Source organism: Cenococcum geophilum (assembly GCF_001692895.1).
Source record: "Cenococcum geophilum 1.58 unplaced genomic scaffold K441scaffold_30, whole genome shotgun sequence".
In the NCBI taxonomy this organism is placed as follows: domain Eukaryota; kingdom Fungi; phylum Ascomycota; class Dothideomycetes; order Gloniales; family Gloniaceae; genus Cenococcum; species Cenococcum geophilum.
The window spans coordinates 1123837-1195925 of NW_027137588.1; the positions used below are offsets into that span (position 1 = coordinate 1123837).

The following is a 72089-nucleotide window of genomic DNA, read 5'->3' on the forward strand; positions in this document are numbered from 1 at the left end:
AACTACGCGTTTAGTATACCACGTGCTATAATTATACACTAGCGGCACTTAAAAATAGACCCACTTGTATATAGCCCCCGTAATTACTTTAATAGAACCGTAAAATATAAAAGAAATATATAGGAAATCCCTCCTAAGGTGCCTTCTGGGCTGCCCTCTACACGGTGCTCTAAGCTGGCTATAAGTCCTATTTACGGTCCGTAAAATAAACTATACGGCCTTTTAACGGGCCGTAAATAAATCATACGGCCTTCCGGCGGGCCGTAAATAAACTATAAGTACTCTATTAGTCTCGTTCCACCTATTTTATAACCTTTAGATTAAGCTTATTTGTATTAATTAGGGTTTTAAAAGCTTAGCACAGCTTTACCTTAATTATAGCGTCTGCTTAATTATTTTCGCCGCTAATCCATTTAACTTCCGTAATCTTATATTATTTATAGGCCTAACGTAAGCATATTAGGTCAACCATAAGCCTCTTCTTTTGTGTTATACCTAGTTTAACTAGGCAGTTATAGAGGGACTTTAAATTAGTGTATAAAACTAGGGGTAACTACTCTAATTATAGAATCTTCTAGATTATTAATTTTAATTGCGGCTGCTATATTAAAGTTATAAGCTAGTATATATAGTTTAGAAGCTAGTACACTGCGGGTTCCTTATTTGCATTTAATTAAAGACTAATATAGTATATTTGCGTCCTAATTATAGTCCGTAAGTACAATTATAAAGCTAATTTGTGATAATAGGTCTTTATTATTAGCAAAGAAGGCGTCTATAAATACTAGTATACTAAGGGAATTTAGGTCTAGTAGTATAAAAGTAAGTCCTCTTATTACATTATTAATTTGCCACTAAATACGCTTATTAAGCTACTTAATATTTTCCTCTTACAGATCTGTTGCCTAGGCCATAAAGGATAAATTATAGGCAGATTTAGGTTAACATACTGTGGCAATATAGGCGCCTCTTACACACTATGCAATGTATTGGTCCTTTATATTTATAGTCTTATAGGTCTCTTCGCGGGAATTAGTAAGGTCTATAGGCTTTACTATAATAAGCCTTAGGTTTTAAGCTTAGCGTTCCTAAGTTAGCTAAATTAAATTGCCCTTTTATATAATTAAACCTCTATTAAACTTAATTAGAGTCTACTTAGTTAACTACTCTTATAGCTTTGCTAGGAACTTAGCTTCTTATAATTTAGTCTCTTTAACATTTATAAAAGTCTGGTCCGCTAAGAAGAGGGTATTATCTCTTTAGAGTTTAATAATACTAAGGCCGTTTAATAGGGTGTATAGGAGGCAGGGGTTATAGGTTAACTATTCTATCTTAAGTTTATGAACGTAATATTGGTAATATGTCTTAAACTAGTGGTTTTTAGCTTCTAGCACTCCGTAGAGGGGTTTTATAACCTATAAAATTGTTTCTGGTTATAAATTAAGTTTAAGGGGTAGTCGTATAAAGATATCCCTACTTAGGTAGGTATTAGACTGCATATAGGCTTATAAAATGTTCTATAAGTAAAAGGCTACGGGTTTAGTTTACTATAGTCTAGGTATAAGTGCGAGTATAATCCGTTAACTAACTTATTAAATTATAGGCAATTATATAAGGACTAAGTCCTTTTTCTAGTTATTATAAACTTATATAATAAGCCTTAATTTTTTAAAGGCTTTATTAGTACTAGGATGCTTAATTTTATTAATAAAGCGTAAGTTAAATATACGGACGCCTTACGGAACGTCTCTCTCTATTATAACCGTAAAGACGCCCTTTTTAAGTAGTCCGTTAATCTCTTTACGTTATAAGTCTATAAAAGGGGTTTCCTATACTAGGATTAATATATCTATAGGCCGAGGTTACCTTATAGATACCTACAGAGATTAGGTAATTCTTTATTATAGGGTTCTTAGTTATAGAGTGCTTTTAGGTATAAGGTGAGGATGTAGATAGGGAGTTTAATAATAGAACAATAGGTATATTATATAGACAGAGACGAATCCTTAAGGGAAAAGGAGGAGTCTATATGCGAGGTAGGAAGGGTTTTCCCTAGGTATATGTAGAGTACGTGCCTTACGGGCGAGTTATCCTTGGGTTGCCCTAGGGTCGCCTATACCTTACGGCTATATAACTATCTACTTAGGTTTTACCTAATAATGCCCCCCTTTTTAAAAAGGGTTGTCCCCAATCCTTTATATACTTAAGCCTCAATAAAACCCCATAAAAAACCTTAGTAAGGAAAAAATTTAGAGGGGAAAGAGCGTCTTAATTTTGCGTATAGAGAGACAGGTAGTATATATGCGCGGCGCGAAGATATTAAGGAACTTCGACCGGCGGTTAAAGTTATCTAATTAGTTAGATTTGCCTTGCTAAGACTCCCCCACATTTAACCGAGCCAGTAGCGATTTTATATGCCCGGTATAGAAAATCCTAATTGGTCTATTTAATAGGTAGAGCTAGTGGAGCTTAATACCGTTGCCTAAATTTAGTAAACCAGAAATATTCCAAAGCTCGCTTATATAGGTAGGTCGCTAATACCTCGCGGGTAGGTCGTAGGTTATTTATATACAGCTAGATTTATAGACGGTAAGGCTATATACCTATTAAATCCGCCGCTAACCCTACTTTGGCCTTACGCTATACCGGCGTAGCGCTGTGTATACTTCGCGGGTAGGTTATAGGTTATTTATATACGGCTAGATTAGGACGGTAAGGCTATATACCTATTAAACCCGCCGCTGACCTATATTTTAGCCTTATGCGTTATCTACGTAGTATATATATAGAATAGTGTAAGTTGTTAATATAGGTTACTACTAGCGGGTTACCAGTAGGTTGTAGACCCTGGTTAAATAGACCCCAGTTATAAATAGGCCTATTCTCTAATATATAAACAATCTGCTTAGCTAGTATAGAGTAATAAACTAGGTTTAGGAAGGGTGCTTTCTAAGTTAAGCTTTATTGCTAGTATACGCCGTAGCCTTGCCTACAAGTTATAGCAATTATTACTTATTCTTTAATCCCTTAGGACGTCCTCTATTCCGCTTTAATGTAGGTTATATTTTAATAGCGGTGCTTACTTTTCGCCTGCGCTTTAGCTGTAAGGCTAGGGTGTTCCGCTTGCGGTACTCGTCTAATAGTTATTAATAATTCTTAAGTTCTGTCTCGTATTTCTATTTATTGTACTTATTTAGCCATCCTAGCCATTTAATAAGGTACTGCGGTTATCTAGTATAATCTTAGTGGGCGACAATTGCTTCTACTTCCTAGCTGCCTTCCTTAAGCTCTTTTACTGCTAGGGGTTAAAACCTAGGGCGTGACCTATAAGGCTCTAGTAGGGAGATATAGAAGACTAGGTGGAGCCGTGCTATAGTAGGCAGGAGCTCTAGCTTATATGCTTACTGCCTTACGCACTTTAGGATCTAAAACGGTTCTATAAACTTATAGTTAAGCTTTTTATAGGGACGTTTTATGCGGATATTCTTAGAGGAGAGCAGGACTCGTTTACTGACGGCAAAGTATTTGGCTAGGTGGTGACGATTATAGTATTTTACCTAAAGCTTTTAGGCGTGTATTATTGACGCCGCCGCTGCCTTATATATAAGGCGTAGGCGTTATAGATACGTCTCTGCGAGTTAGATATTCGTTAACTTAGACCCCTCCCTATTTTGCTAGGCGTCTTAGACGCTATCCGGGACTCTGTTTAGGACGTTTAGTAGCTAGCTATAGGCGAGCTTAATAGGGGAACGCTTTATTATAGTATAGACCTTAGAGTTATAGGCAAAGGCTACTTCTTTAAGTAGGGAGGCCTAATTAGACTGTTCCTAGTTCGTAAATATACGTAGGTATACCTTAAGCTCCTAGTTCTAACGCTCCGTCTAGCTATCTATCTGCAGATAAAATGCGGTACTAAGTTTATATTAAACGCGGAGATGGTAGCATATAGTGCTCTAGTACTTGCTTATAAATACACTACCCCTATTAGAGATAATATTATCTAGAGGTTCTGTTTGCGCAAAGACTCTAAATAAAAATTCTGCGAGTTGCGTAGTATTAATTATCTTACGCACTAGATAGTAGCGTACTAGCTTTATAAAATGGTCTATAAGAATAAGGATAGAGTTATACTCTATACTATTAGGAGTTTTAGACTCTAGAAGATCCGTAATAAAGTTAAGTAAATAATACCGCTAGGCTCGGGTGGGGGCCTAGAGAGGCTGTAGCTCACTATAGGGTTTATAGCAGCGCGATTTAGAGCGTTACTAGGCATTGTAATTATCTAGGTATTTATAGAGGTTTTAGGTAAGGCCGTTCCAAGCGTACTTTCGCGCGATTACCTTAAAAGTACGGTTAAACCTATAGTGGCCGCCTATAGGATTGTTATGATTCCGCTTAAGGATCTCCTATTATAGTAGTATGTAATTTAGCACCTAGACCTTGTTGTTTTACCTTAGGAGTCCTTAATTATTAAGGGTATAGTCCTTATTACTAGTAGGAACTTATTTCTAAGTTAACTAATTATATATAGAGCGTATAAAGGCGTCCCTTTTTTATACTCTATAAATAAAATTAACTAGTAACTTAGGGGGGTATTCTATAAACGCTGTTTTGGCTAAAGCAGCTACTATTATCTCTTGCCATAGCACGAGACTCTACGTAAAGTTAGTGCTAGTAAAGTAATATATAATGCGCAGGTGACTTACTAGGTCGTTATAGGGGACCGTAGCCTAGGCTAAGGGGTCTTCCCTAGGGTTAAGCGCCATTAGGCTAGTTAAAATAGTCTTAAAGAGAATGGCAGGACGCTCTAGTCTGCCAGCGCCAAGTTTATAAGGGTCGCTCGTATACTACACGCATACTACTCGCTAGTGTAGTATAGTAGCACTAAGGCCGCCTATAAGGCCTATAACCCGCAACTTTTACTCTAATATAGGCAGCATAGTATTAAGGATTGTCCTCTTACTACTATCTTTAAAGCCTTTAGTATAATCCAGGCGCCGGGATAGTGCGTTAATAGGATTTATCTTACCTAGCTTATATTTAATCTTAAAATTAAACTTAGCTAGTTCTTTAGCGTACTAGGCCTAGCGAGAAGATAAGCTCTTAGTAGTTATAAAGTATCTAAGATTATTATAATTATAGAGCACGCGCGTTATATACGCGGTATATTTAAGGTAATAGCGCCATATCTTAAAGCATTGCACTATAGCGAGTAGTTCTTTATTATGCGTATTATATCGTACTTCTAGGCTAGTAAGCTTTTAACTGCAATAGGTAATCAGGTGCTAGTAGAGTTAATCTCTCTACCCTAAAAGCTGCAGAAGTATACCGCTATAGGTATAGTCGGAAGCGTTAGTAATTACCATTAAGGGTAGATTAGGGTTAAAGTGGCGAAGTAGAGGAGCCTATATAAACGTAGCGTATAGCTTACGGAATGCTTACTACGCGTTATTAGGCCAGGACCAGGGTTAATACTATTTAGTGGGCCCTTTTAACTTATATTTCTTCTTCTTCTCCCTATCTAACGTTAGGTCGTAATATGCCTATACAAGATATGCGTGTAGGGGGTATGCGGTATCCGAGTAGTTCTAGATAAATCGCCTATAGAAGTTGGCAAAGTTAAGGAAGACCTAGATATCCCTATAGGACTTAGGCTTAGGCTATTCCTTAATAGCTTTTACGTGGTTAGGGTCTATTATAATACCCCTAAGGGTAATAATAAAGCCTAGGAACTTAACGTTCTTAGTATAAAAGATATATTTTAACAGTTTAGTATATAGGCCCTAAGCGCGGAGCTGTCGCAGTACCTGCTTAACATACTCAACGTACTTATCCTTGTTATTTAAGTAAATAAGAATATTATCTAGGTAAACTATATAGATAGTATCTACTAGGGTTCCTAAAGCTTTATAAATATAGCTTTAGAAAGTTATAGGGGCGTTAGTAAGACTAAAGGGCATCACTAGGTACTTAAAGTAACCATAGCGTGTTTTAAATGCGGTTTTCTATTTATCTCCCTTTTTAATGCAAATCCTATAGTACGTATTACAAAGATCTAGCTTTATAAATATCTTCGCATAGCTAAGCCTATTAAAGAGTTCGCCGACCAGCGGTAGGGGGTACCGATTTTTAATTGTGATCTTTAGGCGTCTATAGTTAACGCATAGCCGCATTATACCGTCTACTTTCGGCACGAAGAGGATGGGCGCTCTAGTAGGCGATTTACTAGGCCTAATCTAGCCCTTTCTAAGAGCACTATCTAGGTACTCTTATAAGATCTATAACTCTTTCTATAAGAGGTTATAGAGGGGCATTTATGGTGGTATTTTGCCTTCTTCTAAGTCAATTGTATAGTTATACTTAGAGTTCTACGGTAGTATACTTACTAGCTTATTAGAGAAGATATTAATTTCCTCCTTATATATATCTAGTAGGCTAGGGGCCATAGAGGTCGAAGTAACTATTACGTAGTAGTATACTTCCAGGAGCCAGTAAAGAGAAGGGTGCGGCCGATATGCGTTTTGTAGGTATACTTGTACTAAGAGTGCATATAGCTCTACTGTAGTATACTCAATAGTTTTAGGGTTTTAATCACCTCCCCCTTATATATAGGTAATCTGCGCCAGCACCGGAGGGTCTCTATAGGTACTTACTACTAGTAACGGCAGGTTCTCTACTGTATTTATAACCGGTGTCTCTATATCCGGAGGGTCTATATAGGTACTCGCTGCCAATAATAACAGGTCCTCTATTATATTTATAACTAGTATAAAGAAGGAGTCTTCTGGCTATAGCGAATAGACTATTTCACTAGCCTTAATATCTGCTAGGAGAGCGTTAAGGGTAACTATCTAGAGGCGTCTAGGGTCTAAAGTACTCTAAATAAACTGTCTAAAACAGAAGCTAATTAGTAAATCTACTTCCGCGAGCTAATCCCATCTAAGTACTATATTATAACCATTAAATAAGCCGCCCTAAAAGGTCTGCGGGCTAATAGTACGAGAGGTACCCTAGGAGTCGCTAGTGGTGACCGTTAAATTATAAGCATCCCAGATTATTATCTGGTTACTATTAAGAAAACGTATAATAGGTTTACGTAAACGTAGCGCGTAGCGTATAGGTAGGTTAAACCTACGGACGACATCTTAATTAATGAGGTTAATTTAGCACCTATTGTTATATAAAGTATATAGGCGGACTTCGCCCTAGGGCATATCTATCGCGACGTATACCATAATACGTTTCTTCTCTCCCTTTATATTAGGCCCTAGTTATAGTTAAGAGAGATACGCTACTAGGGCTTTAGGTTTTCCGAAGCCTAAGCTAACTTCTCTTTAGCCTGCTTCTAGTATTCCTTACGGTGGCCGCCTACGGTCCTTTAACTCGCCTATATAGCACTAGCGTCCGGGGGGTCCCCTAAGCCATCCGGCTTTTAGGTAGTCTCCCTAGGAGTTTGCTTAGAAAAGCGTTGCCCTTTTTAGGTTCTGTTCCCTAAGCCTAATTCTATAAAGCCTATACTGCAACCGCGCTTCATACGTAATAATTTACTATTGCCACTTACGCGATCTTCCGTAAGCTTTATGGTATTAAGCAATTACTCTATATAGCGGATTTTATTAAAGAGGTCTTTAGCGGTTCTTACCTATTAGGCGAAGTTCTGGCGGAAGAGCTCTACTTATAGGTGGGCTAGGAGACATAAGAACCAAAAGTCTACCTATTGTTTAGGATTAACAAAAGGGGTATATAAGAAGAGGTTCTCTAAGCTACGTATACGGGCTAGAAAGACGTTAAACCTCTAGTTCTCCTTTATAATAGCCGTATAGTACATTATAGTATTATTAAAGCGTCTCACTATAGGGTTCCTAATCTAGTCTTAGACTATAGTCTTAAATTTGTCCTATAATAAAGGACCCTTATCCTTAGTACCTAACCGGCGATAAACTAGTTAGGTAATTGTCTTCTCTTTTACAAGACCTTTAATAGCCCAGCACGTGCGTTACTTATAGTTATAGTTAGCGTTATTAACCTTAAATCTAGTGGTCGCATGAATGAATACATTCATTAAATGAATTGAATATTTTAAAGTCCTTATGAATGAATATATTCATAAGCTTTAAATATGCCAAGAAGGGTAGCGTAGTAGGTGTGGACGAAAAGTTGGAGGGTGTAGGCTAGAAAATACGCCGTAATACCTGTATATACGTATGTAAATCTTAGTAATCAACCTTATGAATATATTCATAGCTTATAAATGAATGAATATTTGGGTGCGCTTATGAATATGAATTGAATATAAGGGTTATATTCTGAATATATTCATTCATGCGACCACTACTTAAATCGGTTTTTAACTGCGGCAATCTACCGGTTAAAATACTGTTGAGTAGTACCGCTAATATTAGGTGGTGACTTCTTAACTAGGGCGTTGAGATTTGTTTAGCGTATGCGTTCGCCATATAACTTATACTCTTTACTAGAGAGGCGACGGGAGGGCTTTATCGAATCGATAATGCTCCATAAGTTGGCTATTTTCTTGGCCAGCTCATCTAGCTCCTTTATATTAGCGGTATTAGGTAGGACGCTAGTAACCTTACTAAGCTTCTGTTAAGCCTAGGTATATAAGTTAAACTAGTCTTTAGCATTTATAGATATCTAATCGTTTTGGGATTTAGAAAATGGCTTAGATGCTACTAGTATACTTCTAGCGGTTTCGTCTACACTAGATCCTAAGGCGTTCTACGGTCGTATCGCTAGCGTATTACCGTTAGGTATAGGCGTTAGTTTTCTTTTCAGAGGCATTATAGAAAAATTGAACCGGCTATCCTCCTAAGGGGATTGGTAAGGATTTAAATGTAAGGTAAGGATGTAAATAGGGAGTCCAATAATAGAACAATAGGTATATTATATAGACAGAGACGAATCCTTAAGGGAAAAGGAGGAGTCTATGTGCGAGGTAGGAAGGGTTTTCCCTAGGTATATGCAGAGCACGTGCCTCACGGGCGAGTCACCCCTAGGTTGCCCCAGGGTCGCCCATACCTTGCGGCTATATAACTATCTACTTAGGTTTTACCTAATATTAGGGGCATCCTTAACTACGCTTTATAGTAGGTTTAATAGGTTTAGTAGGGTTTTAAGGGGCTTTTAGAGTAGGCAGGGGTGCTTCTAGTTTATTTGGTTTAGTAGGTGCTTTTAGTTTATCTAGTTTAACGTTATAGGCGTTTTTAAACCAAAAATAGGGTTTTACGGACGTGCTTCTAAACCTAGTTAGTCTGTTAGAAAGTTATACATAGCATATTTTATTTTCTATAGTTAGTAAACGGTAAGGTCTGGTCTAATTACCGCTTTCCTACTATATATGGACTTTAGATTTAAGCGAGAAGTTATAAACTAAGGTCGTGTTAGGTCCGTTACGGTAGTATAAAGTGCTATTAATAGCCTGTTTAGCCCATAACTTAACTATTTCGGCTATTGCCTTCTATATTATAGCTACTCGCTCCGTAATAGACGAGGTAAAAGGGTTTAGGTTACCTATCCTTAGGTAAGCTCCATAAACTAAAAAGGTAGGTACTAGTCTATTAGGGCCAGCGGTGTTATTAATAGCTTTTACGGCTATCTATAAAGCTAGTTCCTTTTAAATATCCTTATACTCGTCCGTAATAATCTAGTAGGCTTTTTATAAAGCTAGGTAGGCTTACTTAATAAGCCTAATAAACTAATACGCCTTAACTAGAACGGCTTTTGTTAAAATAGCTATAGCTATAGCGTATTATTAGAATTCCTTGCTAATAAAGTTCCTATTAGCGTTGTAGGTAATATACTTAGGGGGTCTAATGTATATATTAACCTAGTAGGTCCGTAAAATATCCTAAGTATATTTTATAGATATATTTTATAACTAACGGGCGGTTTAATAGCGGGTTACCTTATTAATTATATGTAATACTAGGCTACTATTACTATATATAATGTCTACGTACACTAAGTGGTTAAAATTAAGGTCTTTATAAAGAGTAAACTTAAATTAGCCTAGGGAACGTCCTATTTCTAATAAAAGGAGTAGTATTTAGTTAAGTAGTTAATTGCCTTCCTATTAACGTCGTTATATCTATAGCATTTAAGGACTCTATATAGCTTTTCGGCTAATAAGTGGCCAAAACAGCGGTATAGGCGGTAGATTTCCATACTGGCAAGGTAGTACGGGTTATAGTTAAAAGATTCCTAAATATAGGTCCGTAAAGTCTCTCCCTATGTCAGGAAAAAATTTACCAGCATTTTCGCAGCATTTGGCGGCACTTGGCGGCTAAATGCGCAATCCGCGCACTGTAACGTGTAGCGTATGGTATCAACTTAGGTGCGGCATACTGCCGCATCTAACAACGCGATGCAGTATACTGCCGCATCTAGCAACGCGGTACAAGCATACTGCCGCATTTAATAACGTAGTGCAGCATTCTACCGCATCTAATAACGCGGTATAGCATACTGCCGTATTTAATAACGTAGTATAAGTATACCGCCGTATCTAATAACACGGTGTAGCTAATTACGTATTTATAGCTACCTAGGTAAGTAATGCCTTTATTTTATTAAGCTCTCTTTATACTTAATGCGCAATTAATATATAATGCCCCCCTTGCGTATTTTATATATATTACTTACTTTAAGCAATAAATAAGCGTTGCTCTTCCCGCGCACTTAATAGTATTTACTTAATCTGCGCGGTTAGTAGTATTTACCTATTCCGCGTAATTAGTATACTTTACTTAGTCTATATAGTTAGTACCCTTTACTTATTCTACGCAATTAGTACCCTTTACTTATTTTACGCAGTTAGTATTCTCTGCTTATTTTATATGCCTAGTATATATTATATAAAGAATATATTTTAACCTAATAGTAGTATAATATAACCTTAATACGCCTAATAACGCCCTTTAGTTAACCTACTATTTTAAGTTTAATATTTATATAAGTCCCGCCGCAATAGTAGCACCGCACTATTAAATCCCTAATTATTTTTATTCTTGCTATTATTTTCCCTATCTATCCTACTGCCTTCTTTACTCTTATCCTCTTTATCGCCGTCGTTTTCCCTATCTATTCTACTGCCTTCTTTACTCTTATCCTCTTTATTAGCAAATTTTAGTATTATTAGTCTATCTCTACTCTATAGGCGGGCCTTTATATCCTTTAGTATAGCACTATTCATAATATTTATAACCTTAGACTTGCCGGTAAAAGTATACCGCAAGATATAGTAATTAATTCCTATTTCCTATTTATTATTACCTTAAATTTATTTAAGGCGCGCTTAAATAGCGTTAATATTATAGTTATATAGTATTAAAATCGTCTTATTAGTATACTGCGAGAAGGAGACCTTATATATAGTTTTAGGATTTATTCTTTATAATAAATACACTAGGCTACCGTTGTCCTATTATATTATCTTTATTAGCCTATATATAATAATTAAAATAGCGCAATATTATAATATAGGAAACGGCGGTAAAGTGCTATAGTATATAGCGAGTATCGCGATATAACGTTGCGATGCGATTAATATAATATTATATATTTATACTTATAGTATACGGTTATTAAGTAAACCTATTATTATACTTAGGATCTAGTTCCTCTAGATCTTTTATAATATCCTTAAATAGATTACTAATTACCTACTAAGTCTATAGTATCTTATCTCTAGTTATGTTCTATATCTTATTAACTTATTATAAAAGTAGCCTATATAGCCTTTTATTATACTTAGGTTAGTAGCTCTTCTAGGTATTCTATAGTCGCTCCCAACTATTTATAATACGCTTTAGTAAGTATAGTAAGAGGCTTCCTATAGATTTACCTATAATTATAGTATTAGCTTTAAACTTATAAATAACTTATATTCCACTTCTATAGTCCTTAAAAGTATATTAAATTACTATGTATATAAGCTATATTATATTAGCTATAATAGGTAAGAAGAGATTAGCACTATTTTTATTAAGGGTAAGTAACCTTAGCCCAGAATTAAAGAATAGGCGCTTAATATAATATATAATAATCAGCACCCTAAATCTTATCTCTCTATCCTAGCCTTAGTTAGTTAGGTATAGTAAAAAGTAGAATACTAACTAGGCCACCGAGCGTAAAGCGGTTATCCTTAAGTAGTTCCGCTACTTCCTTTACTATAGCCTTAGTATCTAGTTTAAGGTAGTAATAGCTCCCGTTAACGGTATTGTGTATTATATTTATTATATAATACTAAAATACGCTAAGCTAGTTATATAGCTAGAAAATTAGTTAGTATAGTACTACTAAATATAAGGACCGCGAACCTTGTGTGCCGCCGGCCCCAATAGTATACTTAATACTCTATTTATTAGGTTTCCATAATAGTCTATAATAATAATTACCTCTTTCCACGTCTACTTTATTAGTGTATTTAAACCGCTTATATTTATTTCTAGCTAAAAAGAGAGATAGAGCTCTTTAGGTATAGAGCCTATTATTACTTATATAATAAGACGTATTTAAGCGATACTATATATCTTTATATTAACTAGGCTAAGTAACTGCTTTATATATTATTTAAAGTTATCCTATAGTAGTTATTTATTTAAGTAACGTATATATTTCTTTTAGGTATAGGTTTTAGATATCTTAGGGTTGCTTAGGGTTTATAGGCTTTTATTTAACGAGAATAGGACTATCCGTTAGGATAATGTTATTAAAATTAATAATAATAGGTTATACTATAGTATATTAATAATAGCCTTACCTTTTAATAAAGATAGTTACGGTATAGAGCCTAATATTATCCCCTTTAAGATCTAGATTATCTTAGGAGCTACTACTTAACTTATAGCGTCTTTATTTACTTTTTTATAGAATAAGTAGAAGATAAGTATATTAGTTTAGTAAAACTATTTAACTTTTATACGTACCTTACTTTTCTAAAAAACGCTAAATAGTCTAGAGTCTTATACTTAATATACTTTAAATAATAACCTAGTTAACTTTTATAATATAAATTAGGTGTTTTTTACCAAGTATATAGAAAGGAGCTTTAATAAACTTATAATAATAAGTTAGGAGGGCGGCCTAACTGTCTATTAAGCTTTATAATAGGGCGATTAGATTACTTTACTATAGCGTAGGGTTCTACTTTATATAATATTTTTTCTATACCATATAGAAGCCTAGTTCCTCGCGATATTTACCTACTCTTATACGCCATAGTAAGGTAATCTAATTGCCCTATTATAAAGCCTAATAAATAGTTAGGCCGCCTTTCTAACTTATTATTATAAGTTAGTTAAAGCTCCTTTCTATTTATACTTAGTAAGAAATACCTAATTTATACTATAAAAGTTAACTAGGTTGTTATTTAAAACACATTAGATATAAGACTCTAGACTATTTAGCGTCTTTTAGGGAAGTAAGGTGCATATAAAAGCTAAATAGTTTTACTAAACTAATATACTTATCCTCTACCTATTCCATAAAAAAGTAATTAAAGATACTATAAGTTAAGTAGTAGCTCTTAAGATAATTTAGATCTTAAAGGGGATAATATTAAGCTCTATACCGTAACTATCTCTATTAAAAGGTAAGGCTGTTATTAATATACTATAGTATAACCTATTATTATTAATTTTAATAACGTTATTCTAATAGATAGTCCCGTTTATATTAAATAAAAGCCTATAAACCCTAAGCGACCCTAAGACATCTAAAGCCTATACTTAAAAGAAATATATGCGTTATTTAGATAAAAAAAACCACTATATAATAACTTTGGATAACTTATAAAGTAGCTACTTAGCCTAGTTAATATAAAGATATATAGTATTACTTAAATATATCTTATTATACGAGTAATAATAGGCTCTATACCTAAAGAGCTTTATCTTTCTCCCTAGCTAGAAATAAATATAAGTAGTTTAAATATACTAATAAAGTAGATATAGAAAGAGGTAATTACTATTATAAACTGTTATAAAAACCTAATAAATAGAGTATTAAGTATGCCACTAGGGCCAGCGGCACGTAAGGTTCGTAGTCCTTAGATTTAGTAGTACTATACTAACTAATTTTCTAGCTATATAACCAGCTTAGCGTATTTTAGTATATTATAATAAATATAGTGCGCAATACCGTTTCTAGGAGCTATAACTGCCTTAAACTAGATACTACGGCTATAGTAAAGGAAGTAGCGGAACTACTTAAGAATAACTGCTTTACGCTTAGTGGCCTAATTAGTATTTTACTTTTTACTATACCTAACTAATAAAGGCTAGGATAGAGAGATAAGATTTAGGGCGCTAATTATCGCACACTGTATTAAGTGCGTGTTCTTTAATACTAGGCTAAGGTTACTCGCCTTTAATAAAAATAATACTAACTTCTTCTTACCTATTATAGCTAATACAATATAGCTTATTTGTATAGTAATTTAATATACGCTTAAGGACTATAAAAGCGGAATATAAGTTATTTATAAGTTTAAACCTAACGCTATAGTTATAAGTAAAACTATAGGAAGCCTCTTGCTATACTTACTAAAGTATATTATAGATGGTTAGGAGTAACTATAGAATACCTAAAAGAGCTACCTACCTATATATAATAAAAGGCTATATAGGCTACTTATATAATAAGTTAATAAAATATAGAATATAACTAGAGATAAGATGCTATAGACTTAGCAGGTAATTAGTAATCCTTTTAAGGATACTATAAAAGATCTAAAGAAACTAGATTCTAAGTATAATAACGGGTTTACTTAATAACTGTATACTATAAGTATAAATACATAATATTACATTAATTGTATTACAACGTTATACCGCTATGCTTACTATATACTATAGCACTTTACCACCGTTTCTTATATTATAATATCCTACTATTTTAATTATTATACGTAAGCTAATAAAGATAATATAATAGGATAATAGTAGCTTAGTGTATTTGTTGCTAAGAATAAACCCTAAAACTATATATAAGGTCTCCTTCTTACAGTATACTAATAAGACGGCTTTAATGCTATATAGCTATAATATTAACGCTATTTAAGCGCGCCTTAAATAAATTTAAGGTAATAATAAACAGGAAATAGGAATTAATTACCGTATTTTATGGTATACTTTTACTAGCAAATCTAAGGTTATAGATATTATAGATAATGCTATACTAGAGGATATAAAGGCCCGCCTATAGAGTAGAGATAGACAGGTAATACTAGAATTTGCTAATAAAGAGGATAAAAGTAAAAAAGTGTTACGGGACGGGGGCAGTAGCTATAAAGCGTATATATTTAAGGAGTCTACAAAACGTTACGCGATCGATTGTAAGGGTTAAGGGCGTAAGGAGGTAATATACCTACGCGTAGCTAATATAAGCTATATGTAAGGTATATACAAGAGCACGGGGCTCTCCTATAGAGGCCCCTATAGTGGGGTTTTATAACACTACCCCCCCTTTTATAAAGGCGGAGCTCCGGCGATACTATGGTTACTATATACATATAAAAGAGACACTTAAGGTATAGAAAAGAAGAAAAGGAGGGTATTGCTAAAGGCTTAAAACAATATTATATAATAGGGCTTAGCATCTAAGAATCCAACTAATTAGATAACTTTAACCGCCGGTTAAAGTTCCTGGACATCTTAATAATATTCCGATTATGTGATCGCACTTTACCGTAATCTGACGGCAATTTAATAGTAATTTGCCCTTACGTGGTAATGTATAACGGTTTAACTCTATAAGGGCTTCTATAAAGGATTAGGTATAAAGTCTCTACTTAGGCCCAGTTTCTATGGGTTCGCGTAGTAAAAGTTGCTAATTAGATGCTTTACATTTTTAAAGTCTTCCTATAGTTACCATTCTAGCTAATTTATATTAAATCCTATGTATATAGCTCTATAGTAGAGCCGTTATCCTCTACCTTTACTAAAGTATTTAGAGTTAATAATTTGTTTAACAGTCCACTCCTTATAGTTTTTATCTTTGTTCTCGTCTCAGATTAGTACTAATAGGGGTTTAGGCTATATCTACCCTAGTAAGCGGTTAGGCTAATAGAGGTATAGTAGCTATAGGTAAAATACGGGCTATATCCCGTAGGTAGCTAAAGTAGGTAGGAGTTCTAGCTTATATACGGCTCCCCTATTAATAACTCGTTTAATTAAATAGGGGCTAAGGTTTTTATAATTAAGTGACTTTATAAGCCTCTATATAGAGATATTATATGCATCTAGCTATACCTAGTCACCAACACACATCTCCGGTAGTGGCGTTCTATAATAGTCAGCGAAGTAAGCCTACTTTACTTAAGCCCAGGCCATTTCTCCCTTATAGTAGTTAAGTAGATTTTTCATGCGGTCTATATACTAGTCGGTAAGTAGTATCTTAAGGCGTTTTCTATATAGCAGTTTCTTATTAATAAGTTCTAGTAGCTCTATACCAGATTAGGGGTAATAACCCTTATTTGCAAAGAACGGGGTAAGTCCTATAGTGGTTAAGACATAGTTATTCGCTATAAATTTACCTAGTAGGAGGTAATCTACCCAATTATCTTAACTATAGGCGACTACCTATCATAGGTATACTTTTATACTAGTATTAGCGTTTTTTAGTTGCCTAGTAGTTTTATAATAGAAGGATATAGATATCTTAACAGAGATACTAAGGCGTTAGTAGATTCGTCTCTATATATTAAAGTTAAATTATATGCTTTAGTCGGACGTAATCAAGTTAGGTAACCTATATAGTTAGTAGACTTCGTAAAGGAAGGCGTTAGTAACGTCGCTAACGGCTACGCCTTTAGTTAGGACGTAGTGGCGCTCTTTTATAAGTTGGCATATTATTATAAGGATGTTCTTATAGGTATAGCCATGTCATTTATAGGGTAATAGGTTAATAACGAAATCTATAGTAATATCTACCTATTATTATATAGGTACTAGTAGAGGGTATAGTAGTCCTTAGTACTTTATATTAAAGGCCTTAGCGCGCTTATAACTATAGCAGGCGCCTATAAAGCGTTTAACTAAGTCTATTATTTTTAGCTATAAGTAGTATTAGCTAAAAAGCTTATAGGTTCCTTCTCTGCCTAGGTAACTGCTTAATTAGAGGTTATAAACTATTTAGATTAGTTACTATTATAAATTTTCTAAGTTAGGGATAAATAGGCGGCCTCTATAATAGAGCCTATTCTCTTTTACTTTTAAGGCTGCTATATTAATCTAGCCTAAGCTTTAGAGGTTAGTAGGTAGTATATAGGCGCTAGCAGTTTTTGCGGCAATAAGTTAATATAGTAATAGGTTAACAGAGGCGTTATATACCGTAGTAGTAAGCTTATTAATTTTAGAAGGTAACTTTAGTTCTGTAGTATAAAGCTAGGGTATAGTTAGCTCTATTATAGGTAGTATACCTAGGGCTAAATTTTGTACTTTTAGGATCGTTTGTTTTTTTTTGTTTTTTTTTTATATCCATTGTATTATACTACGTACAATACTGCGCATACAGCCTTGGGCTATGGCGCTATAGTTCTATATACATAAATCCTTTCTAGGCAGCTTAATATATACTAGTAGCTATATCCTAGTAGTTTATAGTTTCCTAGTAAGACACTAAGATACTACAACTACTAGGGAATGAGAAAATAGTAAGAAAAACTATAAGAAATCCTAATCCCTGTCTCTATCCTTCTGCAATTTATTTCTGTTCTTTTGCTCTCTAATATCTTTTTAAAAGTCTAGTAGGAGTTGCCTCCTTCTAGAATCCTATCTGTTTTATTCTTCTATAGAATCTCCTTTACGTACTAGTTTAACAGCTTTAAGAGTCTCACAGTCTTTACTATTAGCAAAGTGTTTTTCTTTACAATTAATGCAAAGAGGGGTGGTATGCTGGCAAGGCTTGCCTNTTNTTANACAGGTAGAACAGNAATNGTCTTTAGATAAANNTGCAGCCGCACAGTATCTGCAGGCCCTAGTAGAGCACCTGTCTCCTATATGGCCAAATTTTTGGCAACTCGTGCACTGCGTAGTAGGAGAGACTTCNAGGTATTTTACTACCTTAGTAGCTGTACCTGCAATTGATATCTCTTTTTGCTTAAGGATTTCTTGTCTTTTTTCTTCGTTCTCTATAGTAAAAACTATAGAGCCAAATCTAGTCTATAGATTGTGTCTTTTTTCGCTAGATAAGATCCATCTAGGTAATCCTTGTATCTTTATAGGATTAAAGGTCTCAATTTCTTCTTTTAGAAGCTTAGAGCCTCCTTCTCCTAGGAAAGGTAGGGTAGGAACCCCATGGGCTATAACTTAAACCCATAGTTCTAGTTTTTGTTCTCTTTAGAAGGTAAAGCAGTTATACNAGATCTCCTTATATTTAACTAGGAAATCTGCATTATACTCCTCTGTAGTAGTAAGGAGAATATTTTNTTTTCCTCTAGTTCTAGCTATAGACGCTAGTACTGGTTTTTCTACTTNNAGTTTTGATGNAAATAGTTNATTGACNTTGTTTCGTATCGAGAAGATATCTAGAGGTTNGTCCTTTTNGTCTNTAATTAGGACTAGCTTCCTTTCTTGTAACTGCTTTTTCTTACTTCTAGTAGAAGTAGGAGGACTCCTACTAGAAGGAGGTGGTAGTNAGGAGGGTAGNGAGGACGAGGAAGGGAGGTTCTTCCTTAGTCTTTCTGCGTAAGTTTCCTTAGTAGGGGCTACCTCCTTACGGAGAGCCCTTACTTCTTCTACTAGCCCTTTTAGGATATCTTTTTCCTTTAGGATCGTTTGTTATTGGAACTAATTATAGGGGTTATTTTTGGACTAAGGAAGGTCTTATAAGCGGCGTATTAGGCTATTAGGTTTAGTACCTTATACTCCTAATCTATATATAATTTTAAAGTTAAAACTAGAGAGGAACTCGTTCTAATATACTTAGCGTTAGTTTAACTACTTTATGGTTATAAAGTACTTAAGGTTNNNATNGTCCNTAAGGACTTTAGTTAGCTAGTTAGGCTCTACTAAGGAGAGTTCTAGTTAGAATTCTTTAAATGCTTATATAATTGCAAGGAGTTCTTTATTATAGATTTTATAGTTATACTCTTATAGTATAAGCTTAGATAAGTAGAATATAACTAGATAAAGGAGACCGTTATTACCTATTTAGGAAAGAACGCCTACGTTAACGTGGTCTAAGAAGTCGGTTTTAAGGTAGAGTTATTGTTTTGGTATAAAGTAAGCTAAGATAGGTGCTTTAGTAAAGGCATTTTTAAGGTCTTAAAACGCCTTCTTGTATTTAGGCATCTAGGTAAAGTATAAATACGTTTTTCTTCCTTTTATAGAAAGGCCCTTCGTTTATATTATTGCTATAAGTAGTGCTACTACGCCTAAGAAGTTATATATAAATTTCTAATAGAAGTTAGTAAAACTAAGGAAGGCTTATACGTCCTTAATGCAGTTAGGGGCTTGCTATTTAGTAATTATATATACCTTCTTAGGGTTTATACGGACACCCTTAGTAGTAACAATTAGTTTAAGGTATTTTACTTCTATAACTAAGAATTTATATTTCTTTAAATTAATATAAAGTCCTACGTCCCTAAGGCGCTATAGGACCTTTTAAACGTGTTNNGTATACTTAAAGGGGTTATNNCTATAAATAAGTATNTNGTCTAGGTACGCAGAGNANAAGTCATTAAGGTAGTCCTATAAGGCGTTATTAATATAGCTTTAGAAGGTGCCTGGGCCGTTATATACGTTAAAGGGCATAACGGTATATTTAAATTGGCTAAAGCGCAATGCGAATATGGTTTTTTATTTATTACCTTCCCGTATTCAGAGATAGTTAAAGGCGGCAATAATATTAAGCTTAATATAGATTTTAGCTTAACTAAGCCGCTTAAGGGTCTTATATATAAGCGGTTCTAGGTATTAGTTTTTAATTATAATAGCGTTAAGTCCTTTATAGTTAACGTAGAATTAAATACCTCCTTTTAGCTTTTTAGTAAAAAGGATAGGGGCGGCTACTAGTAATATACTAGGACAAATAAATTCTTTATTAAGGTGCTTATTAATATACTTTTTTATAACTAGAAGCTTATCTTTTAATATTAAATAGGGTCTCTTATAAGGTGGCATTTTTCCTTATTTAATATTAATGGTATAGTTATTAGGTTAATATAAGGGGAGTATATCTACGCTCTTTTATAAGCATATATCAGTAAAGTTATAGTACCTCTTAGGGAGGAGCTTACAGAGTTCTTCGTTAGTGAGTCCTTTTTTAAGCTTTATAAACTTCTTAAAGTCTAAAAGTAAAAGTCCGTAGAGTTCTATAGGGGCGTCGTCTTTTAAAGGGTTAACTATGTCTATTCTATTACTATAAAGGACGCGGTTTTGTTCTTTATTAAGCTTATATAGTTATAATTAAAAAGCTGCAGTAACGGTTTAGCCTTTTTTATATGCTATGCGGTAGAAGGCCGGGGCACTTATATAGTAGTAGTTGGTCGTAGGTAGGGTAATAAGGGGTTCCTTAGGTTAATATCCTGGGGAGTAAATAGAGGCGGCTAGGCTATACCCTAGGCAAGTCTCTTTATAGTATTTAGAGTTAAAGGTTACTTCTCTCTTCTTTTAGTTAATGGTGGGGTTATAAGGATAATAGAGTAGTTGGTAAGTAGTGTTATATAGGCCTAGAGTTCTTCCTAGTGCCTATTTATATCTAGGTAGAGTTGTGCTATATAGGTAATCTTTTATATAGTATAATTACTATTAGCAAGTTATAGGGCGCGGGCTTTAGTAAGGGGTAAGGTAGGTAGGTTATAAGTACGCACAAATTAGGTATCTATAAATTTATTAGTAGCTTTGTAATTAATTATAGAACGGCTTTTATATTATTTTTTAGTAGTAGTTTCTATTATAGGTAAAACTATCTATTTTTGTCTATTTATTTTTATAAAGTTATCTATTAAGTAAGCTAATATATAAATCCCTCTATTATTAGGGCGTCCTAACCCGCGACTTAGGGCTAGGACTTAGCGTTTTCCGTTTCCGTATCTAACTCTACCGCTATTACTACGTCTTTATCTTATACGGTAGTGGCGTATAGCAATATATTTAGTATTTAGGGTATTAGGTTAGGTATTAAATAGCGGCTACTAAACCTAGCTATTAGGCAGTTTAGGTTATCGCGATAATAGCCTTCTTAATAGCATTTATAGCAGTATCCTAGTTTCTAAAGTAGCTTGCGCTCTCCATCTAGGAGTTTCTATAGGAAGGTTAGTATGAAGAAATCAATATTAGTTCCGGTAGTACTTAAAATAGTAGGCGTTAGTGGCTTAGTATATATAGGTTTAGTAGGCCTAAGGGGCTTCTATAAAAAGGTCTTTAGGTAAAGGTTAGTAGTAATAATCTAATTTAGTTATTGTTTAATCTTTCGTAGAGCTGCTACTATCTTATAAATATTATTATAGTTATAGCTAGCGGCTGCGTGACTAAGGTAATAAGTAACTTTTTTAAGGAGGTCCTCCTAGTCTTTAGTATTATCTTAGGTAAGGGCTTCGGTATATTCTTAGAATTTAATATAAAATTTATTAAATAATTTAGTAGGGCTTATCTTTAGGGCACGTAGTTTAGCTTAGTTAGTGGCCAGTAGGTTATAGTTACGGTATATTAGGTTAAGATTATTAAGGACTTCTTAGTAGAACTGCCACTTTTAGGGGCTACTAGTCTCCTATTAGATAAAGAGTCTGTTAAATAGTATACCCTTTATTTACCTAATAATATAGCCAATCTTAGTGTCTTTTGTAAAAAAAAAAAGGTAGGCGCTCTAAGTTAGTTTTTTTACAGATTTATATCTTCTAGTAGCTATATTCCTTACGGTCTCCCTAAAAGACTAGGGGATTAAGGTAGCGTATATTAGACCCTATAATGGCAGTTTAGGTCTAATTATTATAGCTTTTATTATTACTGCTTTAGTAGGGGTTCCTATTAGGTAAAGCTGCTTAGCGCTAGCCCTCTATTAAGTGTTAAGTAGATAAAGTTGCCAAGGGTGTAGAGACTTGGGTGGCGTTATATATAGTAAAAAGGTGTCTAGTGTTATTATAAATGTGCTCGTTAAGCTAAGATTATAGGTATTTAATTATGCCTTCTCTTTTAGTAACTATAGTAATTAGTGCAATTTTAGCCTTCTTTAACTGTTAGACGTCGCGTTTAGATATATAGAGGTTGTCTTTGGTTTCTTAACGTATATTATTAGCGAGCGCCTTACAAGCTTATAGGTCTTAGATAATATCGCAATCTTAAGTAGTACGCATCTTAGCTTATATAAGCTTTAGGTAATAGTTCTATAGAAGGTGGTAGTATTTATTAGGGTTTCGTGCTACTATTTTTATAAACGTCTCGGCGTTTTATATTTTAATTTTAATAGGTGGTAGCCCTTTTGTTTACTTATCTGTAGTTATATAGTTAATAAAAGATAAAATATTATTAGTGTCCGTTTCCTTAGGGGTTAAGGCTAGGGCTAATAAATTAAATTCTCCTGGGATTAATTGGCGTTGTAGGTTAGGTATAGGTATTAAATTATTCTTTAGGTTTAATATAGTAGCTAGTAAGGGATATTGTCTTACTATTATGGGTTCCTTAGAAGTATAAAGTAAGATAATTTGTAGACACGCTGCTTCTAGCAGCGCCTGTAGTATTATAGAGATATAGAATTAGTTATAGGCTAAGCGTTAGTAATAAAAAAGGCGTAACGTAATGTTATGGGACGGGGGCAGTGGCTATAAAGCGTATATATTCGAGGAGTCTATAAGACGTTACGCGATCAATCGTAAGGGTCAAGGGCGTAAGGAGGTGATATACCTACGCGTAGCTGATATAAGCTGTACGCGAGGTGTACGCGAGAGCACGGGGCTCTCCTATAGAGGCCCCTATGGTGGGGTTCCGTGACAAAAAGGTAGTGGAATAAATGGGGAAAATAACGGCGATAAAAAGGATAAGAGTAGAGAAAGTAATAAAATAGATAGGGAAAATAACGGCGAGAATAAAGACAATTAGGGGTTTAGTAGTGCGGTAAAACTAATATAAATATTAAACTTAAATAGCAGGTTAACTAAAGGGCGTTATTAGGCGTATTAAGGTTATATTATACTACTATTAGGTTAAAATATATTCTTTATATAGTATATACTAGGCGCGTAAAATAAATAGAGAATATTAACTATATAGAATAAGTAAAGGGTACTAACTATATAAGCAAAGTAAAGTATACTAATTACGTGGAATAAGTAAATACTACTAACCGCGTAAACTAAGTAAATACTATTAAATGCGTAGAAGGGTTAAAATGCGTTCTTTATATAGTGTATACTAGATATATAAAATAAGTAGAAAATACTAACTACGTAGAATAAATAAAGGGTACTAACTATGTAGACTAAGTAAAGTATACTAATTGCGCGGAATAGGTAAATACTACTAATCGCGTAGACTGAGCAAATACTATTAAGTGCGTGGGATAAGCACTTAATAATAACTACGTGGAAAGAGTAACGCCTACCTATTACTTAAAGTAAGTAAGATATATAGAATGCGCGAGGAGGGCATTATATATTAATTATATATTAAGTGTAAAAAAAGCTTAATAGAATAAAGGCACTACTTACCTAGGTAGCTATAAATACGCAATTAGCCGCACCGCGTTGTTGGTTTCTGTTAAATGCGGCAGTGTACCGCACCTAAGTTAATACCATACGCTACACGTTGCAATGCGCGAAATGCGCATTTAGCCGCAATATGCTGCCAAATGCTGCAAAAATGCTGGTAAATTATTTCCTGACACTAGTAACGCCTAAATTATTTCCTACTATCCTTCCTATCGCCTGGCTCTTAATATAGGTCTATTGCGAGTCTTGGTATAGTATTAACTTACCTTCCTACCTATTAATATTATCTCTCCCTTTACCGGCCGCTTTAACTGCCTATCTACTATATTAATAACGCCTTCCCTATTCTATAACCCTAGCGCTATTAAAGCTCTAATTATATTAGATTATAGTTATACGTAACTAATAGTAAGGAGTAAGCTAGTAAGGCTAAATATACGTTTAGGGCTTAATAATATTAATAGGGTAGTTATTAAATTAAGAGCTATATAAGCAAGTTATAGCTACTAAGTCCTATTTACTTTAGCTCGCTAATATAAAATTGGATTAGTATATTAAGCGTCCTTAGGGTAACCTACTTAGGTCAGCTAATTGTTATACTTATTATAATTATTTGTAGGTAGAGGCAGAGCAAAGCCACCCGCGAAGTAGTTATTAATTTTAAATAAAAAGACGCGCCGCTATTTAAGAAGTTTACTATTAATAGTTAATTTAATTAGAAAATATTTATACGTAAGCTATAGATTATAAATAGCTTGCTTAGCTACTTCCTTTTAACTAGCTTAGCCTTCACCTGTCTAGTATTTGCCGTGGGATCAGATTGCGACTCAGCTCCAAGCGCAACATGGGACGTCTCGGCCCCTAAGTGCGGTACAAGCCAGGCGGACAGGATCCGGGCAGTAACTCTTGGCAGTAACTTTACTGCCCGAATCTTTTGATCAGCGGCGGCCCAGCAGGCGGTAAGGGTAGCCAAGGCACTACTCGGGCACCTATTTTACTAGTAAAAGCCATACAAATGCAATGTTTACCAATACTCCCCCACCCCTGCATGCCCCACAAGCTGCTGCACGATTAAACGAAGGTGCACGTACTTTTATATACGCGTCTCTCTCTACGCGTCTCTTCTCTACGCGTCTCTCTCTCTACGCGTCTCTCTCCTACGCGTCCTTCTCTCTACCGCGTCTCTCTCTACGCGTCCTCTCTCTACGCGTCTCTCTCTCTACGCGTCTCTCTCTACGCGTCTCTCTCCTACGCGTCTCTCTCTACGCGTCTCTCTCTACGCGTCTCTCTCTACGCGTCTCTCTCTACATGTCTCTCTCTATGCGTCTCCTTTTTTTATATAAGAGAGGCACGGGCGAGACACGGGGGCAGCAGAGGGCACGAGTAGAGGCACGAGCAGAGGCACGAGTAGAGGCACGAGCAGAGACACGAGTAGAGGCGTGAGTAGAGCTACGAGTAGAGGCGCAGGTAGAGCCACGAGTAGAGGCGCAGGTAGAGCCACGAGTAGAGGCGCAGGTAGAGCCACGAGTAGAGGCGCAGGTAGAGCCACGAGCAGAGCCACGAGCAGAGCCACGAGCAGAGACATGAGTAGAGCCACGAGCAGAGCTACGAGTAGAGCCACGAGTAGAGCTACGAGCAGAGGTAGGTATAGAGGTGCGAGGCGTAGAGGTAGAAAGGGGTGTCTAGAAAGGGAATGTTAAAGCTAAGCCTTAATTTACCCCTGTAGATCAACTGCGCACTGTTCATCCAGACCCACCCCCCCACCGACCCACTTTCCTATCTAGACTGCCCCCTTTACTTCTCTCTTTGCTTCTCTTTGCTCCTCCCTCTACTCCTCCCTCTGCTCGTGGCTCTACTCGTGGCTCTACTCATGGCTCTACTCGTGGCTCTACTCGTGGCTCTACTCGTGGCTCTGCTCGTGGCTCTGCTCGTGGCTCTGCTCGTGGCTCTGCTCGTGGCTCTACCCGTGTCTCTAACCGTGTCTCTAACCGTATCTCTGCCCGTGTCTCCTTGCGTCTCCTTGTGCGTTTCTTGCACGTCTTATGGGGTAGAGAGGTGTAAAGACAGACGCAGATATAAAGACGTAAAGACGCGGAGATATAAAGGTGTAGAGGTGTAGAGGCGTAGAGGCGCGGAGGCGTGGAGGCGCGGAGGCGTAGAGGCGCGGGGGCGTAGAGGCGTAGGGAGAGGCGTAGAGGGAGGTGTAAAGGCGCAGAGGTGCCCCTAGGGGTAAACCCTGCTAAATTAAGCTACGACTCTAAAAAATAAGCTCTAAGCCACTAATTTTGCACCGGCAGAACGAAACTTGGCAGAAGATTCGGGCAGTAAAGTTACTGCCAAGAGTTACTGCCCGGATCCTGTCCGCAAGCCAGGTATTGTCAAGTTGCTAGAGCTATAGCACCCGACAGCTTGAGGGAAGCAAAGCGCAAGGCCCCACAAGCGAATGCTTGGCTATCGGAGTAGATAGCGCTACTGCTTCAAATGAAAGCCAATAAAGAGCCTTGGATGACGATCAAACAGAGATCAGAAACTTTATCTGGGGTCGAGCGCTCAATCGAAGCGATACAAAGGAGAGCACAGAACTCTCACCCCAGGAACAAAGACCTATCTAATAGCCAAGACGATATTGACCATACTGAAGGTCCTTTGGTCATTCTGGCGGAAAAGCCAAATGGCTTAGGCAACAGTACGGTCAAAGACGGGCGAGCGGGGAACACGAACAAGGAGCCTACTTCCAAGACGTCAAACCCTCCATGGACTGTCGGACAAGAATCATGGCTGTGGAATAAAGTAGGTAAGGGGCGGAGATTGGACCGAAAGAGTCTTACTCAAGAGTTCAAGGCTCGTTTTGGCTTTTCTCGAACTGAGATGGCTCTGGTCTGCAGAACTCACCGACTGAGAAAAGCTTAGAAAAAGCAGTAACTAGTTAGGGTAGTTGTGATGATAGTCGAGAATGAAGAATGGCAGATGGCTTCAGACAGCATTACGGTTATCTTTTCGGGGTACGCGTAGAATTTTCTCCTAGAATCGATGCGAATTGATGTTCTCAGACTGGTTTGCGCCAACGCCACGAGCCACATCGCTGGTTTAGGATTCATGTCGCTTGCTGGACTACATATCATAAAGCAAAAGAGGCATTGGACGGTTTCACTCTTATAGGAACTTGCTCGGGAACTTCTATACTAGATCATATACTTACGCATCTTCATGACATTTTAAAGCCGTGATTTGCGCTTTTGCGGAACCCCGTTGTGTCTAATATTTATAAATAGTGAAGAAACCAAGAGCTTTGTTCTAAGTCTCAAACTCTCTCCTCGTGCTCAGCACGGGTGTAAGGTGACTTTCCTCCACAGAACTTCAATTACCAGTCCATTAGGCTTTGGCCATCTTCCTGCTTTTGCAACCCGTACTTCTTGAGGCGTATAGAGTTGATCTCAATAAAGCCGGTCGTCGCAACGGGCGAGAAATCCTCTAGGCTATCCATCGAGCTTTCGGACTCGCTATAGAGCTTCTCCGTTTCCGACCAGCGGCCCAATATATAGCAACTTCCCCTATAGCACCGGAGGCGGACCTCGCCGTTCTAATTGGCTATCAGCATCCATAGTGGGAATGGACGGTTTGACATACCACGCGCTTTTGGGCATACTCGAGGGCATGCGCTACGAAGTCCTGCTCAGGTGAGAAGTAGAGGCCTTATACGCAGTTTTCAGCAAGACGATCGAAGCTCGTGTTTCAGTAGGAGCGTTTCTTACCGTTATAGATGAGTTCGGCCCAGTCCTGCGCCAGCCGGTCGCGGATCGAGCGTACACGTCCATCTAGAACCAAACCCTCGAGGTCAAGATGCGCCGCGCGAAGAATGGTCATGGCTGGTTGTTCATAGCACCCCCTTGATTTTAAGCCTTGAGAAAGTTAGTCTTTCCTGTTTGCTTCTGGAACAAGGAATAGAGATGAGTACCGATGAAGCGATTCTCCACGATATCTATCCGACCGATCCCGTGTACTTTACCGATCTGATTGAGAGCCGTGAATAGCTCTAGGGAATCAGTGATTGACTTCCCTTGCGTGCTGACCTTAATAGGGATCCCCTTTTCGAACGAGATCGTGACATCCTGCGGCTCGGCGGGAGCATGCGTCGGGTCGTCGGTCATGAGCCACATGTCGTCGGGAGGCGGCTTCGACGGGTCTTCTAGCAATCCGCTCTCGTATGAAATGTGCGCAAGGTTCGCATCTATGCTGTACGGCTTGGCCTTGGTCGAAGTCACTGGGATGCCGGTCTGGGCGGCGTAGTCCAGCAGCGCCTGTCGGCCTTCGAATTTTTTGAAAAATTCGGGTAGTCGCCAGGGAGCAATGATCTTGATCTTGGGGTCGATGGCGAGGAAGGCCAGTTCGAAGCGGACTTGGTCGTTTCCTTTGCCCTATGGTACATTAGCCATCGCACCAAATTTCATCGACCCCTCTGCAGAAACAGCGTTGTATTCGTGTTTTGGCGGCCATAATGGAGGCGTAGGTAGAAAAGGGGAGAAGCGGAAGCGCACGTCAGGCAACTTCTAAATTGCTTTCAATTTGATTCTTCTGGCCAACTAAGGCGATTCTCTAAGACAAATGAAAAAGTCCTTACGTAGCCATAGCCGTTCGCTACAATGACTGCGTGCAGTTGGTGGCAGTTGAGCGAAATTGGATGCGCGTAGCGAATTTGAATATCGCTAAAAGGGGGAGGGAGTGAGGCTGGTCGTGCACAAGATTGTAACGTGCAAAGTACCCAGGAGAGTATTCGCTTACCGTGCAGCCGTGACTCAAAAACTGGCATCCCTCTTCAGCAGCGACCTTCATCTGGGCACGCGCAATCACGGGGCGCGCGAGGCTCGTTCCGAGCAGGTAGCGACCCTCGTAGATGGCGTTGCACTGAGTTGCGCGAAAACACAGGCTCTCCACGAATTCGCGCCGCAAATCCATGATAATCATCTTCGAGGCTCCTATGGTCATCGCCTTCTTGCGTACGGCTTCCCAATCCTCTTCCTGGCCGACATTGGCTAAGAAACATACAACTTCGTATCCCTGCTCTAGGAGCCACTTGAGGATACAGGACGTATCGAGGCCACCAGAATATGCGAGACAGACTTTTCCTTTCGAAGGCATGCTGGAAACGGCGGATGGTACCTCGGGAGGTGTCGTTAAAGCTCAATCACGTGGATCAGATGGCCAAAAAGATGTCTTGATACACACGGCAGGGGATTTTTCTTTCAATGCAAGCAGTCGACGGGTTCAAAAGTCTGGGTAGTGTACTCATGGAGCTCCCCCCAAGTTTTTTGTGGGCCGACAAAAACCTTTTATCCTGTGCTATCCGAACTCGGACCCCAGCAAACTGCACAAACTTTTTATTACCTTGTGACCAGACGACTTTGAGAGGCTGCTGAATCACAAGCGAATTATCGACACAAGCGAGTTATTGAAACCAATTCCTCACCAAAACTATAAAATTCACAACGAAATATCTCAATAACGACCGAATAAAAAACTCTAAAATTTAATAGATTGTCACACGGGAATGCAGGTGTATGATAGTGTGGACTCCATAAGGTGGAGTCGTACGGAGGTGCGTTTCAAAAGTCTTTGCCGCCAAGAAAATTGACCGCTTTGGTTTACCGCCTTCCAAATCCAGATATCCTCCCATTCGTCCTCTCCCGCTTTAGGTACTTTTAAGTATCTTAGTACCTCTATAGCACCCTCCCTATACTCGTTACCTCCTTTAAGCTTAATAGCCTTCTTAATATGCCTAATAATCCGCTTAATCTAAGCCTAAATCCTCTACCACTTAAGATCTCTTTATACTACCTGCTATACCTTCCTTATAACCTCCCTCTGCTGCGGCGCTCCTTTATATATAGTAACCCTCTTTATATACGACCAGTAAGGCTTAATTATATTTAAATTAAAAGAGTTACTATATTAAAGAAAGTGTAAGATATTCTATATGTTATATATAGTTAATTAATAATAGTAGGCGTAAGCTGGAGCCTTATCCTCTTAGACAGTAATACTCGGCCTCTCCTTAAGGCGCTCTTAAATAAAAGGTAGTAGCTTTAGTATAAGATTTAATATTTAATATTACTATTAATTAATACCTCTATAGCCTTAATTCTGTATAAGCTTACTAGTTACTTTAATAAACTTCTATTTTAGCTTTAGTTTAGGAAGATTACGTAGCCCTATCTATCTAATACCTATATTAAGCTCCTACTCCTCCTATATATAAGGCTTAAGCTTTTTAATTATAGTCTAAGCTTTCTTCCACTCTATAGCTGTCTTTAGCTGCTAGATATAATAAGGTCCTTTCTTATTATATAAAAAATATCCCTAGAATATAAACTCTAAGTAGCTTTTCTAATAGCTGTATATACAGCTCTTAATAAAACGCTTATCTATAGCACGCTAAATTTAATATCCACCGTGGTAATAATTTAAGATAATAGATATGTAAGCTTTGTAGTGTGTGGGAATTAAACAAGCGACTTAATTGTAAATCTATGGAAATTAAGGGGTATAAATACATAAAAGTAGACCCCGAACTCCAAAGCCTATAAGTCATTTCAACCATATCCAAGACATACGAAGGTAGTGCTGACGCTAATGAAACGGGGTAATTTGTAAGGTCTCGTAGTTAGTTATAAGATATCTTATCTAACTAGATAATATTCTTCTAATCTTCTAACGTCTAATAAGCGTAATCTATACAGAACTTATACCTCTTAAGCTTTATCTTTTTTATTAATTTAGGCTTTTATATAAGTCTAGTCTTCTTTAATCTAAAAGCTCTAAGTTTTTTACTATACTGTTATAGCACTAACTCCTCTAACCTCTGCAGTAATATAAGCGCATATTTTTTCTTTGCTATATTTATTATAACGGACCTTCTCTAGTATTAAGTTCTTAGTATCTTTAGTTTATTTAGATAGACGGCTAAGGTAAGAAGTATTATCTACGTGGGTATTAAGGATAAGAGGAGAAGATCTTAGATTAAAGCCTTAATTAATTATATAGCGATATATGTCTTATATAGTTTGTTCGGAAATTTATATTATCTTTATAATTTTAGTAGTTGAGATTCTATAAGCTCTAAAAGCTATAATTTAAGCTCTTATAGCTAAATTGTAGCCCCCTATAAAGCGTTTAGCATTAGATCTTTTAGTAGCCATTTAGAATATCAAAAGAGACTTAAGAGCTACGGAATTGGCCTAGTAGGGGAAGACTTGGTAGGATACTTGGTGACGTAGCAGGCAGAACCTTAGTTTTCTGCCTTGGCGGCAAGCGGTCAATTTTCTTAGCGGCAAAGATTTTTAAAACGCACCTCCGTATATACTAGCTAAGCGAGGATCACGTGACCTAAGGAAGCTCCTGTAGATGCCTTGACTCAGCATACTCAGACTAAGAAACCGATGAATATCCGCTGCGCGGATTATCGAATATCCGCAAGCTAACCTATTCGATTGATCCATCTGTTTCTTGGTCTGAGCCACTTTAGTAAGCTTTTGGAAGCTGAGCCGCTTTGTTTATATAAGGCAAACCATTAACTTTAACGAAATTAATGTAAGTAGCCGCCACGTCTATTATCCTGTAAATACCTGCATTAGAATCGCCTTAATCAGCTCTTTAATTGATGGATTTTCCAGAACCAACTGCCAACCATGGGTGAATCCAAAAGGCGTTGAAGAAACCCCTTTATTACGGCTCTGCAACGGCTCTACCACAGATTTACTATCGCCCAATATAGTCGCCTATACGGGTGGCTCTATATCGTCTCTATGAATGGCTTTGCATTGTCTTTACAGACGGCTCTACGAACGGCTCTACAAACGGCTCTGCAACGGCTCTGCAACGGCTTTGCGACGGCTCTGCGACGGCCCGACAAATAGCTCTACAACGGCTCTACAAATGGCTCTGCAACGGCTCTATAAACGGCTTTATAAACGGCTTTATAAACGGCTTTATAAACGGCTTTATGAACGGCTCTGCATGGCTCTACAATGGCTTTATTAATGGCTCGCAACGGCCCCTTAAACGGTCTCTTGTCTAGCAGAGCCAGGCTTCTTAAGCTTTTGGTAATAAACTACCCTTTTTATTAACTAATATTGCTAAAGGCAGGGAGGGCTTAAATACATTATAATAAATAGATATAGTAAATAGAGTGGGTGGTTAAGGTTAACGCGTCGTTAATACGGATATTGCTAATTATACACTTTGGCAATCTGCGTCACGGCTATTTTGAAATTAATGTCAGGAACAGAAAGGCAGGGAGACTGCTTATATAGACCATTCGATTCGCCGGAGCTTAATATATAATCAATGGATTTTTTAAGCTGCCTAAACTTGTTGTAATAATAAGAAGTGAATATCCGTAATATTACCTATGTGGACATAGCAACGTGCGTTACAAACGTCAGCTAAAGTGTCTCAGACCACACAGGGACAGATGGCCTAAACTGGTTTAGTGCCATCGGGCCGGATTTATCCGGCCTCCTATTGTGGTCTAAGCATGCTAAGATAAGTAGATGCCCTAGCCCCCCCCTACTAATATAGATTATAAATATTAATTAAAAAAAGTAATTCTTAAATTTTTCTAGGATAAAACTTTATAATTATTAAGATATTATATTTTAGTCTTTAAATTTAAATAAATAATTATATCTTAATAACTAACGTAGGTAATAGGGTTATAAAGGTGACCCTAGTTAACATACGGAACGTTAGTCCCCTAATATAAATTTTGACCCGAGTTTATAAGCAATAAGCTAATTAATTAACCTAAAGCTTTAACTTAGAGCTTTATTATATAGACTTTAATTAATATATATAGAGATAAGGTTTTCCAGGGAGAGCCCCCCTGGGACCCCCCTATATAGAGCTTTTACTTAATTTAAAAGTAGTAGTAAGATTAAGGCGCCTTAGTTACCGCTAGGTAAAAATCTACTATAGTAAATTATAATTATAATTTAAAGCTTTATATACTAAATATTTCTAATACCTAATAACTAAATCGCTATATGGCTAGAATTAAAGTAAGTCTACTACCCTAACTCGATTAAATACGCGCGTAAGAAGAGACATAACTATATACTAGGACCCCTCCCCTTAACGGGCGGAGGCGGTGCGGCTATAGTAGCGACGTTTAATATAATTAACCAACCACGGTTTGGATGTACGATAACGCGATAGCTTAGCGATGACGCAATAGCTTAGCGTCGAGTAATAGAAGGGAGAGGAGAAGGGGGAGGAGATTAGGGGGGGGTGGCTTAGCTACTGCAAGAAGGTTATAATATTGGTATAGTATTAAACTTTAAAAATTGTATCTCAGGAGCTTAATTAACGACCCCTATATAAAATATTAACAACGTTTAATTATAGAGCTTTAAACTAGTAGATCTTCTAGGAATACCTATTATAAGCAGCTTTAAGTGCAAAATCTAGAATATTTAGTAGTAGTGTAAGTATAGGATGGGGTACGTATTTACAATCCCAAATATTACTATATAACGCAATTTTTGGGTAATAAAAACTAGCTATTAATATTGCTCGACTAACACCTACTAGAGGTTCCTCCGTTCTTTCTATCTTCTCTTTTACCTGTCTCTTCGTCTAATACTATTTATATCGCTACGCTAATCAATAGATCCCTTAATAGGGACTAAAGAGGAGTATTAGAGCACCTCTAGCTCTTATAAGGAAGAAGAAAAGAAGAGAGAAAGGTATAGAGGGAGTATTTATAGATAGGAGGAGGCCTATAAGTATAGGAGATTAGATAGCTATAATATAGCTATTAACATTGCTTAACTAACACCTACTAGAGGCTCCTCCGTCTTTCCTATCTTCTTTCTTACCTATTTCCTTGTCTAATACTATTTATATCGCTATGTTAACTAATAGATCCCTTAATAGGGATTAAGGAGGAGTAGTAAAGTACTACTAGCTCTTATAAGGAAAAAGAAAAGAAAAGAGGAAGGTATTAAGGAGGGAGTATTTATAGACGGGAGGAGGCCCTGCAAGTATATAATTTGGTAAGTACTAATAGTATAAGATTCTTGTATAAGATGGGCTTAATTATTTACTAAAATATAGGGTGTTTCTGGAACTATAGTGGCTACTATAGTAGTAGAGACGCCTTAAATATTTAATATAACTAACTACTAAGGCTGTTAATAAGTGGAAGGTAGGCTACTAATGTAGTGCAAACGATATAGTTATTAATATCGTTTATAGCCTGTTTTTACTTCTAGTATACACGTAGATCGTCCTTATATTTAGCGTAGAGCTAGTTATAGGTAGTAAGCTAGTTTAGGTCTAGCTTTGCTATTAATATAGCCGTAGGTAGTATATCCCTTAGTATAGGCCGACTTAGTAGTTCTAGCTTTAGAAGATCGTCTTTCTTTTTAGATGGGTTAATATACTACTATACCTCGTTAGTTTTAGCTGTGTCTTAAATAATAAAGAACTATTAAATCTAATTAGATGGCTTGTTAAGGATAAGGTTAATTTTTAATTTAATAAAAGTCGTTATTTTTAGAATTTAATAGGTTAGGAAGGGTCTAGGTTAGAGTCTAGCTAGCGTTTTAGCAGAACCTTATTTAGACGTTCCGTGTTACAGCACTGTTACAGACCCTAGTTAGGGGCTCGCTTAGAGCCTTGGCTTATATATATAGACGTGTCCTTTCCTTAACCTTCTTCTAGACCTCGTCTTGGAATTCTCGTTTACTAGCTACCAATAGATTCTTATTTTTTTAACTAAGCCTTTACATTCCGAACTTTTAATTTGATTTATTAGTTTGTTTATTAGTTGGGTGCGTTTATTAACTAGGGTTAATCGTCCGTTTGTTTAATAGGTAAAGAAGCTTAAGATACTGCAAAGGTAGTAGAAGTAGTAACTTTTTAAATTAGGTAGTAGATCTAGACTTTAGATTACTAAAATCCAAATAAAAGAAAACTAGAAATTGATTAGGGAAAAAGACTAAAAAAAATTAACTACCCATTACTAATCTTATTAATATTAGAGGTATAGCTAAGCCTGCTTGCAGAGGGCTTTACTAAATGTATATAAAACGCCTTATATAGCCGCTGGGGTGACTAAGTAAGGCTATAAGGCTAAAAAGAGGGTTTTTAGTTAGGAATCGTTGCAATCGTCTATATATTCTTAGAGGTTACGTAACTCCTTATATAAGTAACATTTCCGCCCTTTAGAAAAAAATTAATTAACGCTATAGACAGCAGCAATTGTCAGGTGACAATAAGGGGCAATAAACGTATATATATTAGTTACCGAGCCGTCAAACCATTCAGTTCGACACTGTACCTTTTTAGCCAGTTGCGTTCGTTTGGCTCGGTAGGCGATTATTACAGCAATATTAATCCGGTAAGACTACTAATTCTCCTTATATACTATTATATATATATCTAATAGCTTTAGAAGCGGTAAAAAGGTAGGACGGATAGGGGGGTTAAAATTTAGAAAATTGGATTTCGCGGTTAAGCTATTTAAAAACTAGGAAACTAAGATAAATACCGTATTCTCCGCTTACCTCTAAGCCAGTATATAATTTCCTATTTAGGAAAAGTCGTCTATAAGTAGTTGCTGCTGCCTCTATATAAAATCTTCTTATTATGCCTTTTTAGTCTTACTTATAGATAACTAAAATCGTTTTATATCGAACCTACGTTTAAATATAAGCCCTAAAAGCTTCTTAACTTATAAGATTGCTATATAGGTTAGCCTAGCTATCTTATTCTTTTCTTTAATATCTAGAATTACCTAGTTAAGTATTAGGCCCTAGCTTTTATATACGGTAAGAGTAAAAGCTAGAGTGATTAGAAATTGACGCCGTAAGTAAAAGCCTCTTATACCCTCCTACTTACAAAGTACGGAAAATATAGAGATAACTTTCTTACTATCCTGCTAAGTAAATAGAGTAGGTCCATTATACCTATTTACTATAATTAGTAGTGACTGAGGCTGATCCTTCTTAATATCCGCGTGTCCCTCCTATACGACATCTTTAACTATACTAGTAGTACTGTTTACTTAGCTTAGTTTAACCCAGATATTCTATATTAGTATTACTTTTATGCCAATATATAGGACTAAACTCTCTATAGTATCGCACTAATTAGGAGTAACTTTCCGTATACCTATACCAGTGTTAACTAACTTAATACTCTACCGGAACTTATTATCTACCTATACTCCTAATACCCTTAGGCCTTAAACTGGTTAACCCCTAAAGCCTTAAATATAAATTATGTGCTAGAGATCTGCAGATTAGTTACGTTTTCTTATAAAATAGATTAGTTGGTATTTCTCTAGAGAGAATTAGACTTTATATTATCTTGCCTATTCTATATAGGTATTATAGGCTTTCTCTAATGTTCTGCGATTCTTTACGGCTATTAGCCCGTATATAATTAGGTTTATATTATTAATAAAGCCTATCCCCTAGGTCGCCCCTTCCTTAAAGGAGTTAAGTAGGTTGCTTATAAAGAAAAGGAAGAGTATAGGCGAGAGGGGTAATCCTTATAGTATTCCTGTTATAACTATAATAGGGGGGCTCTGGTACCCGCTAAAGACCAGTAATATTTCTTTTTAGCCTATAAACCCTTAAATATATAATCTATTCTAGGCAAGTAATTATATATTAGCTATAATATAGTAGAGTTCGATATGCCTACCTATAAACGGCTTTATTTAAGTAGATTATAATAGGCAACCTAGTACTTCTATACTTTACTATTACGTATTATTTACTAGCTAGCATACTAAAGGTAATAAGGTAGGAGGGAACGCTAAGGTTATATAGAATAATAATAATACTAATTTGGTGGGTAGCTGACGAAGAGCTAATAATTATTTTAACCTAAAAGTTAGTAACTAATAAGAATAATGCCCTAGATATATATATTAATAATCTAAGCTTTCATATATTTATAGATATACTAGGCTAAGATATTAACTTTAACCCTAAAAGCGAAACACTTTGCTATTATATTAGCGATAAAATAGCTAGGGGATAAATTTAGCTTATAAACAAATAGAAATGGCGTAGTGCGGTTAAGGATATATTTCTATAAGAAATAGATAGGTTTTTATTTATAATAGAATAAAGAAGAATAAGTAGGTTACTACTTAAAGCTAATCTAGCGTTATTAACTCGTATTTATAGTTTACGCTACTAGCTAAGAACGATATAATTACTTATCCTTTATTTCCGCGCCCTTACCTTTACTAGATAACTTATACTCTATATATTTAAAAATAAGTAAAACTAGTAAGCGGGTTAATACTAAGGCAATACTTAACCCATAGCTACCCTAAAAAACCTTCCTTAGTTAAAAAAGAGCCTTTACTTTATACCTTAACCCATAATAAAAAAGGCGAAGGCAACTATAGCTGTAGTATAGATTATGCGTCTTAAAGCTACTACTTTATTTCGAATACTTACTGGTTTAGTAGATTACCGTATATAAAGATAGACGGCTTAATATTAGAGCCCCTTAGCGTGCTATTAGGCGAGGAAGTTTTAGAACAATATATTCTAGGATATTTTTATAACTTATCTAGCATTCTTAAAACGCCTAAGGGGATTAGGTAATAAAGCCTAAGGTTTATATCCGTTCTTTTTAGTAAATTTATTAAAGTAATATTATTAATACTGTCCTTAGCTCGCTCCTAGTATCTAATACCCAATCCTTATATCTATACTTGCGCTTTCCTTACTATTTTACTAAATTTAATTACTGTTGCGATATATATATAGGGGGTAGGTTAGGCTTATAATAGGCTAGCAGGGTTAGTAATACGGAAGAATAATGTTGGATGTTTATAGTAGAAATACTAGGTATTATATAAAGGTGTGAAATATAGCGATATAACTACATAGGAGTATTATTACTATCCTATACATCAGCATTTTGGAGGTCCTAATCGTCCTGACAGGCTCCTGACAGGAAACTAGTATTTCCTGATCGTCCTGTCAGGTTCCTGGCAGGATACCCCTAAGCGACACCTATGCACATACCCCTCAAGCAACACCCCCCTCAAGCAACACCCCCCTAATGCGACACCCCCCCTAATGCGACACCCCCCCTAATGCGACACCTTAGGTGCGCGCGCGCGACATAGTGCTATCAGGCGCGACACACAGTGCTATCGGGTCCCCGCTATATTCCCGATAGCCTACACGTGCCCTGCTAAGTTACCTCCTTTGTAGCCACCTTATTTTTTACCCTTCCTTACATCCTCCCTACCTTAGGAAACACTAGAACGGCAGCCAGTAGACGACCGTTACCGTCACCAGACGACCGTTGCCAGAACTAGACGACCGTTATCAGAACTAGACGACGACCGTTACCAGAACTAGACGACGACCGTTACCAGAACTAGACGACGACCTTTCGAACAACCAGCCAGCGAATACCACGAACGATTCGATCGATCAAATTTGATATCGGCCCATCACCGAATCGAATTAAGGCCTCCTAGGGAGGCACCCTAGATGACCACCGTTTGAATGTACAGCTAGCGAACGGCCATAGAGAACGATCTGGATCAATTAGAGCCTTCAATCGGGCCGACCCCTCCCCCGAATTGAATTAGATACTGACATAGGTAGGCAGGCAGGCAGGCAGGCAGGTAGGTAGGTAGGCAGGTAGGTAGGCAGGCAGGTAGGAGAGGACCGTCGCCAGAACCAGACGATCGATTCAATCGATCGAATCGAATCGAACCAGAGCCTCGATATCAGCCCGTTACCGAATGAGGCACCCCAGACGACCACCGTTTAAACGTACAGCCAGCGAACGCCCATAGAAAACGATTCGAATTAATACAATTAATCGCAATCGAATTAAGCAGATCCTTCGATCGGGCCGACCTCTCCCCCGAATTACAGATACAGACAGGTAGGCATAGACAGGTAGGCATGACAGGCAGGCATAGGCAGGCTCGGACAGGTAGGATAGGCAGGCAGGCAGGCAGGCACTAGGCCTAGTTAGGAAATCAGCACACGGCCAGCGGATCATCGGGAACATCGCCAATCGACGATTTGGAGCCTCCGAGAGAGGCTCCTTAGTTGACTGACGCCCGAGCGATCGTAGAGCTCCTATGACAGACACAAGCGGTAGGCAGATTGGATTATTTAGATCATATATAATTAAAATAATTTTGTATTTTTGACTAGCTGTAAATACTGGAGTGTTAATATACCCTATTCCCAAATCTAGAATTTTTATTGTTATCCTGATAGTCCTAATGGTCCTGATGGTCCTGGAGGTCCTAGAGGTCCTAAAGGTCCTAGTAGTCCGGGCGACCTCCTAATAGGATGCCGAGTGTGAGTGTCTCCTGGAGCTCCTGACAGCCCTGATAGGAGCTGTTAGGAGCTGTTAGTACTATCAGGAGGCACAAACATTTTGCTAATGTATACCGCCTATACCTACCCTAGTATTATCTACACTAGCGAGCTATATAGATAAGGTGGATAAGCTTTACTTTAAGCGCGAAATGGGTATTAGACTTAGTGTATATAGACTAGAATAAGGTATAGGATCTAAAAGCCAGCGCCCTATAGGTAAAGTAGTTTAATAAGGTGCCTTCCTATTAAATTTAGATATAAGCCTTACTAGCCTTCTACTTTTGTTGCTGGGATTAATATTTGTTGGTAGGGGGGGGGGTACTTGGGCAGTCTCTTTGAGCTCAGCGACGTGTCACGTGACAGCGCGCGGGCCATCGTGTAGATATCTTCTCGGGGCCCTCAAGCCCCTGAGATTCTTCCTCATAGAGCATCATATGTATCATTCCATCAGCCTGCTCAGTGCCCTGACAATATTTAACCTTTTATATACCTATACTGTATTTGCTAAGGGAGCGACTTAATAGGTTATAGTTACGGCTTAACCGCAACCGGTTAGAACTAGTAGGTAATTATAATAAATATATGTTAGGTAAAACCTAAGTAGATAGTTATATAGCCGTAAGGTATAGGCGACCTAGGGTAACTTAGGGGTAACTCGCCCGTAAGGTCCGTGCGTTATATATACCTAGGGAATACCCTTCCTACCTCGCATATAGACTCCTTCTTTTCCCTTAAGAATTCGTTTCTATCTATACAATATACCTTATTATTCTATTATTAGACTCCCTATCTAGATTCTTACCTTATATTTAAATCCTTACCAATTCCCTTAGGAGGATAGCCGGTTTAATTTTTCTATAATACCTCTAAAAAGAAAACTAACGCCTACACCTAACGGTAATACGCTAGTAATGCGACCGCAAAACGCCTTAGAATCTAGTATAGACGAAACTGCTAGAAGTATACTAGTAGTATTTAAGCCACCTCCTAAACCTTAAAACAATTAGATATCCATAAATACTAAAGACTAGTTTAACTTATATATCTTACCTCAGAGGCTCGGACCAAGAAATCGATTGTGCGGATATAGGAATATCCGCACCGTCCGCTAAGCTGATTTAGGACGGCAATCGTTTTCTTGGTCTGAGGGACTTTGGCGAGATTTGTAGGAAAACCTAAACACGGTTTATATGAGAAGACCTTATTAACTTTAACGAAATTAATCTACCCTCCCGCAATACCTATCGATATAAAAATTACACCAAATTATAGAGAAAAGCCTACTCTATAAAGCTACGAGATCCTTAGCTCCTTATACATGCGCGACGTTGAGAGGAAGTCGCCGCGGCAGAGGCCATAATTCCACCTCTGCACTACCAAGCGCGAAGTAACTACCAACGCTAAACGCCTACGCCTATGCCCGCCTTCTCTATAACCAGCGGATGTTCCATCTGCTATATACCTATTTAATTTATTTACTTTACAGCCCTTTATAGGTTATAGTGTAGGCCCTAATAGAGTTACAAGCTCTGCGTCTACGTAGAGCTGTAGAGCTTTGCAAGAGCTCTGCAGAACGAAGCTTAGGGGGAGACCTGCACGAAGCTCTGCAAAAGCTCTGCACGAAGCTCCGCTCGAAGCTCTGCACGAGGCTCTACACTCGAAGCTCTTCACGAGGCTTTGCTCGAAGCTCTGCTCGAGGCCCTGCTCGAGGCTCTGCTCGAAGCTCTGCACGAAGGCTCTGCTCGAAACTCTGCACGAAGCCCCCTGCTCGAAGCTCTGCACGAGGCTCTACTCGAAGCTCTGCACGAGGCTTTGCTCGAAGCTCTGCTCGAGGCCCTGCTCGAAGCTTTTGATCAAGGCTCTGGCTCGAAGCTCTGCTCGAGGGCCCTGCTCGAAGCTCTGATCAAGGGCTCTGCTCGAAGCCTCTGCTCGAGGCCCTGCTCGAAGCTCTGATCAAGGCTCCTGCTCGAAGCTCCTGTTCGAGGCCCTGCTCGAAGCTCTGATCAAGGGCTCTGCTCGAAGCTCTGCTCGAAGCCCTGCTCGAAGCTCTGCTCGAGGCCCTGCTCGAAGCTCTGCACGAGGCCTTTGCTCGAAGCTCTGCTCGAAGCCCTGCTCGAAGCTCTGCTCGAAGGCCCTGCTCGAGGCCCTGCTCGAAGCTCTGCTCGAAGCTCTGCTCGAAGCTCTGGCTCGGAAGCCCTATATAGAGCTCCAAAGCTCTACTAGCACTAATATACTAGGAAGGTTCTACAATCGCCCGTATGAACGCCCGTACAAACGCCCATACAATCAATCGATCAATTGCCCATACAATCGTCTCTACAAACGTCTCTGCAATTGGTCGCCCGTACGAACGTCTGCACGTCCGCACATCTACACGCCTGCACGCCTGCACGCCTGCACGTGGCTCTGCGCGTGGCTCTGCACGAAGCTCTGCACGAAGCTCTGCACGAAGCTCTGCACGAAGCTCTGCACGAAGCTCTACACGAAGCTCTACACGAGGCTCTGCACGAAGCTCTACACGAGGCTCTGCCCAAAGCTTACCTCTAGTAGTAGCTCCGGGCCAAGGGAGGATATTTTTAAAGAAGGACCCAGCTATAGTACCTACTAGGTGTTGCAATAACTTTAAGTAGTAGATATCTATAGATCTGTATAGTTTTATCTATATTAGCAGACTATTTAATAAGATATAATATATGCTCATAATTTTAATAACGCGTTTTTTAACTTTAACGAAATTAATGTTAGGACTAAGCAATAGCCGTATAATAAAATTCATACCATTTAGAAGCCCTAAGTCTTAAAAAAAATGTGACTTTGTGTGGTAATAATAACGCGTTATGTGAATGAATGAATTAGATATCCACAATGTCCGCTTGGCGGATTTTGGTCATAATTTTAACAAAACGCGCCAAACGTTCTCAGACGTGATTTTGCAATTCGGAAGACGGCGTAGGTTATTCCGATGCTAGCTAAAAAATCGCGTCTAAGCTCGCTGAGGTAATTATATATCTAGGCTTAATAGGAGCTTAGTAAGGTTACTAGCGTTTTACCTAATACTGCTAATATAAAGGAGCTAGATAGGCTAGCTAAGAAAATAGCTAACTTATAAAGCATTATTAATTTAATAAAGCCCTTCTATTACCTCTTTAGTAAGGAGTATAAGTTATATAGTAAACGTATACGCTAAATAAATCTTAACGCCCTAGTTAAGAAGTTATTACCTAATATTAGCGGTACTACTTAACAGCATTTTAACTGGTAGCTCGCTGCAGTTAAGAACCAATTTAAGGTTAATAATACTAACTATAACTATAAGCGACGCACGCGCTAGGCCATTAAAGGGGGGGTTTAAAAAAAAGACTATTGCCTAACTAGTTTATTACTGGTTAGGTACTAAGAATAAGGGTTCTTAACTATAGAATAAGTTTAAGACTATAGTCTAAGACTAGATTAGGAACCTTATAGTAAAACGCTTTAATAATGCTATAATATACTATATAGCTATTGTGAAGAAGAACTAGAGGTTTAACGTCTTCCTAGCCTATATATGTAGCTTAAAGGACCTCTTCTTATATACCCCTTTTATTAATTCTAAATAATAGGTAAACTTTTAGTTCTTATATTTCCTAGCTTACTAATAAGCAGAGCTCTTTTAATAAAACTTTACCTAATGGGTAAGAACTACTAAGGACTTTTTTAATAAAATCTACTATATAGAGTAATTGCTTAATACTATAAAGCTCGCAGAAGATCGCGTAAGTAGTAGCGGTAAATTATCGCGTATAAAGCGCGGTTACAGTATAGGCTTTATAGAGTTAGGTTTAGGGAATAGAACCTAAAAAGGGTAACGCTTTAAGTAAACTCCTAAGGAGACTACCTAAAAGCTAGACGGCTTAGGGAACCCCCCAGACACTAGTACTACACACGCGAGTTAAAGGGCCGTAGGTGGCCACTATAAGGAATACTAAAAGTAGGCTAATAAAGTGTCACGGAACCCCACCGCAGGGGCCTCCATAGAAGAGCCCCGTGCTCTCGCGTACACCTCGCGTACAGCTTATGTCAGCTACGCGTAGGTATATCACCTCCTTACGCCCTCGACCCTTACAATCGATCGCGCAACGTCTTGTAGACTCCTTAAATACATACGTCTTATAGCCACTGCCCCCGTCCCGTAACATTACGTTGCGCCTTTTTACCACCGACACCCAGCCTACAACCAATTCTACATCTTTGCAATACTACAGGCGCTGCCAAAAGCAGCGTGCCTATAAGTTACCTCACTTTATACTTCTAAGGAACCCACAATAGTAAGACAATATTCCTTACTAGCTACTATATTAAACCTAAAGAACAATCCAATACCTATACTTAACCTACGACGCCAATCAATCCCAGGAGAATTCAATTTATTAGCCCTAGCCTTAACCCCTAAGGAAATAGACACTAACAATATCTTATCTTTTATTAACTATATAACTACAAATAAGTAAGCGGAAGGGCTACTACCTATTAAAATCGAAATATAAGACGCCGAGACGTTCGCAAAAATAATAGCACAAAAACCTAATAAATACTACCGCCTTCTATAGAACTACCACCTAAAGCTTATATAAGCCGAGATACGTACTACCTAAGATCGCGATATCATCTAAGACCTATAAGCTCGCGAGACGCTCGCCAATAACACGCGTCAAGAAACTAAAGACGACCTCCGCGTATCTAAACGCGATATCTAACAGTTAAAGAAGGCTAAAATTGTACTTATTACTACAGTTACTAAAAGAGAAGGCACAATCAAATACCTATAATCTCAGCTTAACGAGTACATTCGTAATAACGCCAGACACCTCTCTACTGCATATAACGCCACTTAAGTCTCTACGCCCCCAGCAACTTTACCTACTTAACGCTTAATAGAGGGTTAGCGCCAAGCAGCCTTACCTAACGGGAACCCCTACTAAAGCAACAATAAAAGCTATAACAACTAAACCTAAGCTGCCACCATAGGGTCTAATGTACGTTACCTTAATCCCCTAGTTTTCTAGGGAGACCGCAAAGAATACAGCCACTAGAAGATATAAATCCGCAAGAAACTAACTTAGAGCGCCTACCTTTTTCCTATAGAAGATACTAAGATTGGCTATATTATTAGGCGAATAAAGGGTACACCATTTAATAGACTCTTCGCCCAATAGGAGACTAATAGCCCCCAGAAGTAGTAGTCCTACTAAAAAGTCCTTAACGATCTTAACCTAATATACTACGACCACAACCTACTAGCTACTAACCGAGCTAAACTATATACCCTAAAGATAAGCCCTACTAAATTATTTAATAAGTTCTATGTTAAATTCCAGGAATACACCAGAGCCCTCACCTAAGACGATACTAAAGACCAGGAAGATCTCCTTAAAAAAGTTACTTATTACCTCAATTATACAGCCGCTAGCTACAACTATAATAATATTTATAATATAGTAGCAGCTATATAGAAGATTAAATAATAACTAAATTAGATCACTACTACAAACCCCTACCTAAAGACCTCCCTATAGAAGCCCTCCGGACCTACTAAACCACTGACGCCTACTACCCTAAGCAACACTACTAGTCCTAATATCGACCTTTCTATACTAACCTTCCCGCAGAAGCTACTAGATAGAAAATGCAAGCTACTCTAAAAGCTAAAGCGTTGCTATAGATGTCGTTAAGAAGGCTATTATAGCTATAGCCTAAACTGCCCAATAGCTAGGTTTAGCAGCCGCTGCCTAATACCTAACCTAGTACCTTAAACACCAAATACGTTACTACGTACCACTACCGTACAAGACAAAGACGCAGCAACAGCGGTAGAGTTAGATACGGAAACAGAAAACGCTAAGTCCTAGCCCTAAGTCGCAGGTTAGGACGCCCTAATAATAAGGGGATCTATATATCAGCCTACTTAATAAATAACTTAGTAAAGATAAATAGACGGAAATAGATAGTTTTACCCATAATAGGAACTACTACTAAAAAATAATATAAAAGCCGTTCTATAATTAATTGCGGAGCTACTAATAAATTTATAGATACCTAATTTATGCGCACTTATAACCTACCTACCTTACCCCTTACTAAAGCCCGCGCCCTATAACTCGCCGACGGTAATTATACCGTATAGAAGATTACCTATATAGCATAACTTTACCTAGATATAAATAGGCACCAGGAAGAACTCTAGGCCTATATTATACCACTTACTAACTACCCTATTATCCTTAGAATAAACTAGCTTAAATAACATANCCCCGCCATTAACTAGAAAAAGAGAGAAGTAACCTTTAACTCTAAATACTGTAGAGAGACCTGCCTAGGATATAGCCTAGCCGCCTCTATCTACTCCCTAGGATACCAACCTAAGGAACCCCTTATTACCCTACCTATAACCAACTACTACCATATAAGTGCCGCGGCCTTCTACCGCATAGCACATAGGAAAGGCTAGACCGTTACTACAGCCTCCTAATTATAACTATATAAGCTTAATAAAGAATAGGACCACGTCCTCTATAGTAATAGAATAGATATAGTTAACCTCCTAGAAAACGATGCCCCTATAAAACTCTACGGACTTTCACCTTTAGACTTTAAGAAGTTTATAAAGCTTAAAAAAGGACTTACCAACAAGGAACTCTATAAGCTCCTCCCTAAGAGGTACCATAACTTTATTAACGTATGCTTATAAAAGAGCGTAGATACACTCCCCCCACATCAACCTAATAACTATACCATTAATATTAAATAAGGAAAAACGCCACCCTATAAGAGACCCTACCTAATATTAAAAGATAAACTTCTAGTTATTAAAAAGTATATCGACAAGCACCTCGATAAAGGGTTTATTCGCCCCAGCATATCCCCAGTAGCCGCCCCTATCCTCTTTACTAAAAAGCTAGGAGGAGGTATTCAATTCTATATTAACTATAGAGGACTTAACACTATTATAATTAAGAACTAATACCCCATACCGCTTATACATAAAACTCTTAAGCGGCTTAGCTAAGCCAAAATCTATACCAAGCTCGATATTATCGCCGCCTTTAACCGCCTCCAAATACAAGAAGGTAACAAATAGAAAACCGCATTCACATCGCGCTTTAGCCAATTCAAATATACCATTATACCCTTTAGCGTATATAACGGCCCAGGCAGCTTCCAAAGCTATATTAATAACGCCTTACAGGACTACCTTAACGACTTCTACTCTGCGTACCTGGACAATATACTTATTTACAGCAACAACCCTTCTAAGCATACTAAGCACGTTTAAAAGGTCCTACAGCGCCTTAGGGATGCAGGACTTTATATTAATTTAAAAAAGTGCAAATTCTTAGTCATAAAAGTAAAATACCTTAAACTAATTATTACTACTAAGGGTATCCATATAGACCCCAAGAAGGTACGCATAATTACCAAATAGCAAACCCCTAACTGCATTAAAGACGTATAAGCTTTCCTTAGTTTCGCCAACTTCTATCAAAAATTCATATACAACTTCTTGGGTATTATAGCACCACTTATAGCAATAATACGAACAAAGGGCCTTTCCGCAAAAGGAAGAAAAACACATCTACATTTTATCTGGACGCCTAAATACAAGAAGGCGTTCTAAGACCTTAAAGATACTTTTACTAAAGCACCTATTCTAGCTCACTTTATACTAGGACAACAACTCTATCTTAAGACTAACTCCTTAAACCACATTAACATAGGCGTCCTCTCCTAAATAGGCAATAACAGTCTCCTCTACCCAGTCACATTCTATTCGTCTAAGCTTACACTATAAAAATATAACTATAAGATCTATAATAAGGAACTTCTCGCGATTATATAAGCGTTTAAGGAATTCTAACCAGAACTCTCCTTAGTAGAACCTAACTAGCTAACTAAAGTCCTTACGGATCATCGCAACCTTAAGTACTTTATAACTATAAAATAGCTAAACTAACGCCAAGCACGCTAGAACGAGTTCCTTTCTAATTTTAACTTTAAAATTATATATAGGCCAGGAGTATAAGGTACTAAGCTTAATAGCCTAACACGCCGCTTATAAGACCTTCCTTAGTCTAAAGATAACCCCTATAACTAGTTCCAACAACAAACAATCCTAAAAGCACAAAATTTAGCCCTAGGTATACTACCTATAATAGAGCCAACTATACCTCAGCTCCACACCATAAAACTAGAATTACCTCCCGAAATTAATAAGCTTATTACCACAGCATATAACACCTCTATTAACCTATTACTACATTAACTTATTACCGCAAAGACTACCAGCGCCCGTACGCTGCCAACTAAACTCCAAAGCTTAGGCTAGATTAATATAGCAGCCTTAAAAGTAAAAGAGAATAGACTCTATTATAGAGGCCGTCTATTCATCCCTAACTTAGAAAATCTATAACGGCAACTAATCTAAATAGCCTACAACCTCCAATTAAGCGGCCACCTAGGCAGAGAAGGAACCTATAAGCTTCTTAGCCAATACTACTTCTAGCCTAAAATAATAGACTTAATTAAACGCTTTATAGGCGCCTACTATAGTTATAAGCGCGCTAAGGCCTTTAATATAAAGTACTAAGGACTACTACACCCTCTACTAGTACCTATACGACAATGGGCAGATACCGCCATAGATTTCGTTATTAACCTACTACCCTATAAGCGACATAGCCGTACCTATAAGAACATCCTTATAATAATATACTAACTCACAAAAGAGCGCCACTACGTCCCAACCGAAGGCGTAGCCGTCAGCGACGTCACTAACGCCTTCCTCCGCGAAATCTACTAATTACATAGGTTACCTAACTCAATTACGTCCAACCGAGGCACATAGTTCGGCTTTAATGTATAGAGACGAATCTACCAACGCCTTAGCATCTCTGTTAAGATATTTATATCCTTTTACTACGAAACTACTAGGCAACTAGAAAACGCTAATGCTAGCATAAAAGCATACCTACGACAGGTAGTCGCCTATAGTCAAGATAACTAGGTAGATTACCTCCTACTAGGTAAATTCGCAGCGAATAACCACGTCTTAACTACTATAGGACTTACCCCATTCTTCGCGAACAAGGGATATTACCCCCAATCCGACATAGAACCACTAGAACCTATTAATAAGAAACTACCATATAGAAAACGCCTTAAGATACTACTTGCTAACCAGCATACAGACCGCATAAAAAATCTACTTAACTACTATAAGGGAGAAATGGCCTAGGCTCAAGCAAAGCAGGCCTATTTCGCCAACCGTTATAAAACGCCACCACCGGAAATGCGTGTTAGCGACTAGGTATAGCTAGATACACGTAATATCTCTATATAGAGGCCTATAAAGTCACTTAATCATAAGAACCTTAACCCCTACCTAATTAAACAAGTCATTAACAGGGGAGCCGCATACAAGCTAGAGCTCCTACCTACCCTAGCCACCCGCGGGATATAGCCTATATTTCACCTATAGCTACTACACCTTCACCAGCCTAACCCCTTACTGGGGCAGACACAGCCTAAACCCCTATTAGTACTAATCCGAAACAAGAACAAAAATGAGAACCATAAGGAGTGGACTATTAAACGAATTATTAACTCTAAATACTTTAGCAAAGGCAGAGGACAACGGCTCTACTACAGAGCTATATACATAGGATTCAACATAGATCAGCCAGAATAGCAACTATAGGAAGACTTCGAAAATATAAAGGATCTAATTAGCGACTTTTACTACGCGAACCCATAGAAACCAGGCCTAAGTAGAGATTTTATACCTAATCCTCTATAGGAGCCCTTATAGAGTTAAACCGTTATACATTACCACGTAGGGGCAAATTGCCGTTAGATTGCCGTCAAATTGCAGTAAAGTGCGATTACGTAACCGGAATATCGTTGAGATGTCTAGGAACTTCGACTGGCGGTTAAAGTTATCTAATTAGTTAGATTCTTAGATACTAAGCCTTATTATATAACGTTGTTTTAAGCCTTTAGCAATACCCCCCTTTCTTCTTTTCTATACCCTAAGTGTCCCTTTTATATATACATAGTAACCATAGCGTCGCCGGAGCTCCGCCTCTATAGGAGGGGGGGTAATGTCACGGAACCCCACTACAGGGGCCTCCATAGGAGAGCCCCGTGCTCTCGCGTACACCTCACGTACAGCTTATATCAGCTACGCGTAGGTATATCACCTCCTTACGCCCTCAACCCTTACAATCAATCGCGCAACATCTTATAAACTCCTCAAATATATACATCTTGTAGCCACTACCCCCATCCCGTGACATAAAGAGATATTAGCTCGGCATTTAGAAAACCCAAAGCCCTAGTAGTATATCTCTCTTAACTATAACTAGGGCCTAATATAGAGGAAGAAAAGAAATGCATTATAGTATATATTGCGATAAATACGCCCTAGGGCAAAGTCTGCCTATATACTTTATATAATAATAGGTACTAAATTAACCTTATTAATTAAGATATCGTCTATAGGTTTAACCTACCTATATACTACTCGCTACGTTTATATAAACCTATTATACGCTTTTTTAATAGCAACTAGATAACAATCTAGGATGCTTATAATCTAATAGTTACCACTAGCAACTCCTAGGGTACCCCTTATACTATTAACCCGCAGACCTTTTAGAGCGGCTTATTTAATAGTTATAATATAGTTCTTAAATAGGATTGGCTCGCGGAAGTAGATTTATTAATTAGCTTCCGTTCTAAATAGTTTATCTAAGGTACTTTAGACCCTAAACGCCTTTAGATAGTTACCCTTAGCGCTTTCCTAGCAGATATTAAGGCTAGTAAAATAGTCTATTCGCTATAGCTAGAAGACTCCTTCTTTACGCCAGTTATAAATATAATAGAGAATCTATTATTACTAGCAGCGAGTACCCGTATAGACCCTCTAGATATAAAGACACTAGTTATAGATATAGTAGAGAACCTACCGTTACTAGCAGCGAGTACCTATAGAGACCCTCTAGTACTAGCGCAGATTACCTATATATAAGGGGGAGGTAATTAAAACCTTAAAACTATTAAGTATACTATAATAGAGCTATATACACTCTTAGTGCGAGTATATCTATAAAACGTATATTAGCTGCACCCTTCTCTTTACTAGCTCTTAGAAGCACATTACTATATAATAATTACTTTAACCTCTATAGCCCCTAGCCTACTAAATATATATAAGGAGGAAATTAATATTTTCTTTAACGAGCTAGTAAGTATACTACTATAAAACTCTAAGTATAACTATATAATTAACTTAGAAGAAGGTAAGACGCTACCATAAATACCCCTCTATAACCTCTTATAGAAAGAGTTATAGATCTTATAAGAGTATCTAAACAGTGCTCTTAAAAAGGGCTAGATTAGACCTAGTAAGTTACTTACTAAAGCGCCCATTCTCTTTATACCGAAAGTAGACGGTATAATACGGCTATATATTAACTATAGACGCCTAAATAAGATTATAATTAAGAGTTAGTACCCCCTACTACTAGTTAGCGAACTCTTTAATAGGCTTAACTATATAAAGATATTTATAAAGCTAGATCTTTATAATACATACTATAAGATTTATATTAAAAAAGGAGATAAATAGAAGACCGCATTTAAAACACGCTATAGTTACTTTAAGTACCTAGTAATACCCTTTAGTCTTATTAATGCCCCTATAATATTCTAGAGCTATATTTATAAAGCTTTAGAAACCCTAGTAGATACTATTTATATAGTTTACCTAGATAATATTCTTATTTACTTAAATAATAAAAATAAGTACATTAAGCATATTAAGTAGGTACTGCAACAGCTTCGCGCTTAGGGCCTATACGCTAAACTACCAAAATATATCTTTTATACTAAAAATATTAAGTTCCTAGGCTTTATTCTTACCCCTAGGGGTATTATAATAGACCCTAACCGTGTAAAAGCTATTAAGGAATAGCCTAAGCCTAAGTCCTATAGGGATATTTAGGTCTTTCTTAGCTTTGCTAACTTCTATAGGCAATTTATCTGGAACTATTTAGATACCGTATACCCCCTATACGCATATCTTATATAGGCATATTATAACCTAACGTTAGATAGGGAGAAAAAGTAAAAGCGTAAGTTAAAAGGGCCTATTAAATAGTATTAACCTTAGTCCTAGCCTAATAACGCTTAGTAGGCGTTCTATAAACTACGCGCTATATTTATATAAGCTTTATTACTTTACTACTTTAACCCTAATCTACCCTTAATAGTAATTACTAACGCTTCTAACTATACCTATAACAGTATACTTCTATAGCCCTTAAAATAAGAAGAGTAACTCTACTAGCACCTAATTACTTATTATAGTTAAAAGCTTACTAGCCTAAAAATACGGTATAATACGCACGATAAGGAACTACTCACTATAGTATAATACTTTAAGATATAGCGCTACTACCTTAAATACGCCGCGTATATAACGCGCGCGCTCTATAATTATAATAATCCTAGGTATTTTATAACCACTAAAAGCTTATCTACTTACTAGGCCTAATACGCTAAAAAACTAGCTTAGTTTAATTTTAAAATTAAATATAAGCTAGGTAAAGTAAATCCCGCTAATATACTATCTTAACGCCTAGATTATACTAAAGGCTTTAGAAACAGCAGTAAGAGGACAGTCCTTAATACTATACTGCCTATATTATAGTAAAAGTTACAGGTTATAGGCCTTATAAGCGGCCCTGGTGCTACTATACTATATTAGCGAGTAGTATATATATAGTATATAAGCGATTCTTATAAACTTGGCGCTGGCGAACTAAAGTATTTTACTATTCTCTCTAAAACCACTTTAACTAGCCTAATAGCGCTTAACTCTAGGGAAGACCCCTTAGCCTAGGCTATAGTCCCCTATAATAACCTAGTAAGTTACCTATATATTATATATTACTTTACTAGCACTAACTTTATATAGAGTCTTATGCTATAGTAAGAGGTAGTAGTAGCCGCTTTAGCCAAAATAGCATTTACGGAATACCCCCCTAAGTTACTAGTTAATTTTATTTATAAAGTATAAAAAAGGGACGCCTTTATACGCTCTATATATAATTAGTTAACCTAAAAATAAGTTTCTACTAGTAATAAGAACTATACCCTTAATAATTAAGGATTTTTAAGGCAAAATAATAAAGTCTAGGTAGTAAATTGCATATTATTATAATAGGAGATCCTTAAGCGGAATTATAACGATTCTATAGACAGCTACTATAGTTTTAACCGTACTTTTAAGGTAATTATATAAAAGTATACTTAGAGCGGCCTTACCTAGGACCTCCGTAAATACCTAGATAATTATAATACCTACTAATGCTTTAAATCGCTGTCACGGCACTGACCTGACGCATACTGTTTTATACTATCTTGTACTATTTCCTACTATTAGCTAGCCCACCACTAGCGACTTAGCGGCCGGCCCTACTATTTATATATAATACCCCCTTTCTACCTTCTTCCCCTCTTTATACTACAACGTAGTTATTTAGTCTACTTTATTACAGCACTATAACAGTTTGTGGTATCTTTAATTTGCGCCCTATCGCGATTACTAATTCCTTATACCCCAGCCAATTAACCTCCGCCCTAGAGCAATCGCGACCTACGCGCGCCCCTACTAAAACCAATACGTCCCCAGTATAGTCTTAGAACGATCCTTAGTTTTTACCTAGCGCCTAAATAAGCGACACTAACGACGCCAAAATGGCCAAAACTTAAAACCCCCGCGACGTTTTTATAGACCTCTTTATAGAAATATACCCTAATATTGTATAGATAATCCGCTGCTCCCTACTATACCCTAAGACCTTTAAGCCTAGTAAAGCTTACCTTACCCTTATTAACTATACTAATAAGTTCCTTAATAATATTAAAGTAGAACTATAGTGTATATATAATATAAACACCGCTAATAAAAAAGCTAATAAAAACCTTAGTGCCCTTATTACTTTCTAAATAGGAACTATTAACTTCTAAGTAGAGACTATCACCGTTCTAAAATAATTAACCCCTATAATAACAGTAGTAACCTAGCAGAAAAAACGGAGATTTAAAGACCCGTTAATATTTAGCGGAAAAGGCACCCCGCTAGAACAATAAGCTAATTTTAAGACCTAGTATATTAAGATTAAGGGAGTCTTTAACCGGGACTAGGACTACTTTAATACAGTTTAGTCCTAGATCCTTTATATCTCAGATATACTTAAGGATAAGGCCTATAAGTTTTTATTTATTTTTTTTTAAATTATTTGTATTATACTATGTACAATACTGCGTATGCAGCCTCTAGGCTATGGCGCTATAGTCCTATATACATAAATCCTTTCTAGGCAGCTTAATATATACTAGTAACTATGTCCTAGTAGTTTATAAACCTCTAAGCTAGAGGTTTACCGCTCCCTAATAAACACTAGGTTGCTGACAACTATTAGGTAGTAAGAAATAGTAGAAAATTAGTGAAATATAAGAAATCCTAACGCCTGTCCCTGTCCTTTTTGTATTTTATTTCTGTTCTTTTGCTCACTATTATTTATTTACTTAGATTCTAGTAGGAGTTACCTTCTAAAGATCCTTCTGCTATTAGCCACTTTCCAGTAGCTATCCCTGTCTTACTTAGAAATTGAAAAAGCACTTCTCTTCCTTTTTTTGTATAAAATAGCTTCTTTAAAGATAGAGAAGAACCTAGTTATCTTTGCATTTCTTTTCTCTCTTTCCAATATAGCCTGCATTCTAGTAATAAGTGCTTAGGGGTTTGTATAGCAGTACAGTCTCTAAAGCATCTACATTTTTTGTCCTTCCCTATTGTTTTAAAGAAGGACTTAAAGAAGCCTTTTCCTAGTTTTAGTTGGTAGAAAGCTGATTATAGCCTTTTAGGATATTTATCCTTAGGGACTTTAAGAGAAAAGGAGTAGTTTCCTTTACAGATCCTAGTATAGTGTTTTCCTTTACTTTTATTCTGTTGCCAATTGTCTTTCCACTGGTCTAGTATCTTTTCTCTTGCTATCTTCCCTATATAGGCTAAAGAGGTATAAGAGGATTGTATTTTTCTTCTTAAGAGGCCCTTCTTTGCTAGTTTATCTGCTATTTCATTTCTATAGATTCCTAGGTGGCTAGGAACCCAATAGAAGTTAATAGAGACGTTTTTACTAGCTAGATAGGAACAGCTTTGCGTAATTTTAAAGACTAGTTCTTGCCCTCCTGTAAGAGAATTAAGCTGTAACCTTTTAATAGCTGCTTGGCTATCTATAAAGATATAGACCTGTTTCTCTTCTAGTCTTTATTGCTTTAGGTGCTCTAGGGCCCTATAGACTGCATAAAGCTCTACGTCCATAATTTCCATATATAGTCCTAGATTCCAGTTTATTGCATATTTAATCCTATTTCTCTCTCCTATTCTACATATAGCTACTACGTTTAATTTACTATCTTTAGAGCCATCTGTGTAGTATATATCTACTAAGTCCCACTCTAGAGACTCCTGTAAATTTTCTACTAGTCTTAGATATTCTTATGCAGCTTCTTCCTTACTACCTCTTAAGATAGAAAAGAATGCAGGTATAGGAGGAGACCACGGTTTTTGCCATTCTAGAGAGATTCTCTCTATTTTCCAGTTTTGAACTAGCTGTTGAACTCTAGAGGTTAGAGATAATAGCTGTGTTTTTGGCTGTAGAAGGTGCCTTATAGTAGAGTTTCTAGGGCTAGGACTAGAGCTAGAGCCAGAGCTAGTTGCTAGTTCGTCCCTATCTTTGTCAATCTCTTCTATATAGACTTTCTTAATTGCGTGGTTTTCTTTGAATTTTAGGATTTTTAATGCGTAACTATTACAAAGCTTTTTAAATCTAATTCTAGGAGGAGGAATAGAGGCCTCTATCTCTATAGCTTAGCTAGGAGACCTTCTAAACGCTCCTAAAACTAGTTCTAGGGCCTCATTTTATAGAGATTGGTACCTAGCTAGTAGGTAGTCTCTAGATTTACTTTTCCACCAGCATTGTATTCCATAGTCTGCTATAGTAGTAANNNAGGCTATATAGAGCTGCCNTAGGGCTTATAGAGATAGACCTCTTTATATATTACCTAGTCTTCTAATTAAATAAAAGGCTGCTTTTACTTTAGAGATTCTTATTTCTACGTGTTGTTTAAACATAAGCTCAGAGTCTAGAAATACTCCTAGCCACCTAACTAGGGGTTTAGGGGATATTTCTGCGTCTCCTAACTTTAGCCCTTCTTCTATAGTAGTTCGTTTACTATAGAAGTGTATAAGCTCTGTTTTACTAATATCAAAACTAATAGCAGCTTCCTTAGCTCTAGACATTAGCTCTAGCACTATTCCCTCTAGCTTTTTACAATTAGATTTAGCTGAATTTAAAGTAACTATAATTGCAAAGTCGTCCATATAGCTAAGGGAATAGGCTCCTTCTGTCTCTAGCCTATAGATATTACGTAGATATAGTAGAAATAAAATAGGGGATATAGGCGATCCCTGTGGTATCCCTGTTTCTAATTCTACTTTTTCTTATATTTATCTATTAAAGGATAGCTGTAGCTTTCTATTGCTAAGGAAGGTAGCTACCTATTATATAAACGCTATAGGTAGTCCTAGTTTCTTACAGATAGATAAGAGCTAGTTTTTAGAGACGTAGTCAAAGGCCCCTTTCACGTCTAGGAATACCGTAGTGGCTATCCTTTATCTAGCTTTTTTCCTACTATTTTTAGATTGGATATTGTTTAGAAGTAGTAGGACTGCGTCTATTGCAGACCGCTATCTTCTTCCTCCTAATTGCAAATCTTAAAGTAAGCTAGTAGTACTAGCTAGGTATCCTAATCTAGTAGTAAAGATCTTCTCTAGAGTCTTTCCTAGGCAGTTTAATAAGGAGATAGGTCTATAGGACTTTAGTAAGGAATAGTCCTTCTTATTTGCTTTAGGGAGAATAACTCCTTAAGCTTCTCTCCAGATCTTTAGCTGGTAGCCTAGGGTAAATAGAATCCTATAGGTTCTATATAGAAGATCTTCTATAGTAGGGTAGGCCTTTTGTAGAATTGCGAAAGATATCCTATCTAGTCCTGGAGTTTTTTTACTAAAGCTAGAGAAGATTGCTTGTTTGACTTCTATTTTCTCTAGTTCTAGCCATTCCCATTTATTATCTATTATATAGTCCTTCCACTCTATAGAGCTAGTAGAAGGGGGTTTAGGGAATAGAGTAGTTATAAAAGCTTTACACTGGTCGGCGAAGCTTTCTACTAGTCTAGTAGTCCCATCTTTGCTATACTGTAGATTAGGGATTAGTCGCAATGTTTTCTCCTTTATATATCTTAGGGCGGTAAAGACCTCCTTTCCTTGTGCTTTTTCTAGAAAACTATTCCAGCAGCTAGTCTTAGCTTCTCTTATTGCGTAGAAGTATTGATTTTTAGCTTCTTTATAGGCTTCTAGTCTAGAACTTCTAGTAGGTTGTTCCTCTTAAAGTCTTCCTAGTTTTGCCATTTTTTTTCTTTTCTTTAGAAGCTCTTTATTCCACCATAGCTTAGAGAATTCGCAGGTTCTAGATCTAGAGATAGCTTTCTCTACTACTAGCTTTATACAGCTAGTAAGATCTATTACTAGATTGTCTACTAGTGTACTTAAGCTTCTATCCCTAGGTCTATAAGAATCTTCTAGTGAGGCTAGGGGACCTTTTTCTCCTATCTCTATATAGGGGTTTTCTCCTACTAGTTCTTCTAGTACTAAAAGTTTCGCTTCTAGTTCTAGCTCCTAAACTTGTTCTTTTAGCGCAGTAGAGAAGAGTTCCTAGTTTGCCTTTTTTATAGAGAAGGGAGTTTCTTAAAGAGGGTTTAGGTATCTTTGAGTCTCTCTAGTAAATAAAGAGAATGCTATAGTCTTATGATCAGATCCTGTTTCTTCTATTATAGTCCAATTGTCCCAGGTATTTTCTTAAAAGTCTCCTAAGTAAAAGGCTAGATCTATAATAGACTTTTCCCTTATATTAGATCTATAAAAGGTCCCTTTTTGTTTATCTAAATTTAGTAGTTAGTAGTTATATTTGTCTAGCCAGTCTACTAGTTCATTGGCCTCTCTAGTTGGAGCCTATAAGTTTATTAAGCAGGGCCTAGAGCTTATATACGAGAACCTAAACAACATATCTGCGTGGAAATGGCCTACTAAGAAAAATATACTTAAAGACCTTACTGCCTACTATAAGGTCCTCAATATAACCTAGGTCGCAAAAAATAAGCTTAACTATTTCCCCTAAGGCGAGCGTAATTACTAGTTCTAAAAGGGAGAGCTTAATAAGCTAATAGTCCGCGCTAAGAAGATAGATAAATAAAAGGTGGACTTACTCTAAAAGTTTATCTCTCTAAAGATGGAAGAGCTGGTACTTAGACTTGCCTATAAAATTAATAATAGCGACTATATAGGTTAAAGCAAGCAGATAGATGTGTTTGCTAAGAACTTTACAAACTATATACACTAAGCTAACCTTAAGAAGAACGCTAACTACTACCTACCTATTTAAGCCCCTACCCTTATATTAACCTCAACCCTAGTAATAACTAAAAAACCTATAAACCTTTATAAAATCTTAAATACGGAGCGTAAGCGCCATATTAATAATAGATTGTGCTTTACCTATAGCCTGCCTAGCCACTAAAAGAATGCCTATAACCCCGCTAAGATAGTAAACCCAGTCCTAATACCACCCCGTTAAATAACGCGAACTAATAACTGCAGATACGGCGATTATAGAGTCTATTATAGACGCGGCAACTATAGAGCCTATTATAGCCGCGGCAAATAACCCCCCCCCTTTAACCCTATAGCTTAGTTACTCTAAACTATACCCTATATAGGAGCCCAACCCATTAACAATGCCTAGTATTAGCGACTTTACGTTAGCGAATATAAACACAGCCATGTTGTTGGTAAGGTATTATCTTCCTATACCCTAACTAAAACTAAAACTAACACTACTAGCTAGATGGACACTAGACCGCCCTACTAAGACAGCTTTATACCCCAGTTATTAAATGGTAAACTTTTAGACTAAGTTACGTCTAAGGGTCTAAACCATATAAGGAGGAAGACGAGAAGATTAGGTCCCTATTACTAGATTAATTAGTCCTTTCTATTAGTAAACTACTACTTAATCTTAGATTAGCAAACAGTAATAAGAAATTAATCCTTATTTAAACCCAACTCTCCTTATTACGTAACCTATACCCCTAAGTTTATATTAATATAGTAAGCCTAGTAGACTCTAGTAGTACTATAATAGCATTTACTAATGTAGAGTCTATTATAAGAAAGTATAACGTTATAACTAAGAAGCTGCTAGCACCTAGGCTACTACGCCTTGCAGATAGCATCCTAACTTTACTTATTACGGACTACTTTACCGCCTAAATGTTAATCGGCCTCTATACTAAAGCTATACTCTTTTTTATTACTAAACTCTCGCTTACTACCCTAATTATCCTAGGTATACCCTAGCTTTAGAAGTATAAACCCTATCCTAGCTTTAGGAAACTTAAAATCCGCTTTAACTTAGATTACTACTCTAGGCACTACCTCCTATAGGGGATAACCGACGTTAGTAGGGACGCCTTATATAAATACTTAGCACTACTAAGCCTAGTGCCTAGGACTATATATAAAGCCCTAATAGTAGAAGACGTTCCTAATAAAGGGGAGCCTATATAGCTATAAAGAAATAAGATAGTAGAAGACTAAACTACCCTAGTACTTAAGACCAAAACAATAGGCTAGCCAGCCCTATTAAGACTAAAGAAGAAGGTCCGCTTCGCGCCGCTACTACTAAGAATCTAACCCTAACCTAGGTACTACTTAAACCCTAACTACCTAACCTAATACCTAGAACTAAGCTATATACTATATACGTATACTACAGCTTGCGTTATAGTAAGGACTAGCTATAGAACTACTAAGACCTAGATAATAGAAACCGTGCCACCATAACGCCTAACCTTATACTTATCTTCCGCGCGTACCGTATAGGGCCACCGCCTTATTTTCGCCCCCCTAGGCCAACTAAGCTATGCTAGCCTATCTATAGCACTAGAGAACTAGATACGCCCTAACCTAGACGATATTAAATGCACTTATGCTATTAATTTTACCTAGTTCTATAAATGAAAAGACGTAAAGGTAATAAGGATCTATATAGCAGAGCTAGTAAAACTAGTTAAATAAGATAAGCACTAACAGCTACTTAAAGAGCTGCCTATAGGCCTAATAGAAGTACCAAACCTATTAAAAAAGTCTTTCCGCTGGCTAGTGGAAGGAGACTATATAATAAAGGAAGCCCGTAAAGTGCTTTCCCCCTATTTCTATAACTTTCTTAAAATAAATTTAAAAACTAAACCCAAGCTTTTACGTTGGAAGATAGTTAATACTAATATTAAAAAATTCCTAAAAGGTAAACTAGGATTAACCCGCAAAGATATTCTATAACGCCTATTAAAGGAGTTTAGTAAATATATTAAGTACTTTCTCCCTAAAAATATAGATAAGCTGCCCCCTTACCAACTATAGGACTATAAAATTAAGATTACCCCTAAAAACTAGGCCCCGTATTATAAAAATAGACCACTCTTACCTGCTAAACTTAGGTGTGTAAAAAAGTAGATTAATAAGATGCTAGATAAGGGTTTTATCCATAAATTAACCTTACTAGCTGCTATACTACTCCTCCTCGCTACTAAGCCTAGCGGTAATATATAAATCTACTATAACTACTAAGGCCTAAATATAGTTACTATTAAGAATTAATACCCACTACTACTAATCCGCGAGACACTTAACGCACTTTATAGTGCTAAGTACTTTACTAAACTTAATGTAATTGCTATATTTAACCGAATCCGGATTACGGAGGGCTATAAGTAGCTTATAGCATTTATTACCCAGTTCGGACTCTATAAAATACTAGTTATACTATTTAGCCTTTATAACGCACCCGCTATATTTTATATAACGCCCTTAATAACTACTACACTACCTACTTTAATAACGTCCTTATCTTTTCTAAAATACGCGCTAAGCATACTAAGTATATAAATAAAGTTATCTAAAGACTTGGCAATGCTAGACTTTAGATTAATATTAATAAGTCTAAGTTCTACTCTACTAAAACAAAATACCTTAGCTTAATTATCTTAACTAATAGCATAACTATAAACCCTAAAAAGGTACAGGCCTTATAGGAATAGAAGGACCTAACATTAATTAAAAAACTATAACAATTTCTTAGCTTTGCGAACTTTTACTAACAATTTATCTAAGGCTACTCTACTATTACTACACCTATAATAAAACTCCTAAAGAAGGATATTAAATAGCTATAGGGACTAGAACAAGCTAAATCGTTTAAGGCCCTTAAGGGAGCCTTTACTTTAGCACTAGTACTAGCATACTATAACTATATAAAGAAAATAGTGGTAAAAATAGACGTATCGAATTAGGCTTTTAGCGGAGTCCTTTCCCAGTATAATAATAACGGAAAATTAAGACTGGTTACATTCTTCTCCGTAAAGTACTCTACGCTAGAGTATAACTATAAGATCTATAAAAAAGAACTCTTAACTATTGTTAAGGCTTTAGAGGAATAGCGTCCTAAGCTATAAGGGACTAAGGAGCTGTTTAAAATTATTACTAACTATAAGAACTTATAGACGTTTATAACTACTAAGTAGCTAAACTAGCGCTAAGTCTAGTAGGCAGAGTTCCTTTTATAGTTTAACTTTATAATTATATATAGACCTAGTAGTAAAGCTACGCTCCCTAACGCCCTAAGCCGGCTACTAGGAATAAGGCTTAAGGACACCAATAATAAACGCCTCCGCTACTAAGCCTAAGTCATTATACCGCCCTAAAAAGTTAACCCTATAATCTTAGAAGAATTACTATACAAGTCCTATAACTTTAACGACGTAGAGTTCGTAGTTGCTTTAGACCCTAAAATAGCTAAAAAGTTACTAGATAAGTTAATCTAGCTAAAATACTAAGAGAACGAACTTATAAGAGATATAGTAGCAGCCCTATATAATTAAAAAGCTCGCCGTTAGCTAAAGAAGATTAAGAAATTACTTTATTATAATAAGTTAGAATATAGTATTATTAATAGACAGATCTACTTCCGCTAATATCTCTTTATTCTTAACGCCCTAGACCTCCGCCTAGAAGTTACCTATCGCTCTTATAGCAGCGGCCCCGCTAATTACCCTAACTGGGTTAAAACTCTTAACCTCTTAAACTAAATATACTGGTAGCTAGGAATCTCCCAGTTTACAGCTACCTTTGTTAAAGACTATACCCTATACTTTCGCACTAAAACCCTCCATTTTACTCCGCCTGGTTTCCTAAAGCTACTAGAATTACCCACTTGCCCGTAAACCAATATCTTAATTAACTATATTATAACGCTGCTAGTATACTAACGCTATAGTAAGGTATATAAATATATCCTTATTATTATAGACCGCCTAACTAAAATATAATACCTTGTTTTAGTAATAGGACTCTTAATAAAGAAGCTAGTTAATAGCTTTATTAATAACGTATATAAGCTCTACGGTATACTAAGCACAATTATCTCTAATTACGGCATATAATTTATTAGCGACTTCTAGCGACGACTAAGTAAATACCTTAAGATAACCTTGCAACTAAGCTTAGCCTAATACCTAAAAATGGACGGCTAAACTAAAATTATTAACGCTGCCGTAAATAAATACCTCTATACTTTTATTAGCTTTATATAGAATAACTAGGTTAACTACCTACCGCTTACTAAGTTTACTATAAATAACTAAGTTAATAAGAGCATAGGCATCTCCCTATTTTTTACAAACTATAGCTTTAACCCTCGCCTCGGAATTAAGCCTACTAGCTCTTACTTACTAACACTATTAGCATAAGTAAAGAAGGAGTTCTTCTACACAGACTCTATAGCCAACCGCTTTAAGCGGATATTAATATAGCTTAAGGCCCTAGCCTAGATTTCATAGTAACGCTATAAAGATAATGCTAATACCTATAGAGACGAGAGCGCGTTATTCTACGAAGGCGATATAGTTATAGTTAGCTTAGAAAATATAAAGATAAATAAACCTAAAAAGAAATGGGACGATAAATAGGACGGCTTATACCCCGTACTTGTAGTATACTAAAAGGTAGTTATAATAAACCTCCTAGACTATATCTAAGTAAATAAATCCTTTTATATATTTAAGGTCCGCCTTTAGGCTACTAAAGATATCTCTAGCTAAGCAAATATTAATATCGTAGAGCGCCATAATATATAAGGACGAGTAGTAGAAAGAGATAATAACGGCAATATAGAAGACAAATGGGAGTTTAAGAAAATCCTTAATATATATAATAAAGACCCCTAGGGCCTAACTTATAAGATTAAATAGAAATATTATAAGGATACAACCTAGTAGCTAGAGGAAGACCTAAAGGGTTGCAAATAAGCTATATAGCGCTTTTATAAGCAACACCCTAAGAAGCTAGGACCCCCAGACTAGGTATAAGATAAGAAAAAGTTACGCTAAGGTCGCGGCTAACCACCGTATTAAAATTTGTGGTAGTTAAGATATTATAAAACTTTAACTAGCGGTTAAAGTTATCTAATTAGCCAAATTCTCGCCAAGAAACGCCATACAGATTGATTTGGGTGGCGGTATAGAGTTCTGCCGACCTTACTCACTAAACTAACTAATTAAGATTTTTTATACCCGGTATAGAAAATCGCTATTAGCTTAGTTAAGGGCGGTAAGCGGAACTAATATCTCTGCGGTAAAAAATAGGCAACCCTATACACTGCCTATTTTTAAGTTATCTATTTAGTTTAGGGACTAAACTATCTAGGGGAAAGGAGTACTGTTACGGCACTAACCTAACATATACTATTTTATACTGTCTTATACTATTTCCTACTATTAGCTAGCCCACCACTAGCGACTTAGCGGCCGGCCCTACTATTTATATATAATACCCCCTTTCTACCTTCTTCCCCTCTTTATACTATAACGTAGTTATTTAATTTACTTTATTACAGCACTGTGACAATCGCGCCGCTATAAACCCTATAATAAGCTATAGCCTTTCTAGGTCCCCACCTAAGCCTAATAGTATTATTTACTTAACTTTATTACAGATTCTCTAGAGTCTAAGACTTTTAATAGCATAGAGTATAACTCTGTCCTTGTCCTTATAGACTATTTTATAAAGCTAGTAAGCTACTATTTAGTGCGTAAGATAATTAATGCCACGCAACTTATAGAACTTTTATTTAGAGTCTTTACGCAAATAAGGCCTCTAAATAATATCGTTTTTAATGGGGTAGTATATTTATAAGCGAGCACTAAAGCACTATATACTACCATCTTCGCGTTTAACATAAACTTAGCACTCTATTCTACCCGCAGATAGATAGTTAGATAGAGCGTTAGAACTAGAAGTTTAAGGTATACCTATATATATTTATAAACTAGAAACAGTCTAATTAGGCCTCTCTACTTAAAAAAGCAGCCTTTGCCTATAACTCTAAGGTCTATACCATAATAAAGCGTTCCTCTATTAAGCTCGCCTATAGCTAGATATTAAACATCCTAAATAGAATCCTAAATAGCGTCTAAGACGCCTAGTAAGGTAGGGAGGGGTCTAAGTTAATAAATATCTAACTCGTAAAGACGTATTTATAACGCCTATACCTTATATATAAGGTAGTGGCGGTGTTAATAATATTCGCCTAAAAGCTTTAGGTAAAATACTATAATTATTACCACCTAGCTAAGCACTTCGCCATTAGTAAATAAGTCCTACTCTCTATTAAAAATATCCGCATAAAACGTCCCTATAAAAAGCTTAACTATAAGTTTATAGGACCTTTTTAGATCCTAAAGCGCGTAGGGTAGTAAGCATATAAGCTAGAGCTCTTACCTATTATAATACGGCTCCACCTAGTCTTTTATATTTCCCTACTAGAGCCTTATAGGTTACGCCCTAGGTTTTAACCCCTAGTAGTAAAAGAGCTTAAAAAGGGCAGCTAGGAAGTAGAAGTAATTATCGCCTACTAGGATTATACTAGATAACTATAGTACTTTATTAAATAGCTAGGATAGCTAAATAAGTTTAATAAATAGAAATACGAGATAGAACTTAAGAATTATTAATAACTATTAAATAAGTACCGTAAGCGGAACACCCTAGCCTTATAGTTAAAGCGTAGGCAAAAAGTAAGTGCTGCTGCTAAAATATAACCTATACTAAAGTAGAGTAGAGGACGTCCTAAGGAATTAAAGAATAAGTAACGCTTATAGTAAGAACTGCGGTATATATATAGGGTAAAGTTTTAATTTATTAGTATCCTATATAAGCTATACTCTAACGCAACCTAGCTATATTAGTAACCTGTAGGTAACTTGTAAGCGACTTATAGGTAAGGCTATAGCGTACGCTAGTAATAAAGCTTAATTTAAAAAGCACTGTTTCTAGACCTAGTCCATTACTCTATACTAGCTTAGCAGATTATTTATATTAGAAAATAGGCCTATTTATAACCGGGGTCTATTTAACTAGGGTTTATAACCTACTAGTAACCCGCTAGTAGTAACCTATACCGATAACTTATATACTATTTTATATATATACTATTGTCAGATAACTCATATAGAGCTATTCATTGATGAAATGGGTTGATTGATTGATGATCTTAATCGTGTCTTGATGGTTGCTTGACCTAGGGCCCCTGGGCTTAGACGAAGATATTTACAATACACGTGACCCGTGCACGGACCAGTGCACGTCCTACGCCACCGAGAATACAGATTATCTGACACACCCCCTTAGCTTCGACCTAGTCGAGGACGAAGCTAGCCACCTTCTCGTGTCCGTCCATGCGTCAAATGAACCGTAATCTCATCTGAATCCTTCCGTCTCGCCCTAACCTTCTCCCTTAGGTCCTCCAGTTGCTTCTCCTCATCCAGCCGCTCCTTAATATCCACCATTCTGACTAGGTTAACAAAGTTCTGAAACCTCTGCTTGGGCAGGGCCTTCGTAAGTCCATCGGCGATCATCTCCTTTGTCGCTTTCCATTAAAATACCACTCGTCTTATTGCGTATTCTTAACGCAACCAGTGTCAATAAATGTCAACGTGTCGGAGAGTCGATAATCAAGGGCTCGTTCAGCTGTAACGTCATTGCTTTAAACAGCCTGCTAATAAAGATAGCTTCCTTTGCTGTCTATAATAGGGCTAACAACTCGGCTTCTGTGCTCGACGTCGTAACAGTACCCTGCTTGTTTGCTCTCTAGGCGATCGGTCCCCAAATTTTACTTCTACCGTCTCTTCCGTTGTCTCGTCCTTTGTCGCGTATTCCTTTATCTCTCCCTTTCCCGTTCGTTCCTTCCTTATCTCCTCCATAGTAGATTGCTCTGCTCCTCGTGCCACATAGGTACTGGTCTCTAATATAGCATCGTAGAAGCTGCTTCTCTTGGTAGGGATATAGGACGGACTAGTAGGTCTGTATTGGGGGACGGACGCGTTAGACGGATCAATCGGTGATTGGTAGGGAGGAGTTCCGATTCTACCATAGGAGTCTAGAAGACGCCCTTTAAGATCTATCTCATACTAGTTAGCTGTCTTCTTAATATAGGCTTCCTGCGATAGCCACAGGAGCCTCTAGCTACAATTACGTAGCGCATAGATTCCTAGGAACTATTTTAGCTCGCCAAGGGTACTCATCTGGTATTCCTTACTCAGCTCCTTAAGTGCTTCTTAAGCTTTCTTTAAGGTCTTTTGCATGCGCTTCCTTGAGGTCAGTCCAGTCAATATGGACGTCGAGACAGGGTTTATCGATTTTCCGTTCCGAGAACCTTCGTGAGACCTAACGCTTATCATGCATCACCTTTCAAGTCTGGACGAACGTCTCTTAACGATATTCTACGCTTCCGTTGGCGTCGTGGCAGTCGGCTTATATTAAAAGCTGATAGACTTCCTAGCCGGACGTATTCGATAGTCTGTTGTCTATAACGTTCTTCCATTTAACATAGGATAGGACTCCCTTGCTCTCGTCTTATTGTTATCAAGCTTCGTCTTCTTATTTAAGTCTGATTTTGGCAACTAGATCAGCAAGATCCTTATTCTATTCTACCTTCCTTAGTGCCTTTTCAATACGATTATCTCTAATCGTGACTCCTACAGGTCTCTTATCTTCAAATAAACACCAACAGTCCCAAATGGAATATCCTCGTCTTTCGCACGCTAAGCACTCGGGTGTTGGCTTCTTTTAGGACGTCTCCTCAACCAGTGACCCGGCTCTCTTCAAGCGGCTAATACATGCCAAGGTGTTTCCTCTCCATAAACCTTTAGTAGTATCAGAGTGATCCTCAATGGCTTGCTCTGCGAAGTCTGTGTCAAAGGTACTCCCTCTCATAGTAGCATTGGCTTTCTCCGAGGGTCTTCTAAGCCCTTCTTACAGCTCCTTTACTACTCTACGGTATTCGGAAGATCTCAACTTCTGCGGGTCATTCGACTCAGTAGTATACTTCATACAGTAGGCATCGCTAAAAGGTCGAATAACTTCTGCCAGATCTTAAAGCCAGATTCCATCAAACATTTAGGGTATTTTATACTTCTCTCCTAGTACCATTACGTGTTCCCATTAATCTAGCCACTAATTCAATTTTAACAAGTGTGTAAACCCCTAGAGAGCTTCCGTGTACTAGTGTTGTACCTTCTTCCTAACAAACGACGAGGTAGGTTCTATGTTCTCCTTTAACCGAGATAACCATTCTTTGACTGTCAGGGAAGGGTCAAGCAGTAGCTTCTTCTGAATCGATACTGTAGACGTAATCTGGGTGCGGATCTGTCGAAAATGATCTTCCTGTCTTAGGAAATACTTCATATCCTGGTCGTAGTATCGTCTACTGTTCTCGTACGCCCTCTGTTGATTCGTCGAGAGCTGTGCATATAAGGTTGCATTCTCATTGAAATCTGTGACTTCTGGATAGGGTGGTTCTTGTAGTAGACCTCGTTGAGGTGCTGCATTGTCTGGGTCAACGTGGGCCCAAATTCGTTTGTCCGCGAGGGCTTGTAGTTGCCAGATCCATTGCTCCCAGTCTTCTGGCTTATTGAGGATGATCGTATTCGACGAACTCGACGTCGGTGGAGTCATTTGACTGATAGGCAGATGGGAATTAAGATGGAATTCGTCGTCAGGATCGTCCTTGTCGCAGGATCGTCCTTGTCGTCAGGATCGTCCTTGTCGTCAGGATCGTCCTTTGACGATTAAGGTGGAGTCCCGTGGAATCTCATGGAATCTCGTGGAATCTCGTCCTGTGACAATTGAGGTAGGATTTCGATCAGGGTCGTCTTGTGACGATAAGGTGTCAAAGTCTGACGATGAGGTAGATTTTCTTCAAATAATTAAGTAATAGCTGAATAGCTTCTTGTGTCGGCGGACCGGGCTCATAACTGTCAGATAACTCATATAGAGCTATTCATTAATAAAATGGGTTGATTGATTGATGATCTTAATCGTGTCTTGATGGTTGCTTGACCTAGGGCCCCTAGGCTTAGACGAAGATATTTACAATACACGTGACCCGTGCACGGACCAGTGCACGTCCTACGCCACCGAGAATACAGATTATCTGACAACTATATAAATAACGCGTAAGGCTAAAGTATAAGTTAGCGGCGGATTTAATAGGTATATAGCCTTACTATTTATAAATCTAGCTGTATATAAGTAACCTATAACCCACCTATAAAGTATATACGGCGCTATACCGGTATAGCGTAAGGCTAAAGTAGGGTTAGTGGCGGATTTAATAGGTATATAGCCTTACCGTTTATAAATCTAGTTATATATAAATAACCTACAACCCACCCGTAAGATATTAGCGACCTACCTATATAAGCAGGCCTTAAAATACTTTTAATAGTCTGCTGAATTTAGGCAATAACGTTGAGCTATAGGCATTAGGCATTAAATAGACTAATTAAGATTTTCTATCCTAGGGATAGAAAATTGCTATTAGCTTAGTTAAAAATAGGGAAGTTTTAGTAAGGTAAATCTAACCAATTAGATAACTTTAACCGCTGGTTAAAGTTCTTTAATATCTTCGCGCCGCATATATATACTACCTGTCTCCTAATACGCGGGATTAAAACGCTTTATCCCCTCTAAAAAAATTTCCTTACTAAGGGTTTTTCTAGGGTTTTATTAAGGCTTAAGTATATAGAGGATTGGGGACAACCCTTTTTAAAGGGGGGGGGGCATTATTAAGTAAAACCTAAGTAAATAGTTATATAGCCGTAAAGTACGGGCGACCCTAGGGCAACTTAGGGGTAACTCGCCCGTAAGGTACGTGCGCTATATATACCTAGGGAAAACCCTTCCTACCTTGCATACAGACTCCTCCTTTTCCCTTAAGAATTTGTCTCTATCTATACAATATACCCTATTATTTTATTATTAGACTCCCTATCTATATCCTCACCTTATAATACACCTCTATTTAAGTTATTTATAAGTATTATAGTAGTAACACTTCTACTAATACTGCTATAAGTCTAATATATACTATACTAGTATACATTCTTTTAAGTTTTTAGTCTATATACGCCCTAAATATTATATAAACAGCTATAAGGTAACCTATTCTAGCTATAAGCTATACCTTTTACTAACTAGGTAAATATAGGAGCGTTACTATAGTAGGTAAATATAAAAACGCGTTATTAAACACTTAAATTAGTAGTAAGAACCCTTTTTTGAGTTAATATAGGATAAGGAAACGAGGATAACTAGTATAATTAACCTTATATCTCTACCTAGCCTACTATTAAGAGTTGCCTATATCCTAGCTAATAAAAGAAAGAACGCGCTTGTGGAGAATAATTATATAAAACCTAGCTAAAATAAGTAATATTATAACTCTAGTCTAGTTATATCTAGGTATAAAGAGGAGTAGGTATATAATAGACCTTATTAACGTTATATATAATAAATTAAGCTGGCTACTAATATATAGAGTGTACGTGGCCGCCTCTAGCTAAAAAGGGTAATATCTAATAATAAGGATAGTAACTGCGGGTTTACACCTGCTTCTTCTATAAAATAATAGCGACTAAATATTAATAAATATGCTAAATCTATTAATAATCTAGTAGCAGAACCTTCTTAGTTAAGAACGCGAAGTCTTAATCTTTTAGTTAAGGTAAATTACACCTTTATATATAACCAAAGTCTAACTATAATACTTAATAGTCTCCACTACTATTTAGCACTTGGTGGGCCCTAGTAAATAAAATACTCTCTTTACTATCTAACCACCTACTGCTATAAAAAGCAGTATTTTTATAATATACCTTCGGCTCTTAATAATTGCATACTGCTTTAAAATACTCTTTTATGCGCCTAACCTATACTATATAGCGTATATAATTGCGTACTAATTTAAAATACTCTTCTATATACCCAATCCGTACCTTACCGCGTAAATAATTATGTACTAGTTTGGAATACTCTCCTACGCATATAATCTATACCTTATCGCGTAAACAACTAATATTTAGCTATATACCCTCTCTAGTAAGCCATATTTGCCTAAACTCTAATATAGCTTCGTCTATAAAATGAGTGGCCTCCCTTTAATACAGAGTATACTAACCTAGTATTTAATTTAAAGGGGACTTAAGTAGCACTAGGGAAAGTAAGGACGAGTTAGACTATAGAGACGGTTTTAACCTAACTACCGCACTATAGATAAGAGAAGAGTACCTTTAAATATTATAATGGCGACGTATAAAAGAAACCTTACCTAAGAGATATAAGCCCATATTTGCGCTTTATAGGTTTATTTTACTAATAAGGCTAGTAATTAACTCTAGGACTTATAACGGGCGTTTTATTAACCTATAGTTTGACCCCTTTTTAGGCCTAGTTAAGCGTATAATAAAAAAGGCATAGCTAGAAGCTATTTTAAAGCAGCTAAAAGCAGTATAGAAAAAAGCTGATTATATTTCTAACCTAGTATCCGCTTATAATGTATCTATATACTAGAAATATTATATTAAATTATCTACTAATAATCTTAATATTATATATAGCTATTTAACGTAATAGGGAACTTTAGGAACTATGTAATTATAAAGGCTTATATAGTTATAAGGGAGGTATATAGGCTAGCGTTTAATAACGCGCCTAAACTAATTATAGAACTACTAAATAATTATAATTTTATTACATTGGATTATATAAAGGTATTTTGCCTATACTATTTTGTAAAATATTAATAAGAGCTAATAGCTAAGTAATAACCGCTTCCGTTTTAACGCGATAGTTGCTAGTATAGCTAGTATATTCTATAGTAGAGGAAGAAACGGCGTTACCTAATTACCCTACTTTTATAATATGTTTAAACAGCTTACCGGTAACACAATTGCTTTTATTTTAATAGTAATATATTATATAATTAGGGAGCATAGAACTAGGTCTAAGGAAATAGATAACTTTTATAGCTCCGCCGTTAGCGGTTAGTATATATCTAGTATTTTACTACCTATTATAGAAGCCTATACTAACCTCTTAGGTAGCTAGAACTAGATATTTAGAAAACGGCAATCTAGAATCTAGCTATAGCTTTAGCCCGTAGTTATTAAATATACTATAGGCCTAACGCCAAATTAATTAATCGTAGAGATTATTAAGAACCCGTATAAAGATAACCTTAATAACCTTATAGCGGATCTAAGCGATAATATGAGAGAGAGGTTCCTTATAAGCCTTAGCGACAATAAAACTAACGCGGTTAATAACTTAGGCTATTTATTGGTGGGCTAAACTATACTATTTAGTCTACTAAGTCTGTCTTAAAGGGAGAGATCTAGAGTAGGCTAGACTAGTTTACTAAGTCTATTCTAAATAAAGAGCTCTAAAGTAAGCTAAAAAATATAGGGCCCTACTACTACTACGATATTTACTAATTTAACTTTTAGAACTAGCTGGGTTTGTTAGATTTAGTAAAATATATATCCTCCGACTTAGTATACTACTTTATCCTAAATATAGGAACTAGTAAGTATAGGCCGGAAAGGTTTAAATCTAATAAGTTATTTATATAATTTAAGTAGTACTATAGTTTTATAAAGGACAGCTATAGCCAGTATAGTACTAGGAAAGCGATATTAAATTTAATTAAGAATAAGGAGTAGTATATAAGGTTTATAATATATACTCTAAACTCTAGTATAAAGGAGCCGGTAGAGTTTTTAGTAGAAGACTAGGTATAGGACTTTTTATTCTCTCCTATATGATAACTACGGCTTCTTTATTATATATACTAGCTCTTAATCTACCTTTCTTTCGGCCTATATCTGCTACTCTTAGTAGCTACTTTTTGGCTATATATATGCTATACTAGTAAAGCTAAATACTTATAGTATATTATTATTGCAGGGAGAGCAGAAAAGGTTTTATGCTTTTAGAATATATTATATGACAGTTAGGATATTATATTAAATTATCTAAAATAAAATAATAGATTGTATAAAGAAGTGTATATAATTTACCTTGCTAGCCTTATAAATAGCTTTAAAGTAGCCTTTATTTGTTGTCTAAAATATACTATTAGTATAAAAGAGGTAGATGGCTCTAAATACAATTATAGTTACCAAATGCGCAGGCTATATATTAAAAAAAGACAATATAGGCTAGTTAGTCAAGTTGCCGAATGCCCTTAACTGCGCGCCAATTACGTTAACTACTAACTATTAAGGCCATTGATAGGGGACTATATTTTACCGATATAATAGCTCTTTACTACCTACCTTCTTAATTTAGAAGGCGGAACCCTACCTAAAAGGATAGTATTAAATTAGTAAGCAAAATAAGGGCCTTTGCAGATATATATACGCTACCTCCC

The 72089-nt window shown here is 36.9% G+C and overlaps 2 protein-coding genes across 2 annotated transcripts; both read right to left on the bottom strand.

Moving 5' to 3' along the window:
• Window positions 1-26909: 26909 nt before the first annotated feature.
• K441DRAFT_662490 (argininosuccinate synthase) lies at window positions 26910-29203 on the bottom strand. Its single transcript, XM_067649049.1, has 5 exons — window positions 28445-29203; window positions 27621-28080; window positions 27418-27564; window positions 27293-27357; window positions 26910-27245 (listed from the first exon to the last, which is right to left on the bottom strand). Exons 1-5 carry the CDS (start codon window positions 28799-28801, stop codon window positions 27027-27029), a joined length of 1248 nt encoding a protein of 415 aa, XP_067502345.1. The 5' UTR covers window positions 28802-29203; the 3' UTR covers window positions 26910-27026.
• On the bottom strand, window positions 29201-29455 carry K441DRAFT_569191 (uncharacterized protein; the record flags this gene model as incomplete). The annotated part of the gene is made up of 1 exon (XM_067643853.1): window positions 29201-29455. A coding segment is annotated over one exon (255 nt), but the record flags the coding sequence as incomplete, so codon positions are not given.
• Between the last annotated feature and the right edge of the window lie 42634 nt (window positions 29456-72089).

What these genes read in the sequence shown, in the direction of transcription:
- K441DRAFT_662490 (XM_067649049.1), bottom strand. Translation starts at nt 28,801, where the DNA reads ATGCCTTCGAAAGGAAAAGTCTGTCTCGCATATTCTGGTGGCCTCGAT. An exon ending in CGTGGAGAATCGCTTCATCG is followed by an intron (nt 27,565 to 27,620) that starts GTACTCATCTCT and finishes AACTTTCTCAAG; the next exon opens with GCTTAAAATCAAGGGGGTGC. An exon ending in GGCCGAACTCATCTATAACG is followed by an intron (nt 27,358 to 27,417) that starts GTAAGAAACGCT and finishes ACTGCGTATAAG; the next exon opens with GCCTCTACTTCTCACCTGAG.